This window comes from Cebidichthys violaceus, unplaced genomic scaffold (assembly GCF_023349555.1).
Source record: "Cebidichthys violaceus isolate CVI_PGR_0920_01 unplaced genomic scaffold, fCebVio1.0.p SCAF_12, whole genome shotgun sequence".
Taxonomy (NCBI): Eukaryota; Metazoa; Chordata; class Actinopteri; order Perciformes; family Stichaeidae; genus Cebidichthys; species Cebidichthys violaceus.
In genome coordinates, this window is record NW_027176285.1 from 2,324,692 (window position 1) to 2,396,780 (window position 72,089).

Below are 72,089 nucleotides of genomic sequence, written 5' to 3' on the forward strand. Positions count from 1 at the left end.
TCAGAGACTGTCAGGCTGCCATTCCATTAGACTCCAACCGGGCCAAGATGAAGAATGAGCCCCTTTTTGCAGTGCGCTGACCACAGCCCGCTCAGTGCCACTATTCATCATTTGCTGAGGGAAAAGGCTCGCGTTTTTTTTTTGTGCCAGTATCTGTCTGCTGGCTGTCCCAGTCTGGTGATCACCTTTTTAAATTCCCTCCGTCTGTCTCTCTCCCTCTATTTATTTCTCGGGCCATTTTCTATTTTCATTGGCAGAAACAGCAGATATAAAAAAGTTTAATTCCCTCTCTCTATTTCCGTCTTTGAAAATATATTACTGCAGGATGAAAAACAATGGTGTCCCGTGATTGACGGATTTCTTATCTCAATGGGACTTTCTGGTAAAAAAAAAAGGTTGAATTAAATTGAATTAAAATGGCATTCCAAACCATAATGAAGGCTAAACACTTCTCAAACCCATAACTTTCTGTTTGTGTACCATTTGTCCGCTGGTTTCATTTATTAATGCAGTGTTGTTAAGCAGCATGACTTGGAAGTTATGACCGTTACTTTAAGACCTGAAGACATAAATACAGCATAATAAACCTTGCAACGAAATGACCGGAGCAACTCTCTCGCAGCCACTTCACCAACCAAGCATCATGCATATATTTTGTATAGCCCAAAATCACAAATTTGCCTCAGAGAGCTTTACAGTCTGTACACGTTTCCTCTGTCCCGGCACCCTCGCATCAGTACAGGAAGAACTCCCCTAGAATAACCCTTTGACAGGGAGGAAAACATCAGGGCCGGCTGAGGTGTTTGGACTCCTCTGCGGTCACAGATGCTTCCTGTGATTACATTTCTTAGAACTGTAGCTCAGCAAGGGAAATGCCAAGTCTGGGTTTCATGGAAGCGTCCATATATTCTGAGACAGTGGTCGGGATAAAATGGGCTTTACTTCGCACTAATTTAATCCTGCCAAGAGCTGCTGTCACACAGCATTTCGATTATTCATGAGAAAAGGCCACAGGAAAAGGTCAATTTACTGAAAGAAAGCGCCCATTGATTATTTAAATGTTACCTCTAAATAGTTGATACAATAATACATTTTGATCAGTCCCAAAAAAAAACCCTCCAAAGTTCATGTTTAAGATCTGCTGTCTAGTATGATTTAGGTAAAAGCCAATCTGGATTAAGTTGACGTATCTGATCGACTTTGACTGTAGAGACTGGATGAGGCCTGATCATTCTGAGCCTGATCCAGGTATTCAAAGTGCAGCGGTCCTGAAAGAAGTGATAGGTCTCCTGATTTTAGTGTGTCATTTCACTCTACTGAAGAAATGTGACATTGTGGGACAAAAATCATTAGCATTATTTAAGAGGCCACGCTCAACCTGCTTTCCATAAATTAATTAAAGTGCAAATATATGATGGTAATATTAAAACAACTGGATGACAATGGATTCTCGGAGCCTTAGGTCTCAACAATTATGCCTACCCGATTATTCACTGAGGAAGAGCAGGACCGAGAACCCAATTAGGAGGCGGAAGCTTCTGTACAATTATCAATTTATTAACTAAAAACAATCTGAATTAAAAGCTCCGCTTCAAGCTGTTGGGAAGTTAGAGATGAAAGAAAGAAACTCGGAGAGAGAGAGAGAGAGAGAGAGACAAAGACGCTGAGAGTTGGAACAATTATCCAGGAAAAGTCTGGTGAGAGACTGTGAGAAAAGAAAAACTACCTACGCCAACAGAAACGTATCAATTTACATTATGCAAGGTCTACAAAAATTTAAATAAACACATAGCCTGTGTGTAATTTGACAATTACTTTATGAATGAAAGCTACTGTCATTCAACATGTCACATTTTCCCTTGAAGCCACATTAACCTAATCACAACAGAGGAGACATGCGCAGTATGTTAAATGTCTACCCATTACTCATCACTAGGAACTCATGTCATTGTCACGGCTGCAGACAGGCTGCGTGCTATTCTGCTGAAATGCTAAATATGCATGCATATTGCATGCAAGTATACAGTTCATGGTTCGTGTACACTGAGGATTGTGTTTACCGTATGAACACAAAAACACACAGAACTAAGGTGCACGATATTGATTCATCCTCTCGGCAAGCTTTTCATCTTTCTCGTTTTTCATCTTCTCATTACGTGAGAGTTTGTGTCCGCGCCCACGTACGCTTGCTGGGATCTCCGCGTGTGTTTATGTACACCCTGAATCACTTTAAGACGATTTATGAACACCTTTATGACAGATCTGGATGGCTAATAAAAGCTAAAGTCTGTCTTAGGTAGGCTTAATCACAACGTGAATCACCCAGATAATGTGAACAAAGCAGATAAACAGCCTATCCACACAAACAATCCTGATGGAAATGCAGGGCCTCATTTGAGAGAGGGCCATACATAATCAAAAAATAATTTCATAATTTGTCTAACCCCACCTGGAAGGGTTGGCTCTGTGAGATAATGATAAGAGCCCAGGGGTCCCATTAAGCCTCTGACTAATCCCAATAAATCCACTTGCCTCTGCAGCACAGTTCAACTTGACTCATCTTGCTCCTAAATAAAAGTGACAGCTGCAGCGCGGAGACATTTGTCCCTGTTTCCTCGTGTCCTGTCCGACCTGCCACTCATAGGAAGGGGATCACCTGGATGGATCGCGCAACCCTTGACGTGAAAAAGCACGCGAGGCGTGTCCGTTCTTTTCACGGCGTGTGACGCCACATGAAGGTGACGGGGAGACTCGCGTCTGTTCTGACTGTGCTTTCAGCATGTTGGACTAAGATCACTGTATCAGTAAAACAACCCGTGCTTAGTCATAAGGATTTGTTCAATATGCCGCTGGATGCACTTTGCTGCAACGATAAATTCAATTTCCGTGTACAACCTTTTTATCCAAGGCTGTAGGTTTGTCTTTCCCGTCACCCTAGTGAATGTTGACGCGTTGTGCCAAGCATAGCAGGGGAAAAAACAAAGTGTCTAAATGTGGAGCGATTTGCATTTTTCATTCATACTGTCATACACTGTGGGGAACTGGAAGATTCATATTATTCTCAACAGACCCGAAACTATCTAATGTGACACTTTAATCCTCTCAGAGGACGACTCAGCAAGATCAAAGAATAGACTCAGAGCGTTCAGAGTTTCTTCATGTTGTTGCTGCAGTCTAATGCCCTAATTCTGAGCGCTGATTAGTGAGGCATCAGGTTGTAAAATGTTACTCAGGAGACGTTAATATCATTGTTTAGATATATTCTTCCGCAGTAAGTATTTACATAATAGCAAGTAACCGTTTCCCCTAAATCCACGACTCGGATCATGTATAAAGACCTGTTTAAATGACGAATAAAGTTAATGGATGACAGCAATGTGTTTCATAAAAAAATTCTATAAATAATAATGATTCTGTGTTTTTCTTTATTGTGAGTAATATTGTTTACAGATGGAAGAATAATAGAAATCGGACAATGCAGTAACTTTTGACTGGAACGGTTGAGGAACATTAAGACCTGTAAAGATAATGGTTAAAAGGCTTTTTTTTAATTCCCAGTTCTCAGCGTGGATTCACTGCAAAGCCTTTTTGCAGAGGCTCTGTAGACTAACTGTAAAAAAAGAGGCACTTGGCTGAATCCTGAAACCTCGCTGTACAAACTTCCCTTTGAGCGGTACCAAAACAAAACACAACGGAGTGAATTGACTCGCTGAGATCCTCCACACATTCATTTTGTTACATTTACCAATACTTATGAGTTCATGTTGTGCGTTAAGGTCCACTTCAGATGTCATATGAATGATGCATTAACCTGCGAAAGGAAACTGTAGAAGAAGATAGCTTGCTGCCATTGTTGTGTGAGTGTGTGGGGGATGAAAGCGCTACATAAATGCACATAAATGTAACCATTCACCATTAACTGTCATTGCCTATCTATCAAAAGCTGCATGGATATGTATGTGTAATATAGTTGTACATACATGTCATTTAAAAAAAAAAAGTAGTATAATGATGTCCTCTATTATATTCATACTACCTAATAAACATATCTACCAACTATAATAATCTATTTTATCGCTGATCTGCATGTTGATAAACAATTTCAATACATTTTAATCTCTCATCATATTTTTGACTGAGAAAGTCTGGACAAAATTTTAGTTAGCATTTTGGCACATTTACTGCAACGTGCATTAACGAGTGCTGTTCCTGCTAAATAAACCAATAAATGAAAAACAACATCAATAAATAAACAGCCTCACATTTCCATGCCTTCAAAAGCAGTTTGGCAGGCAAACAATGTAAAACATGGCTGAAAACTTTACGTGCGCGTTCACGGTCTAGCGATCGAACCGGTCTCCTTGTTTTTGAATGAGGTGGATAAGAGCTAAGGCGAGCCAAGGCGTGCACCATTACAACAAAATGCAATCCAAAATATCACAAAAAAAACGTGCGTCCCTCCCGCAGCTGAATTACTTAACGTTTGGTTGTGAAGTCTTGACACTTAAACTGTTTACATCTGCTTACATCTTCACAAGTCCACAACATTGTGATGCAAGCCCAACGAAAGAGGGGGACAGAAGGAGAGAGGCATAAATTATCCACATAATCGTACGTGTGGGCGGGCTTTGTGCTGCTGAGCTAAACATCTGCCGACCAGCTTCCACGTGGCGTCTCTCGACCTCCTGGTCGGCTCTTCGGCCATCTGTGAATACAACTCTTCAAGGTATTTAATTACCGCGTAGTGATTAAGAATGGCTTATTAGAATGCCTATAAAGGAAGCCCGGCATGGCCTACATACCAGCCCCTGTGAGCAACACTTAAAAGCTGTATGCGTCACCAGTGGTAATTAGAGGAAATTTGTGTGACAGGGTTTCTTAAGCTGTTAACTGTGAGCACACTTAACATGTGCGAGATGCCATATCTAGCACATGTATATATGAGTACACCAAATAAAACATGTAAGTCTACATTTGCAAATGACTGCATATTAATGACTGCTATTAATAGTGCATGGAAGCGCATAAGAAGTGCCAACATTGACCCACTGCAGGCACTGTGAAATGGCAGCAACGACATTGTAATTTTTTTTTAATGTGGAAAGATGCACACTTTTTTTTTTCTTCTTCTAAATCCCAAGAGAATAACTACACCAAGACGGAAGAGTTTTTTTTTTTTTGGTACAAGACACATAACTGACTCGGCTGCAGCGCTGCAAACCTTTTGTCTGAACACTTTTATGCACTCTCGCTTTCTGTACTTGTTTCACCCTCTGCTTTCACGAATGCATTACTCTTAACCTATATGGAGCAATTTTGTCAAAACACAGCGAGGGTTTGTAAATAATAGAGGGGAGAGATAAAAGCTTTGTGGCAAGGAAGGACGACGGAAGCCAATCGGCTGAGTCTCCCTCATGTGACCGTGTTTATACCGGCTCAGGTAGATACTTCATTAGGATTAATGAGCTCGTCAGGTTTTATATGATGAACGAGTTGACATTAAAAAGTGTAAGAAATGGTTTGTGTGCATGCATACAACTAATTATAGTCATCTGAGTTTTTCTCACACATACACTCACACACACACACACACACACACACACACACACACACATCACAGAATGCACTAATATCTTAAATGGTCATTACTCATCCACCACATGGTTTGATGCCACATAAATGTAAACACATTTCAAAAAAGATCTTCATCATTCTAGAATGGCTTATTGATTTTGGTGCCTAAAAATAATTTCTTATGTTTATGTATGGAACATTGCCATGATCGCGTCCACAGATACTGACACTGCTGTGTTCACCTTTTGGGTGATGCCTTCAATGTTGTCATCGCTTTGTGCTCTGAAGTGCTTCTCTAAACAAGAAACACATTGATAAACTGCACTCCCTCCCAAAATGTTCATTATCTTAACACACACTGATGTGTAAATATGTTAGCGGGGTGGTAACCTAGAGGAGGACAACGCACGATGCAGTAGAACGAGAGCGTCTTCCTTGAGGCTGATATGAAGCGCTACAACAACACAGAAGAGTCTTCAGGGTTGGAGCCATTGCTTCACTTTAACACACGACATGCTTAGTATGCTGCTGTAGGCTCTGGCTGCAAGCTAAGATGAATTGCCACTCTGTGTAGACAACTGATCTGTGTTCACCTTGAGTGGAAGTGCTTCTCACTTAGACAACAGACCTGAATGGAGAGCGAGAACAATTAATAGTCACAAGATTTGTGTGTGTGTGTGTGTGTGTGTGTGTGTGTGTGTGTGTGTGTGTGTGTGTGTGTGTGTGTGTGTGTGTGCTTTATTTGCAGGGGCAGATTTTTTTTGAATCAAATTGTTTTATTTATATTTTAATGATCATAGTAATTCACTTCACTCTCACTCAATTACACTTATCCTTGAGTGTTTTGGATATGTATGTAATATGTAGTAGCACTACGTTCATGTAATCGCCTCTATTACGTGTGATTGTTAGACATGTGAGCTCTTATTCAGACCTGTCCTCCCTCACAGCTCTCCCGTGGCTGTGTAGGTCAGATAGTGTACGTATTCCCTCGAGAGCAGCTGCTGCTAAGGAAAAAAACGTTTTAGGAATAAAAAAAAAGTGAAAGATTCTACAACAGTAAGTCCATTAAAATCATATCGAGGGCCAGGTTCACACAAGTCTTCTCTGGTGTGCTATTAATTCCAATATGTTTGGCTACATTGCATTCATCAAAGAAAACAATAGACTGTGATTGCTTCAATTCTACCATCTGCCCGGCCAGATTTGTGTAAGAGATTATTGGTGCAGTCGCATGCTTGAACAGGACATGAACAGAACTAGGAAGGCGTTACATGTTTTCCACCAATGATCTTAGTTTTCCCGTCTAAAAATATAACTGGAAATGAAACTCAATGTTCTTTTTTGCCAGTGTTCTCTTCTATGCTGTGGTGTGCTGAGGGTGGCAGCGCTAAGAAGAGGGGCGCTGTGCAGCTGAAGAGGCTGGTAAGGAGAGAGATGGCTCCGTGGTCACAGAGCTAGATTCCCTCATGTCAGTGGGAGAGAGAAGGACCCTTAATAAACTCCATTGTCCATTATAGGAGATGTCCGTCACCCGCTGCACAGCACTTTCACCAGGCAGAGGAGTGTGTTCAGTGGCAGACTGCTGTCTCAGTCCAGCTCAACAGACACACTGCAGAAAGTCTCCCCTACCCGATCACATGGCAATCCAACTGCAGCAATGGTGAGGTGTAATGCATACTGCCATTAGGCTGCTGGACTGTCACTTACTGTCACTTACTGTCTATCTCAGCTTTTGCACAATTTGCATTGTATGTATTTATGGTCTATTTTATATATGTATATATATATATATATATATATATATATATATATATATATATATATACAGACAGCAGTCTGCCACTGAACACACTCCTCTGCCTGGTGAAAGTGCTGTGCAACGGGTGACGGACATCTCCTATAATGGACAATGGAGTTTATTAAGGGTCCTTCTCTCTCTGACATGAGGGAATCGAGCTATATATATATATATATATATATATATATATATATATATATATATATATATATATATATATATTCACAGTATTCACTATTCTTCCACTGTTTTTACTTTTTAAACATCTTTTGCTGCAGTGTAAGTTATGTGCTTTGTTATAACCTCATGCACAATCTGAATATGTGTTCATCTCAATGTATCTAACATGTGTGTATACATGCATACACTCTGTCCTTCAGTTCATTTTTACAAACAATAACTTTATCCAGGGCAATAGCTTTAAACCCAAGTACACTCATGCCTTTGACCCTTAATGCTCCTCGTGCAGATGTAATGTTGTAATCAATTCAACACCAGCACATTCGAGCAATGTCAAACGACTTCGCTGGTGAAAATACGACTCATATGCACTTTTTTAACTTTTAAATAAAACATCCGGCATAGAAAAATTTAAATGTATTTTTTAATGTAATTATTTCTCATTAGGATACATTTTAACAACGCACACAAATTGTCGAAAGTGCGGACTGGATACACAAGTGCATTTGCTTCCTTTCCAACATGGCGACAGAAGGCACGTAGAATCTAGTTTTGGGGTACAACACTACGGATTATCGTAACATTTGGACCACATGAAGGCTATTTGGCTCTAATAAATCCGTCACTATACTGTTACAACTATTTCATTTCGCTAGTCATTTTGTTTTCACGACTAATCGGGAGATGTATCGTCGCGGAGCGTCAAAGAAGGACCACAACAACAAACCGGTGAAGAAGGATGTGAGTGACAGTGACAAATACGCCGACCTCTTGGTTTTCGGATATGCCTGCAAACTGTTTCCAGACGACGAACGGGCGCTTTACCATGAACATGGAAAACATCTCATCCCATGGATGGGAGAGAAGAGCATCATGATTGATAGGTCGGTTGAACAAACTTAGACCGAAACATTATGCTAACCATCTATCCTTACTGTTAGCCTCACAATGCAAGGGACCACTTGGGAGTTTTGTCTTGCAGAAGCTTGGGAATACCTGCAACTGGCGACGAATGTTATATTTCCTGTCTGTTAACTTGTTTTTTGGATGTCTCGAAACTGACAACAAATGGTATCTGATGTTTCTAGAATGACGTGTGAAGATGCAAACTCCTGATAGTCTTTGCTAACATTAGCCATGATGCTGAGCTATTCATGAGGTGACATACACCAATGTATCGGTCACACCAGCTAAAACTACTGCGGTCTAATACAACACTGATACACATGTGTAAAGGAAACACTGTAACCTTCATGAAGGGTTTGTTGCAGAGCTATTGTTAGCTTTAGCTGCAGTAGTGTGTGCTGTTGTTCCTCATACACTGGCAATGGCGTCTAATTTAGAGACAAAAGATACTTAAATTTCATAACCTTTAAGACCATAAATGTTAGCTTGAGGTGGGCCTTTGCATCTTGGCATGTTGGGGAGAATTTCCTCTGGAAACTTTAAGCCCCGGCATAGGCCTCCTTATTTAGTAGAACACAAATATAGCAGTCGTAATGGACTACAACGCAGAAGATGTGTCCTTCTCTTTGTCCTTTTTCAAATTTGAGTTTTGCAGAAAAAAAAAAAAAAGAAGCTTAGCGTACACAAAGCGAAAGGACGTGGGTTTGTGCTCTGCAGTGCCACAGTCCACAAGGCCAGAGCAAATTCTAACCAAGACTAAAGTTACAGCAGTTAAGGTGATTCAAAATGTCACAATGCCAATGTGGAGCAGTGGGGTTCGACTGACTAAATAAGGGTTTATAGGTTGCTTTTTAAACTGTGGCTGCATGCGATGCGGTAATGTTGTATCGCCGCCTCCATGCAGAGCACATAATAACTTACTCCAACCTTAAAAATAGTGCATTTATTATTCTTTTTTTTTTGAATCACCTTGATCTGCGGTGGCCCAACTTGTGTTTCATTTGTACAGCCTTTTGTATGTGTGTCTTTATCACATAACCCAGTTTTCCCCCCCAGCAAGGTAGGCTTAAGGGGTCCGGCCAACCACAGCACCCCCGTTTCTTTGTCTTCGTGAAGAAACCGCAACTGGGAAGTGCCGTAGAGGGACGAACCCTGGAAAATGTCGTCCATTTGGGTTCTTGCGGATAGGTATTTATGTGCTCGGGTTTGTGTGATGAATGTAACTCTCTTTGCAGATGTAGACGTAGTGATGAGTGTTACAGGGGGGGAATTGAACCCTGTAAGGTAAGAGGCGAGTTGCTTTTTGTTTTTCTTTTTCGTTTGTTTTTCTGTTTGACGTAGGGTTGTGTCGGTTTGTAAGACTTGTCCACGAAGGAAATAAGCAGCAGAGAGCTTGCTAGGTATCTTATTAAGAGCACTATCGACAATTAAGCCCAAGGACTTAATTAGTGCGTTATTATACTGTGTATTTTGATACATTTTCACTTTAAGTATTTTACAAGTATACTCCTTCAAGACAGACTTACAGAGGTAGAGCGTTTTAAAAAAAAAAATGTAAATCTGGGGTTTTCGTTCCCCCTCCCTCGGTAAGTAGGTCCATACTGTGTACAAAAAGCTTTGTCGACTTCCTGCTCTCTAATCCTCGTTATCATCCGACAGATACGATGGGCGCGGTCACTTACATGACCTTTCAGAGTACGACAGCGGGTCTTGGAATACGTCCTACCAGCTGTCGGAGGAGGAGGCCAGGATTGAGGCGCTGTGCGACGAGGAGAGGTACCTGGCTCTGCACACCGACCTGCTGGAAGAGGAGGCCAGACAAGGTGGGCTATGTCCGGAACTCGGCACGCGCTTGTGGCGCGCATTGACGTGAATCTGCTCTTAAAGGGTCCTGCTGGATGATATTGAATCAAATATCTGCCTTTTTGTTTCTTGAATTAGTCGCCGTTGTTTGACGGAAGGCAGCTAGCTAGCAGACGATGTAGCGATCCTGTTAGACTTTTTGTGGGCCCATCAATCATCCGTCGTTACGATCCTTCACCCCATCATCTCATGACGGGGGCGTGGCAATGAGCCGCAGCAAAGTCCTGACCGAACCTAACTACATGTATATTAAACAGGAGATAACTGCATCACCCACACGCATGCTTTGGCTCTAGGAATTCAAAGGGAGGTGAATGTGACAGAAAGGAAGTAGGTCACGTCTTCTTAAAATCAACCACTGCTGTTTACTGTGTATAACATGTACATATATTGTATTCATACTAATTATTTACCATTCAACGGAACTTTTTTAAATTGCTGCAACATGTTTCAGTGGTATATGATAGTAAATATTGACAAGTGTTGCTTTTTTTTCTTACTGGCATGAATGGCGAGATGCTTGCAGAAAAATCATTCCCATTGGCAGCAGGCCGACCCTTTTGATGTCACTGATCCTCGCACGAAGCTCTCACTTAGGCCTGATAAGTCTGCGGTAGCCAAGGATGCAGGTCAAGCCATAACTAATCACGAATACTGCCAACATTGCACAGCTGCACGGCCTCCGTCAGCTCGAAAAAAGCTCCCAAATCTTCGGCACTCTGGCGTTTATTTCTGCCTTTTTATTACTGATGTTTGTCTCCACTTTTAAAGTTGAAGACGGTCACTCTCTTCTCAGGCAGTCAGTCAGTGTTTGAATCAGTGTGCCGGAAATCTTTGATCCAAGTGTCCTCTATTAACACTTTTAAATAGACTGACACCAACTTGACAAACCTGTCCGTACAGATAGAATCGTGGCAAGTCTTACCATTTGGGATATACTTCAATCTAGGCTTCCTAAATCATGATTTTGAGTCCCCTCCAAGGCAATTTTCAGCTTTTCATCTCCTTTAAAAAAGAGACTGGCTTTGACTCTGAGCTCAACAGCTGCCATTTCTATGGAAATCGCTTTCAACCATTAGATACTTGCATCTCACTCGTTTTACATTATAATGAAACAGGCTGTTTTGATGACAAAGCACCCTTCTGAAAGACAGACTTAATGACCGTAATTGAATTGATAAGCCACAGTTCCATGTGAAATATGGCGTCTTATGCCCAAACTGACAGGACAGAATGAGTCAGCTAATTATTTGTGACACACACACACACACACACACACACACACACACACACACACACACACACACACACACACACACACACACACACTCGCTGCAGAGGGTTCATCCCTCCAGGCTGGTTTGCCCTTGAATCTGGAGGCCTGACCCCATTCACTTAGGCTATTACCCATCTGTCCACTGAAGGGACAGCAGGAGGAAAGCATTAGAAATATTGATATTTTTAGTGGCAATTTTGCCCTTGCTTCTTTTATAAGACAAAGTTCGCCATGAATTTCAATAGGAAAGGGTTAGTTTTGAGGCCCAAATAACCATGTATATTTGTCTAGCAACCAGTGAGTCATTTTCTGTCTGTCTTTCCTGTTGCTCCGTGTGCTTCTACAAGGAGAGTTATTGTAAATCCAGCCATATGAATGCCAATAATCATAGAATGCCATAGTGTTTTGGTCCCAATAGCAAAGCTTACTCTGGATAGTATCGACCCGTTTTATCTACAGAGGTCCCTGTTGTGTGTAACGTGATTCAACCTCGACCTGACCCAACTGCAGTGTGTATCCTGCGAGTTTGAGGAGCGATCTACACACCGGGATGCGGATGAGTGAAATCGACAGTTCGGGGTCTGGGTTGGGTTAGCGACGCAGTGGGTTGCCTCATTGATTTCTTTTTTGGGCAGATGCAACCTTCTTCAGGACCTTCTTCCTTTGGGGCTTTCAGCAATTTCCTCTTCTGAATGAAAAGATACTGAACCAAAAGGGGAAAGTGCTCCCAGGTTCACCAACTCATCCTCTGATTCAAGCCAAACAAAACAAACTATAGATACACAGTATCGTACATTATCCTTAATAGGTGGGTGTCATGGAGTGGATGTTTTTGAGTCGTCCAGTGCTACATCAAAATAGAAAAACGTGGTCAATTTCTGCAATCTGATTTTATGAATGATCGTCAACCTTTTGTTGTGAATGTCTCTTGGTTGTGTGTCGTCTTGTTTCCCCTCAGAGGAGGAGTACAAACGTCTGAGTGAGGCTCTGGCTGATGAAGGCACCTACACTGCAGTGGCCTTCAAATACAGCGCCGACTACTACGACCCCTCTCAGCCCACCGTGGAGGACGACGCTAACAGGGAATGTGGTGAGAACACAGCGCTCGCAAACCGGTCGGATAGTTAAGTTCGGCGACCTGAGGCGCGTATGGAGTTGGTCGGTCGTTTGTACGTACTCGAGCGTTCATACGCGAAAAGCAAAACAAAGCTTTTAACTGTAGAGCTAACTCACAGAATGGTGCTTTGTAAACCAAGCTGCTTGACTTTTTAATTTTTGTCTCCTGCTGTGAAGAACACAGAAGGTCTGTCTAATCCGTTTCTAATCCGTGTCTTCTTTTTTTTTCTTTTTAAACAATCCTAATCCATGCGACCATCTGCAAATATGCTACCTCGAGGGGGCTGCCCAAGTAAATTTTGTGCCTGCAGTGAACGTATTAAACATACTTATATTTAATTCAATATTACAGAATGATACCATAAAACGTAACTCTAACTCTTTTGTAACGGCCCTCTGTTGAGGCCCTGCAGTTGTCGCATAAAAAATGTTTTTAAAATTTTTAGCCATGAGTAGTAGGAGGCTTTGACATTTAGACAGCTAATCACCTGTGAACTCCAGCGTCAGCTCTGGTTGTCATCCATTCATATCGGACTTGACACACACACACACACACACACACACACACACACACACACACACACACACACACACACACACACACACACACACACACACGCTTGCAACTTTTAATATTTGATGTAGAGATAGCTGGAAGCACTTTGTCTCAGCCAGTGGCCTGACAGTTATGGAGACTAAATGCCTCTCTCTGGGGAGATTGTCGAGCCATTCCAGAGTATGACTACATCTGCCAAAACTCCAGATGCGAGTACAATTTTGTCCTTTGGGAATAAGTCGGTAAGGGTCATGTCACACTGGCCGTTAACATTTTGAGCTGGTTTCAGTTGAATCCCTGCTACAGTTTGTTGTCACGTTTTCGCTTTCCTTCTTCATAGTCCTCGACATTATCACAAATACAAAATCAGGAAAATGTCCCCCCACCACAATGCTAATTTGTAGCCTCAAAGGGAGTGTTTGGGCTGACATAGATGAACACTCACAATATTCCTCATTATTTCAATGTGCAGTATGTCTGCTAGTGGAATATCTTAATTCAACCTATTTGGGACTAATGGCCGTCCCGTTGGGCTCTGTAAGCAGAGGGCCTTCTTGTCTCCGTGTGTGGAGCTGCTGAGTCAGCGTGTGGCCGTGCTGCAGCTTTAAATAGAGAAACAGTTACACAGGGTGAATGGGAATGTTGCTAGACTGCCAGTACATGTGATAACCATCGAGGTTTACATAAAATGCCAGAATTATCAGCCAAATACAAGCTTTGTCAACCGTAGTGGTGCGACGGACCGCTGTCGATCCGGGATCGGTACGGATCCCCCTTAAACCGCGGATTAATTACACAGTTTAACGTTAACCATCGCAGCGTGAAATAAAGTTTTACTGGCGATCGTTATCCGCCAATATTCAGTAAAATATGCAATCAGGACATCGGCGTTAATGCTTTTCTAGTCGCTCGATCTCTGATAATGTTCTGTTGGGCGAAGGTAAATTAAAACGTTAACGATGTGTCCAAATAAAATCTCTTAAAATGTAGTGTCGGTGAGAAACTTGAAAAATACAGTTGTTTTGTTTTCACAACAACATGAATAGATATTAGAGATGAATTATGACCTGTTTATCTTCTTAACACGAGCACCAAGCAGCTTATAATACATCATTAAAGCTACTAATGACAAGATTTGTTTTAATCAATAAAAAAACAAACTTTAATTTTCTTATCAGTTGAATTGTGTGTTTTTATGAAGAAAAAAAATCTTATAAATTACAATAACAAAGTAAAAGAATTTGTCATGCTTTACACTGAGTGGTTTAAATGATTTTAAATAGAAATAAAAATATAAATATTTGGGGACCCTGTTTGTAGGGCCATTATATTATCACTAAACTGGAGTTGAGACGTGACATAAGATGGAGTGAACTCGTGCAAACTGCTTGGCTTTCAGGCCCTGCCAAGAGCAGATTCCAAAACTGCACCCATGACCCACTTTACACGACAAGCCAAGTGAAATCCATAGGAATGGTGGGAAGGCTGGATTATTTATTCCCATAGATGCAATGTTTTGAATTGAGGACTTTATCTCCTTCATTGCTGCGCAAACTCCCCACAGTGCAACGAGAACAACGTTAATCTAGTTTCCACCTGACCTGTGCTTTCTTACCGAGTGCAGGTGAAGGTTAGGAATAGAGGATGAAGAGTGTCGCACTTTTCTGTGATATATTTGTACAATGGATAGAATGCTGGAGGGCATTTGGCTCACCCATCTTTATTTCAAAATGAATCTCAAGTTACTGCTCAACTGGATATATATATCTATATTTATCCAGCAGGGTCTATTTACCTTTCATTACGAATGACTTACACAAGTTCATCTCGTTCTTTTCGCCCCGCTCGTCTCTTCACATGCATCGAAGAAGTAGAGCCGGAGGAGAGCGAGGAACCGTTTGTTGCTCCGCCGGGACTCGCTATTCCTCCTGATGTGGAACTGGTGAGTATTAAACATCCTCACTGATGTCGATGCCCTATTGTGCACTCATGCACAGTTCATATATATATATATATATATATATATATATATATATATATATATATATGTATATATATATATATATATATATATATATATATCTATATATATATATATATGTGCGTACGTCTACATAGCGTTTATCCTGCGTGTGGCCGTATGTGATCCCCGTACTGTATCGTTAGATCTCAATGTATATGTAAACCGTTTGATTAATATGGAGGTTGATATGGAGCAGTGAACGTGATCACAGGTAGCCTATGTAGTATGGTGTTTTAATAGGCTACGCTGTCGTATTAAAGACAACAATAATTGGAGTACAAGCTGAAAAGGTTGGTCTGATGATTGGTGTTAGAGTCGGGCTCACGTAGGCTGTACGGGGTTTGCACCAGAAATAGCTTTGAGGTGGAAAGCCACCCAGATCCTAACATATCTCATCATTAGATGACAGACTAATCAATAGCCATTCAAGCATTTGCTATGTGAAATAGCACCTCTTCCTTTTTCCCCATAAAATGAAAGGTTTATGTCATAATCATTTTTCTTTTTTTTTATGATTATTACCACATTTTTGCTACAAAACAGCACATATTTGCTGTATGAAGAAATATATATATATATATATATATATATATATGCAGATCTTCATATGCAGATCTATATGCAGATCTTCATATTGACATAAGATCCAATGACAACAAGGCGAGACAAATGTAAAATGCACTGCCGTTGTTTTGTTCTGTCTGGTGTTTCTGTGTCAGGCAATGTTCCCTCTGGACCGAGCCGGTCCGCAACCAAAACCCTCAATGACTGTCTTCAGCCGCTCTCTTTATGCACGAGAAGAAAGACGAGCTTTAACGGCTGCACTCAGTGTGCAGCATGCTGCGTATCAAACAGTCAAAACACCCTCGTGCATAAACACAGAGCATATATGCATATGATATAAGCATCTGCTCCCTGGATGGTGAGGGAATATCCTTCTCTCATTTCAGTGCAGTGTGTCCGTCATTATTTTTTCAGTATATTTGTGTGTGTTTTTTTTTCTTCATTTTGTTATCTGATAGTTATAGCCATGTGTCAAAGAATCTAACTGGAACATTGTGATTCACGTCAGACCACTGACTAACAAGTATGCAGACACCGTTTATTGTTGATGGGATTTTCTTTTAAAATATAATTACCGTAATGCCATTTACCGACAGTGGTCACAAGAGATAATACGTTATGTGATATGCAACAAATGTATCGGATTAGAGTGAGGCGGAGGACGCTTCCCTTGTGTACGCCACGTCAACATAATACCAGCGTTACGCACGTCTCCTTGTTCCCTGATGGCCACACGTCCCTCAGTGGGAGTGTCAAAGGCCCTTGTGTGTCAGGAGGGCCTTGGCAGCGTAGAACACAATCTAGAACACGGTCTGTTAGTGTTGGACACGGGTGTCGCTTTTTGTCCGGTGTCCTGAAAGGTAATATTTATTGAGACTTTCATCTCGATGAGATATTATGAGTTCTTTTTTTTTGGGGATATTCCTCTCTGCGCTCTCTAGGTTATGACTGGTTAATCATTAAAAGCACACAAGGGATACACTAATGAATGAATAATGGATCATTTCTTGTTTTCACAGATTTTTTTTTTTTTTACCCCATGCGTACGTTAATTATTAATGTCATCGGAATGAACATAAGAATGCCTGGCATGAAAATGCCTCCGGGCCCAAAAAATTGTCTCGTGTCCTTAGTGTGAAGTAGCCGTTCATGAAGTGTGTTCTGCATTCTGATGCAATGTGCAGCCGTCAGGTTCACTCACAGGACTCAGAGGGCTGGTGAACTGTAGATATAACCAATAATAATAACGATAGTTTATAGCAGGACAATCATACATTTTGATTGTGGACTTGTTTGGTGGGGGGGGGGCATACATAAACATAACAAAAACACTAGGTTTTATGTTTCGTTAGAAGTACACCCCATTTAATTCACCGTGCGCCTACATTCAGCAGCACACTCTACTGTTACATATGTGGCAGCATTGCATTGAATAGGAATTGCTGGTACATCACACACTTTTGCTAACACTACTGCACCGTTTGAGCCAAAGGGCTGCATGCATTCATGCAAGTTTTGATTACATTGCTGGGATGAATATATGTTATATACCTCTATCTATATATATATATATATATATATTTTATATATATTGATATTTCATTTAACCAGCAGATAATAGAAGCAAAGTACACAGTTCACCCATTCTTTACTGTAAAACATTTCTGTTATAAATTGGTTTTCACTTCAAACCCTGAGGTTGCACACAGACACATATTCTCTGCTCAAATATTCAAAGTACCTTTACCCATTATATATATATATATATATATATATATATATATATATATATATATATATATATATATATATATATATATATATATATATATATATGTACTCACGACATGGCAAACTTCACACTGTAAGTATTTGAGTATACTTTTGATTTGGTAAAAGGTTTGTTTCTAGCTGCGTATGACATGTTAAATACAGCCGAAGCAAATAACCGCTATAGTTCTATTTATCTCCCATTAGTTCCCATGGAAAGTTTCCACCTTGAATATTCTAGGATTTTTACAACCCTTTGTGTGGTACAGATCCTGTCACTATTTTTGGTTCAGTTTTAAGAGTGCTTCTAAACAAAATATTTACAGTTTTTTTTGCACATTAAAAACGTATTTTCAAATGGTTATGGATTCAAAACATATGCACTTTTTTTTTTTTATAGCCGGCGACCATCAAGACCCACAACATCATCGAGAGGACGGCCAACTTTGTGTCTCAGCAGGGGGCTCAGTTTGAGATCGTGCTGAAAGCTAAGCAGTCCGGCAACTCCCAGTTTGACTTTCTTTGTTTCGACCACTACCTGAACCCTTACTACAAACACATCCTGCGGGCCATGAAGGAAGGTCGATACAACCTCGTCTCCGCCAAGAAGCAAGAGCAGTCGCAGGGTGAGTTATAGGAAGCGGCCGCTGTCGAGAGCGCTCGCGTACGGTAATTAATGCAGAAATATCACATCTGCTGTACACCAGCAATCGAACAGAACAAGATAATGCAGTCGGATACATCAGCGCTCCGCATTAATCATGATGTTAAACATTTGTTCATGCATATATTCATTACTTTGTTCTTTTTCTTTTTTTTCTTTTCTTTTTAGAATCCAACTCTGATGATTCAGATGACGATGGGGACGGCAGTTACCTTCATCCCAGCCTGTTTGCTCCTAAAAGGTGCTCTCGTCTGGAGGAGCTGGTGAAGGTAATTCAGCTTTATATTGTGACGCCGTCCTGTGAAAACCAAAACATTTTAATAAGTCAAGATTCCGACTGGTAGGCGACCGCTGCCTGCCATGTGAATCGCTGCTCCATGCTGTTAGCGCTGTGTCTGTTGCTGCGCTCTCTTAATAACTATTTTCTGTGTCCCTGTCTTCATGCTCTTAGTGTTGTTTTGTCAGTGCTTTCATGTACAATGTCAGGAGAGTCATTAGTCTTTGACAGAGCAGTAAAAAGCATGGAAGCATATTATTTAAAAAAAAAAAAAAAACATAATGAGCTCTTTTTAATAGTAGGCTGTCTGACAGTTGCTTCCCATCAATAGGACTTTCCATTTCTTATCAGCCACTCCAATGTTATACTAATGCTTTGTAGCTCATATGTTATGGGGTTAACTATTACATTCTGTATGTAATGCTGAACTAGTGCTCTGCATTTCATGCTTTCTGACTTCACAGCTTTGAATATTTGGTGTATGCATTATAATATTACTCTGTATCTCCTATAACACGCGTACGGTGTGATCTCAATGGCTTTAGTATTCATTTACAGAAACAATAACGTCAGAGTGTGACGCCGATCCATACCAAACCAGCTTTCTTCTTCTTCTTCTTTTTCTTCTTCTTCTTCTTCTTCTTCAGCCTCTTAAAGTAATGGACCCAGACCATCCTCTGGCGGCACTTGTACGGAAAGCCCGACAGGAGAGGAACGGCACGGCGGCAGCGGCAACCAAAGCAGAAGAAGCGACGGACCCGGCTGCACCCAGCGCACCAGCGCAGTACACCGCTGACCGTGAGTACGGGCCGGGATCGCATTGCTAGGCAACAGCTGATGTCATTCACATACACCGCAACGGGGGATATAATAAAAGAAGGAATTACGTCATTGTGACTGTATTCCAATTTTGCATCGGTGCCGGTTCTATCAAAGTGAATAGGGTGAGCGTGGCGAGTCCCACTTTAACCCATCAGAGCTGTGTTGTTTCATTATTAACAGAAAGGAAAAAGAAATGCTTGTGTGTGCTATCATTCCAGTAGCTAAAAGGTCTGCAGTGTCCAGTCTAAGTTCCCCTCGTTTCTCCAGCACATCAAAACCAGTTTACATACGGAGCCAACAGCTCCACCGAGGACGCCTTTGGTCCTCCACTCGCCCTCGCACATCTGGAAAAAAAAGTTTATTTCTGCTAAAAGCGTTCTGCCACTGCGTCGTTCAATGAAGCTCACCACTAATTAACGCCGAACCGTAGTCCATTATTGATACAAAGGCATTCTCTACACCTTTCGGCAAAGTAGTATTGAGCTGAGGGGTGAAAAGCAGAGGACCTGAGCCGAACCTTCTCTCGGGTCCGCACTTTCTAGTCCACCTGTGCTCCGGGTCAGGTCAGACTTAAATTGATGCGTGTTCTTGGTGTGCGCGACATTTCGATTGGACTGTTAGGCATCGTCTAGCGAGATGTGTGACACGTGAGCAACACGTGCAGCATCTCAACCAAAACGCAACGAATTACAGATTTGAACTCATCTTCTTTGTGTTACAAATTGTTTGTAACACAAACGGTGTCGGGGTCTTAATGTGGGATTTTGGAAGGAATTATGACTATTTTTAGGTCAAAAAAGGTTCATTCTTGCATCAATTTAGTGTAACAAATGTGACATTTGACACACAGTGCTGAGCTCCAGATTCCCAGCTTTAGATGATGTGGACCACTTCTATGTTTCATACATTGCTGACCTGCAATCTCCCCCAAAGAATACACAACATGAAAATGACATTTTGAAAATAAATGACATAAAACAGCAGCACTTCCATTCAATTCAAAAGAATGCTCATGGACATACTGAATGCAAGATCATACGCGTAGGAGTCCCCCCCCCCCCCCCCACACTCTACATTAGTCATCACACTTATTCTTAAGTACTTATTTCATTTATGTCTTTGTCCTCCCCTGAAACGGTTGCATAAATAAACCCATGGTCATTGGCCCCTGCTGACCCGCGAGTGTAAACTTGTCCATTACTGCAATTTATTCCTCTCTGAAACAGTTGTGGAGGATGTCCTTTAACCTGATCTTTGCTGCAGGAATGGGGCTGTTGATATTAGTAAATTGGTCGCGGATGACCGAGCTGCTTAATGCCATCGATATGCATTGTTGCTCAAAAATGGGGGTCTGCTAATTTTCCCATCCGTGGTCCAGCGAGAAAGCTTTCGCTTGTCCTCTTGCCACTTATGATGTTAATACGGGGCGTGGATAACGAGTCGCTCCATTATCTCTTTTGTACTGGGTTGTCTCCCTTAATTTACTGCGTTTAATCACTTCCTCTGATAAGAGCAGCCCCCAAAAGGACTTAACTTCGACATTCAAGTCAATCTATGAAATTTATCTCGCGATCTGATCGTCCGTCTCCGTGGCCATCTATCTATCTGACCCACCATTCAACTAAATTTACTTCTTGACCTTCCGCTTGTTCGTCTTAAGTCTTTATCTTAACTGACTGGACCATGTGTCACGTTTTTAAATGAATGCTGCTGCTGCTGTGCTTTTCCATTTTCCTTACTAGAGAAAATTGGACGTGTCGTTAAAAGTCAACTACCTCAGTGACTAATGTGTTAATATCACACTGTCTCCGTTTTGACACTGACCATTTATTTCGTCCTTGTCCTCTCCTCTTCCCCATTCTCTTTTCAATAAAGAAACTTTGTAATACAAACCCACTGATAGGCGAGATGACCCTTTCACACATAGGTCACGTCTTGATTTATATTCTCTTCCCACAGCTGATTTAAATTAATTACTGCGACGGACGTACTAAACGCAACATAAAAACGAAAACATAGCTTGACAGTGAACAGGACAAAACAAAAGCGAGCTTCAGCAACAAAAAAAAAAGGTATAATGAACACTTCCACGCCACTTAATTCTCGAGGCTTGACCACAACAGCCACACGGATGTGCTGCAGTCCAGAGGCCAATTTGAAGCTGCTTACATTTTTGCCTCTGCGCTCAGAAATATATATACGGTGTCAGAACTAAGGTCAGGGAAATCTTAAAGCGAGCTCCCGCAATAGCACTCGCAGTAATTAGCTCAGGTTGAATCATTTTTGTCGCTTGGTTTCATGTTCGAGTTTGCAGCCGTATACAAAACACCACAGATAGCTCACTTCTATATTTACGGTAAAGAGAGGCAAACCATGGGTGTGAGGTCAACTTAATACCTCGAAAAAGGGAAACATTGCTGCGTCATAAAAAGGCTTTATCTTTGCCATAAAATGTAATGTTAACACGGTGACAAATATGCCAAATGCTCACTAAACAAGCCCGGTTTTTTGACAGTTTCTATTTCCGGTGGCAGATGACTTTTCCCTGACCTGTTGATGTTCTTCTTCAAGGTTAAAATGGACACAAATAAATAAAAAAAAAAAGTTTGCCATGACCGTACTCTGGAATGAATTGGGGTAAATCATCCCTTAGCTGTTGTGAGAGCGCCATCATTTCACAGGAAACAATTGTTTCTCTGTACTTCTAACCTCCCAACTTAACTATACGGGGACGCAAGAGTAATATCCTACACTATAAAGCATCACAGCACCGTACGAACGATTGCCTTTAAAGGGACGGTTCAATTGTCTTTGTTGTGTGTGAGGTTGGTGTTTACAATCCCTTTGAGTCATCGTGCATCAGGTACAATCGAAGCATTTCTGGAAGGAAATTCATGTAATACCGTCCTCCCATTTCTTTACAGCAAATGCAGCAGCAATGTACTACGGGTACTACATGCTTCCTGATGGAACGTTCTGCTTGGCTCCGCCTCCCCCAGGGATAGACGCCAGCTCCTACTATAATAGTATGCCAGCAGCTGTCATGGCTCCCCCTACATCTTCCGAGGCTCTGCCTAATCTGGGAACTACACCCACCCCGTCTGAAACGAATGCCATGGCTCCACCGGCTGCAGCCCCATCTCAGGGCGCCAGCTCTGCTGCTCCTGCTGCTCCTGCTGCTCCTGCTGCTCCTGCTGCTCCTGCTGTTGTACCAGAAACCAGGTAGGAACTGATGGACATCCCGGTGGAACCAATCTCTAGTCGAGTGACATTTTTAGATGTCACTGAATTTGTAAGGTTCTTGGTCAAAAATCAAGCACCTTGAACCTTTTTTTTTTTTTTTATAAACATACTGTGTAGTGATACAGTTGAAGAACCTTATCAAGTTAGATACTAGTTTCCAGTGAGCTTAGTCAATGTTTTTTTTTTACTAAAAAGCCTAATTTGCATTATTTGCTCGAAGCATAGGGTCTGAGATATCACTTAAATGAAACGCTGTAATTTGATAGAGCAATTAGACGGGTAGAACCGTCTCCCTCATCTTAACATCTTTAATTTCCCCCTCTCAAAAAAAACAGTCCGAAACCCGAAGCTCAAGTTTCCACGCCGGCGACAGCAGCCATCATCCCCCCACCACCCGACACCCAGCCGGTCATCGACAAGCTGGCCGAGTACGTCGCTAGGAACGGTCTTAAGTTCGAGGCCAGTGTCCGTGCCAAGAACGATCTGCGGTAAGAGTCCCAACCAGAAATAAATCCGTCACATCTCGGTTTTTAGGAACTCTTTATCGGTAACTTTCCTCTCAGATATTGCAGAGCCTCTTCATCATCCTCTGGCTTATGTTTTATGAGTGCTCACCTCTCGTCTCATACAGTGTGTGTCTTCTTCCCTCTGCCTCCTGCAGGTTTGACTTTCTCCAGTCTTGGAATCAGTACAACACCTATTATGAGTTTAAGAAGAATTACTTCATGCAGAAGGAAGGAAAAGGCTTTCCAGAGGTATTACAAGCTTTATATATGGATGTGTGTGTGTGTGTGTGTGTGTGTGTGTGTGTGTGTGTGTGTGTGTGTGTGTGTGTGTTTCTGTGCATACGAATTAGATAGATCCCCTCCAGCATGTTAACCCTTAACATGCTGTCCCCATCTTGACACCTCTGGTCAACTGTGTATTTTTCACACTTGAATGTGTTCGATACAGTAGACCAGCACAACTACCACATCACCATGGACTTAAAGTTAATTCATTCTAATGGTCCTTGTGTTCTTACCACCGAAAAATTGTATCACAGCTGCTTCAGAATCATGAATGATAAAATCCCCAAAATAGGTTAATTAAGATTGGCCAAGTGACAGATGAGTAACTTTGCTGACATGTAAACTGTTGAAGTGTAATTAGTCTTCTATCAATCAAGCGAGGAAAAAAAAAAAGAACTGCCATTATGACTAAAAATTGCGTTATTCTGCTGCTCAGCAGCTGCTCGGTATGAGCCCATACAAACCCAAAGATGACCTTCACACCTGCGAGAAACAGCGTTCTCCCATTTGTCTCCTGTCATCGACCTCGCCGTTCTCCACGCACCTCTGCGCAATTATGTTTAACGGCATTTGCAGCCGCCGTTTAGACGAAAAAGTTGTCTAAGCATTCACCGCACTTACAGTCAGCCTTGAAATTAGCAGGGTTTTTTTTTTTTTTTTTTTTTTTTATCCCTGATAAGCGAGGACCTGCCATGCCAAAGTTAAAGGTATCCTGATCAAAAATATTGAAAAGCAGGATGAGAATGTCAGAGAACAGGGAAGAGATTAATTGTCTGAGGATTGTCAAAAGCTAGATCCAACCCCCGCCTCAATGGGCACCAGAGCAATACACTTCAAAAATATAATATATATATATGTCTTTCATAAATAGTAACACAGTCTCTCTTTCCACCATCAAGACTTGTAAGACTCAAAATTCTGCCAGTGATGTAATTCCAATTAGTCACCCTTGTTTTGGGAGTTTTATACAATCAAATGTCAATAGCTTGAAACAAAGCAGATTGCTGCACCACTATCAAAACCTAATTCTATAAACAAATTGATCGGTTTACTGCCCATTTGCAGACAGTTCACTTGTGGTGGTTTCATTTGTCCAGCCTTGCCAGAGCTGCGAGGGTTCTATCGTTACCGTCTTATCGAATCGGAACTAAAATCCAACTGTGGTGCATCGGAACCTACGTGACATACAGCACTCTCGCTGGACCCTTATATAAGCTGCGCGGTGTATTGGTTAACTAGTAACTAGTTCCATCAAGTTCCCTGTGGTCAGGCACGAGATGATCGGTGCGTTCCCCTTATAGGAGCCCCAGAGTCTGGCAGAATGCTGTTGTAGTTCTTCCTCTCTCCTTTCGGTTTCTGTAATAGAGCCCCACAGAGAGGTTATGGTGATGGGAGGGTATTGCACATGCCTGCCAGCTCCTTGAACTATATACAGTATACAGTGTATTCCTTATGCTGAGTGTCCATATAGCATGTTTTTTTTCTGGCAGGAAAGCTCTGCCATCTACAAGTTGAAACGCTCTGAACTGGCGTTGCAACGTAGGGTCTCTCTCGTCATTGGCAACGTTTGAAAAAAGACTCAAATCAAAGCAGGAATTTTCCAATCTTGCATTTTTTTAGGTGAGCGATTTCCCTCTTTATGTTTTTTTAACAGTCAGTGGTGGAAGGACAGTAGCACAAAGAAGGATTTTTATACAAAAAAAAAAAGAGTAATTTTGGAAGATTAATTAATTAATTTGACTAACTTAGACGGCTGAAGCCTCCTATTCCTTCAGCTTAACTAAACAATGGCCTGACCTGATTGCTTTCAAATGAATTCCACCAAAGGTGCCGCTAATTAACTTGACTTACGACGAGACGCAAGGACGAGTGATTCATGATCTATTTTCTCTCTCTCGGTGATAAATGTTTCCTCCTTCACACAATGGAAGCAAATATGATCTCAACTCCTCCAAAGCACGACCCGTTTCCCGTCAAGGTCCCGTCAGTCTCATCTCATGACGCCTCTGAAGATGAATGCCTATCGTGGAGCATTCAGCAGGTATCTGAGCGGTTTCAAGGCTTTCAGTTTGTTTTGCGGTATTTCACCGAAAAATCCAATTTAGTTAATTAATAAATGAAGTGGTTTATAGTTGGGTTGTACAATTATTGGTGATGCAGATAATATCGGAAAATCAAATGGCAGTTTAGCCCTCATTTTTTTCAGCTCGCTGTTTGGGAGTAACTGCACGATTTAAATTAATTTTAAGTTCACTTACTGAGGGGCAAAGCTTTTTCTAACAAGAGTCTGCCAGAATGTGTCAAAGTGTCTCAGCGCGAGTGTTTTTCAGCCCTCGTCTCTGTGCTTTGGTGTTCTGTTCATCTGTATTCAGTCAGTGTTCACAAGTTTACAGGAGCCCCATCAAGCCATCATCCTTCTCCAACAAGGGAATTATAAGTGATTGTAGCATATAACTAGGTAGGTAGACGAATAGAGGGGTTTTTTTTTTCCCCCACATATGTAGATATGAGCATTCCGGTGTATACTCTCACATATTCAATGTGTGTGTCGAGTCTGCTTTGTGTCGAAGTTAGAGAGGTAGAAAGTGCGAAAGTTTTTTTTGTCTGAACAATTTGTCTTCTGATGAATCAAATCCATTAGCTTCTCAGAGTGCAGAGGAGTGTGGCCCATTATGACGCTGCTCCAACAAGCAGCTGCTCGGCTTTTCCATCAAGAAACCCGCCTTGTGTTTGTGATTCGCGCTGCGGGTAATGGGGATGCAGATAACGCCGCTCTCCGTCGGCGCCATTATTGGTATTTTCATAGTTAATGAAAAAGTGAGAAAGAGCTAAAGTCGGTCAAAGCAAAACCGCAGCAGGATGCGGCGCTGCTGCTGCCGCCGGTGTGATCTTTACAATCTTCAGAATGTGGCACTTTTGAAATGTGATAAATGCAACTTTTATCTAAGAAGAAGCATTTTGTAAATCGTCCAAAGCATCAGATTATGCGTCTGCTTCCTGTTTGGAGAGATCTGCTCAGAAGTTCTATAGAAAGCCTTTGATGTTCTAATAGAAGTCCCGCTCCACTTCGAGGAGCCCCTCGTCGTCTTGTGTTGTTTGCATTCGGCAGAAACCTACTTGGGTTTGGCTTAATATGCGAACGGAAGCCTCAAAGAAGAACTGCATTTCACCCAATTTAAAAAAATAAATAATGAACTTCATGTGAACTCACATTTATGACAATATCACAGCGGGGAGACGAGTTTGCACGTTTGCTAAAGGCATTCAAATGAAGTCGCGACAACACAATTGAATTTGGGCACAGCAGAGCAGATTCCATCCCATCATGTCCGATTATTCCCGAATGAGTCAATTCAACACATAATGTACAATGTTCTACTTTTGGCTGGGCATTTTACCATAATGTGACGGCTTTACTTCTCCACTGAATTGACTTCTTTCTTTATAAACAAAATGCAACAATGACAAATGATTGTTATTTCATTTTTTCATGAATTAAGCTGCCAATTAATGTCGTTTTTTTTTGTCTTTTTTAAGAAGACTGCACAAGAAAACAAGCAGAAATTCAGTTCAAACTCAGGCTATGTAAAAGTCTCCATCCTTCTATCAAAATGTAAAGCTTCTTGGCTGGGTAATGTAAGATCACGTCTTCCATTTTTTCATTTAAAACTCCCGTTAAGCTTGTGATCTCCTACCAGCACAGGTTTGGCAGCTCCGCTATGAAACACTGGTGCATGTTTTCACTCGGAGTGGAGGATTATTACCTTCTGAACTGTCCTGTGTCGACACAGCCGAGCATGTGAATAAAGTAATCCAAGGACTCAACAGGCTAATCTGAAGGTGTGTATGTGGGGCACAATTAATGTCCCGCAAACTCCAACTGCTGAGGTTTTTCTAGAACGCTTTAGAGTAAGTTTCTTCCTGCTTCTTCTCCTCCGAGCTTTGGTTCTCCATGTTTTTTTTTTTTTTTTAGAAGTTGTATATATTCTCTGGGGTCTCAGTAAAGTGCTTTGACTTTTTGAGAGCACTGTTAAATAACAGCCGCATAGGAAGCGTCCTTCAAACATGGTGAGACGTACCTCATGAGGCATTCATCGTCACTTTAACCTTTCATTGCATCAGCAGTTTAGATTTGGGATAACGGTTAAGGGCACTTGGTCCACAGGTGTCACTTCCAGAGGGTTATATGTGCACACAATGCAGCTCTGATAAATGTTGTCATACACCGTACAGTGGGATCTTAGAGAGCCAATTGGAGGCGTTTGAAAGTATGTAAGCGACTAGTTATAGTACAGGAAAAAAAAAGAATGAAAAGCAAACAACATAACACTGAAGATCTGCAGTCATGTGCTGCACAGCCAGCCTGAGATGCACATGAAGAGAGGCTTAAATGTGAGCCTGCCTTCAGAGACTGCTGCTGTACACAAGTTAATCATCTCCATTGTCTGACTTCTTCCCATTACTGTGCGCTGACGGTATGAAATCAAATTCTTCATCTTGGAAGATTGGCTCGCCTCTAAAGAGTCCTCTGCTAGTGTTAATGGTCTGCTGACCTTTTTCCTCTTCTGCCCAGTTCCTCCACTTGCTTCCACCGCAGCGATGTGCTTAAAGATATCCATTAGGCCACAGACAGACGCTTTTGTTTTTGTTTTCTCTTTTCCGTAGCGCAGTAGGGAGACGACGTCAGAGGTGCAAACCTTAGCCGTGGATAGAAGGTGGCAGATGAGTGGTTTACGTTATTTAGATACAACCGTTTTAGTTTAATTGGGAATCGATGCAAAGGAGTGACTCGTCCGAACATTTCCGATCTGTCCACCGGTGTTATTGTACAACAAACAAGCATTCACGCCAATTTTTTATTTTTTTTTAGGAGAAACCAAATAACAAGCAGCTCCTCTGGATGTTTCTTTTGAAAACGTCCCTAACACCAACTCGCACGTATTACCGCTGTACTTCCGACCCATCGTGGCAGAACATCATGTTAAAATGAAGAACAGCAGGTCTCCTTGGAATCTCATTTTCAGCGTGTCTCTTGTCAAAATCCCGCTGGTTAACCCCAAAATGTGGAGACACTGTCTGAAAAATACAGACGACTTTAGACGGTGGGTCCAAATTGTGTTCTCGCGGTTCCTTGTTAACAGTGTACAGATCTAGGAAACTGATACAGACACGGTTACAGTGATTATTTATTCTCTTTCTGTTCATCCAGCATGAAACAGACGACGATGACGACGATACGCTTCAATCCGACACGTCGGTCCTGGATTCCAAGCTGATAAAAGGTTTGGAAAAACACAAAGAGCATATTTCACTTCCTCTCCTTTAGTTCATTCGTTCAGTAAATTAGCTGCAAATCCTTTGGGTAAATATGTGTTTGTGTGAGTACACACATGCACATATTTACTCTAGTGTGAATGCGAGTGTGTGTTATGTGCGTGTATGTTTCATATGTCGGTGTGAGTCTGTCGGTATTTATGCTCCCAATTTGTATTTGGTGATATCGGGCCTGAAATGTCTATGCAAAGATGAAAGCGTCTGCTTACCACCACACCGCTGGCGGGACCCATAAACATGCACACGCATATGCAAATGAAGGCATGCATTCTCCGGCTATTCGGGGGGGGGGGGGGGGGGGGGGAGTTGACAGGTCACGGAGCAGGCCAAAGAAAACTAATAACTGCACAGAGTAGTACACAAGTAAACTATCCAGCCTTCCACAATAAGGATCACAGTCTTATATTAAGGTTATTTCTTTAGAGACACACTGTGTACTCTGTACCGTCTACATTTGATTACAAAATGGAAATCAATGTGACACACCATCGCAGGTTCAGCGCTCACTGTCCTTGTGTTTGTCTGTTTTATACACTCTAACATATCCTTTGTCTGCCCTTTTCTGCGTCTTCTCCTTCCTATTTTTCCATCTTTTTGTTCTCTCCGCCCCTTTGTTCATCCTTCCTCCAGCCTCTCCTTTCAACCTTCTCTTGCGAACGTTTTATGCTTTTAGTCATTGACAAAAAAGCAGCCTAGTTGCTTTAGTAGATACATTTTTTTTTCATTTTACGATGAGACTGTCTTAGCAAAGGATGTCCAGGATGTACTTGTCTGCCAGTTATGAACTTCTGAATACTTTTTTTGTTCTCCCTAAATCACACGACTCCGTCTGTCTCTTTGTGCCGTCACAGCCTCGTTTGCCCCCATCTGTTTTGCCATCAAAGCGAAGGAAAACGACATGCTGCCACTGGAGAAGAACAGAGTTCGATTGGACGACGACTCTGACGAGGACAAGGTCTACTTCAGCTCGGTCTATTCGATGGTTGATGGGTTGATTTGGTGCGGGTAGAAAACATGGCATTAACGATTAAATTGTCAAACATTTTTGCTTGGAAGTTGCTGGAGGAGCAGGGGCTGGAAGCTCTGATGGGCGGAGCTGAGATGGTGGTGAAGGACCCGGCTCAAGTCAGCGCACCGGAGGAGAGGAGACCCTCCCTCAGCTTGGAGGAGTTGGAGGCAAAACAAGGTATTCAAACACTAATATAGTGAAAAAATATCATTTCATTTTCCAAGAAGAGACAGACAAAAAAATATATAAATAGGTTCAGGTCGCTATAAATTGGATTTTGAGTGTAATAATCACATGTTTGAAATTGAATCCGACTAGATTCTGACTGTTCTTGCTTCTGTGTGTCAGTCTGTGCATCCAGATAACCGTCGGCCTCATTCTTCCTGTGCTCCGTGGCTATTATGTGTGTGTGTGTGTGTGTGTGTGTGTGTGTGTGTGTGTGTGTGTGTGTGTGTGTGTGTGCGTGTGCGTGTGTGTGCTAGAATTAAAATTCTCTGTGTCAGCATAGACTAAGTGCAGGTGCTTACAAGACATCTCTGTCACGCCCACTGGCATGCCGTTACTCTCTGGGAAGGGTTGGAATTGAAGTAACAAAAAAAAAAAAAAAAACAGAAGGGGAAAAGCGAAGATGAATAAATCCGTTGAGTCTGAATTATAAATTCTCTCAACAGGGTGTACCCTGCAGTGAGACATGAGCAGTGTGGCACAGCAAACAACGGCATATATCTCTCCGAAGGCCTAATGGAGATGTATTCTCTCTATTTCCGTCTCTCTCCATTGTTCACTCGTGGCTGTACAGTATTACACAGTCGCTCGCCTCGGTCTTTCCAAAACTGAAGTAACGCATCGGTGACTTTGCACTCAGAAAACACTTGACATATTCGTCTACGTCAGAATGCGTACAGTCACAAAAAGCATTCTTTTGTCCTGTAAAAGGTTTACACTCGCTCTGATCAGGGTTTTTATAGGACCTATGGCTTCTAACTCAGTCCATCTCATAAGATCACGCTTGGTTGGTGATCTTGCCTTTTTTCATTTTTTTTACAGTGAGAGCTTCTGTATAGGGGACTGTGGGGAAAAGAAAACCTCATGCATGTTTGCAATTTTATTTTCAAGGTTAGAGTCACATCTCTGAAATATTCATGTATTGTAATGTATCACCGGCTATTAATTTCAAAACTAATAGGCTTTTCTACCTGAAGCTGAAAGCTGTTGTGCTTGAAGTTGATTCATTGCATCTTGTTCTACTTTTACACCCCCCCACCCCCCCCCCACTTCAAAATGTGCAATTGCACCTTTTCAGTTTAAAAAAAAATTGGACGCTTCACCTTTCGTCTGCAGCTGAAGTATAAAATGATTTTTCCAAAAAGGCCATTTTCACATCTCTGTCAAACAAAAAACTGACACCCAGCAGACGCTGATGCAATTGTGATTATCAATAATCCATTTGACCTTACTTGTTAACCAGTCGCACAAGCCTTCTACGCTGAAGGTGTGAGGAATAAGATTCTCTCTGTCGTCCCGCTAAATAGCCATCATGTCATCATCTCAGCCATCGTGAGTCGGTCATCACTAATGACTCAGTGACTGCTTGAGCAGCAGCCGAGATGTCTGCCTCTCGAAGCCTCCTGCGTGAAAGATGAAATACTCAGTAATAATCAAATGACAAAAGCGATTTTAAACGTTTCTTTTGGCAGACATTTCTGTGGATCTCTTGTGTCATTTTGTCCGAATTGTCCACAAAAAGTGAGGTTGAACTGTGCGCCACCAAAATCCTCTTTGTGAATTCAGTCGTTTGCTCCGTGTGGTAAGCATGCTACTGCTTTACTGTGAAGAATATTAAGTATATTGTACTGTATGCACCTTAAAGGACCGGAAAAACCATAGTTCTCTTCTTCTTCTGCTGTGAGTATTGGGTTCTACACAAGTACGTCATCTTCTGCCAAAGTTGGACGATTTTTTTGGTTATTTCACATGAGAGATTTCAGTATTAATGGGGTTTTTTTCGGGCCACAGAGTCACCTGTAATAGCTTGTGCTTGAGGTAACGCTATTTCTTTCAATACTTATTTGCTATTTCTATACCTACATACCTTTTTTCTGCTGCGATATGTTATGAGGCTGCCATGCAGAGACACATGAATACCAGAATAGCATCTTATTTTTACTAAATGTGTTGTAACTGTAGCGTAACACGGTTACCTGTGTTTGTATCCTGACCGCGTAACGGCGCTCCATGTATCCCGTCATTCCCCGATCCTGCTGACGGGTCCCGTTTAGCTTCGGCGGAACGATCTCAGAGAGTAATGTTCTCTTCTCTGAGCTGACAGACAGCCGGAGAAAGAGGCTGGAAAAGCCTAATAAATAGCTGACTGAATTGGCTTTGCTGTGTGGCAAAGTGGCTGTCAGTCAGCGGGCCTAACTTGATCAGATAGCGGCAGAATCAGCGGCGGACGCTAATCTGTAGTGATGGTCTGGAAAGCAGCCACACAATAAATGCGGTTTCCAGTGATAAGTGCATGAATCGTTCAAGTCGCTGCAAACATTTGACGGTGTTTATTTCATAGTGGCGATAGAAGACTTAAAAATACCAACATATCTTAGATCGATGTGAGATTATATTCAGGGATGTCGTGTGATATGCTGTAATCACAGAGAGATGAAAGCGACGGCTCGTAGCGATACACCTACGATCATTTTCACCTGAACATGCGGCTCCCCTCGGATTTACGGAGCTTTCAGTGTGTTAGGGTTTACCTTAAGTGTGGTTTTTGGCCGCAGTTTTATATGTAAAAGCTCAACGCCAAACGGCAGACAGGCAAAATGTGCAACTAGGTGTTGAACATCGTGGAGCGTTTAGAGAGCTAAAGAGCTGGATATGTACCTCAGGAGTAGGTTGAGACCAACAAATGGAGCGAAAAGGAGAACGGCTGACACACCAACAACCTCACTTGGCTAAAAAATAACCGTAGTTGCAGGTTTAACTAATGAGTTTTCATTATCAATGCATCAATTACTTTTTTTTATCCACTGCTTAATTGTTAATTAGTCATTAATATACAAAAAAAATCTGCAAATTTCAACATATGAGAAGCCGGAACCAGAGGATGTTTAGCATTTTGCTTGATAATTGACTTAAACGATTAATCGGTTATCAAAATAGTTATTTTGCTGATCAGTTGATCACCAGATCTTCTCAGCACTGTACTGAGCAACAAAATAAAGCAACTCAGATTAGTCCATAAATAGAGCCGTCGGCCGGCCAGCACAGTGTGTTGTGTCACTGTCTGGAGTACGCTGGGATTCTGCTCCACTTGGCTGTTGTTTACACTAAACTCAAATATGATTTGCTTGAGCAACCGCTCCGTTTAACCCTGAAGAGATAACGGTAGCCCCAGCGATTGCGTAACTCCAACAACTTGTTTTCCGCCAGCATTTGTTTTTATACGTCACCGTCTTGTCTGCTTTCCTCTGTCTCACTCCTTCCCTTTCCTCGCTGTGACTCATCTCATTCTCTCTTTACTTATCTATCCCCCACCCGCCTCTGTCACTTCATCTCCTTTCCTCATCTCTCAAAACCATGCATATTTTTCCACCCCCAATTTCACTCAGACGTCTGTCTCCTCTTCCCCCCACGCACATCTTCCCTCCTCCTTTTGCTTTTTCTGTATAAACCTTCCAATTGCACGAAAATACCCACCGCACAGTGAGGCCTTATCATTTAGAGGAGGAACTCTTGCATTCGTATGAGTTTCCACCCGCCTCGGATCGACAATGGCGACAAATCTTAGATAGATTACTTTCAGCATCCTTTCTTTTTCTTTTCGCTTGTCGTCTTGTCTCGATATTCTTTTTGTTTCTCACACTAGCTACATGCATGGTTTTTGCTCTCTCTCTCTCCATCTTTTCTCCCTCCCTTCTTTTAAGTTCTTTGCTTTCCAAAGACCATTTACGTGTGTTCAGAAGGCCGGCAGAGTGAAAACCAGAGCATAATCAATCTTCACCTCCTCCTCTCTGTCTTTTCAATAATGTCCTCCTCCCTCATAGGACTATAGTAGTATCTGGCTGCAGTTAAAAACAGACAAGGACCATCTCTCACCCGTTTTTTAATACCCTCTCATCTCACCCGCCCTTCAGCCAAGCAGAAGCTGGAGGACCGCCTAGCGGCTGCAGCCAGGGAGAAGCTGGCCCAGGCGTCTAAGGAGTCCAAGGAGAAGCAGCTACAGGCGGAGAGGAAGAGGAAGGCGGCGCTCTTCCTCCAGACCCTCCGCGGCCCCTTCGCCGGGGAGCCTGAGGCCAAGAGAGCCGGGCTGGACTCCGCTGCGCAGCTCGAGGTGGGTGAACGGTTCACACGTGGCGGTCAGCACTTTGCCATGTGTTTTATACGTCAATCGTTTTGACCTAGAAGCTTAACCGCGTATTCATGACACAATCCCGAATCACCAGCAAGTCCCAAGTGTCGTTTCAAGTCACACGTTGAAGCAGTCGCAGCGTATTATATCGCACGACCTCCAGAGCTACAACCCTATAAACAAAGGAGTGCTGGAGAGAACGTATGCATTTAATGACATTCCCGTTACTTGTAGGTCCCCATTAATCTCTTAACGAACGCCTGCAGTCATTTAAAATGCAGCCGTCTGTTAGCGAGATGCAATATGAATGCGTTGAGAACGTGGATGACTCGTGTTGAACTGACGAATCACGGCCTGGGGAGGGTGTGACTTAACACTGTGCACATGTCTTAGCCCCTGATGCCACGCCTGACTTACATCTAGACGTGTATATATATATATATATATATATATATATAACTCTGAGTGGTTTCACACCTGGCCCATGCAAAAATATCATAACATTGTATTTATTTCCATTTAAGAGTTTGACCGTATTTGATACCAAACTGCTTCATTTTCAATTGCAGTTTGCGTGGAACACAAGTTGCCGTCAGAATAAAAATAGACGTAGCCTATGATGTCAGCGGGAGACTTCTGTGTGCGTTAATTGCACGTTTGCGTTTTTTTTTATTCAAAATGCCGCTTCAACCAGCGTTGATGATTCAGTTCTGTTAGTCACGGTTGACAGGCCCACTTTTTTGTTTCCCTCAATATGCAGAAGCATGTGATTATTATACAATTTTAGCACAGAGCAGACCAGTCTAAACAACGCATTCAGACCTCGTCATATCTCCCTTCACATTCTTACAATAACCTGCCACTCTGAGCCGTTTCATTTCCATTCAAAGCTTGATTTGTAAAATCCTTATCCTTATATGGTGTTTGATGACTCAAGGGACATAAATGAAACCCACTCCAGTGGCAGTGGATAAAGAAGCCCAGATTTGCGGAGCCTCCCTCATCACATAGTTAACAGCCCCGGATCCACGGATCCACCCCGAGGTCAGCCCCCGAGGATTTTTCTTTTCTGCCTTTTTTTTTTGTTGTTGTTGTTTTTTTGTTGAACTACAGTCAAGTCTTTGGTCATAGTGGAGGTTCAGTAAATAGAAAATGACATCTAGTACAGCTGGCGTAGTAACCCATACTAAAACAACCTCAATCTTTATGTCTGTCGGTACCAGATGGCACATTGTGTTTCCCTTTCTATTACGGTTCATTATTGATTACGTGCAAATGAAGTTGCAGGCAGCTGTTAGGAGCCTCGCGTGGCTGTATCGATGGCAGTTTATTCAGTCCATGTAGCCATGCAATAATAGATTAAGAGATGAATGTCTGTTTGTTTATCGAGGGGAATATCTTCGTGTACATCAGTCACATGTATTGGGAAACGGCGCACATTTAAAGGGCACATTTCCACAGGAGATGAAGTGTATCGCATATTGTTATTGAGCCGAATCTGTGCTTTAGGCTCAGCTTAGACTGCTGTCCATGCATGGGCAGCTTTAAGCCCGGACTTTTGACACCAATTCCAATCAATCATTGCTGGGATTTGTATGCGGAATAAGTTAATTACCACGCAGCTGTTGGCACTCATAAAGAAGCCGAGTATATTTTCCTCCTTGGCTCATAATATACTGTTTTTAACAAAGACTGACTCGGATGCGGAGGGCTGAATCTTTCCCGTGATCTAATGAGCTTGTTTTGTTCATCTTTTGTTGGAGGTATGAGTTCATTTTTCTTTATGATTTCATCCCATAGAGATCAGTGTGTTTTGTGTACGTTTTCCTAATGCCTTAATGCTGTATGGTACTTATATATAAAACACACTTGGCAGAGCCGGTAAACTAACGAGCATCAATGAATTCAATTCAATTCAAAATCAATGAACAGATTTGAATTCCTCTACCATCTGGGTAGAGGAATTCAAATCTGATTTGGCGGTGACAAGTGGGGTTTCATATTTTTGTCTTTTGCTGTTGTTGCTGGGGCCAATGTCTTTAATGTTACATTATGTTTTAAAGTGATTAAACAAGGGTCCTTCCAAAATTATTTTTGGCATTATAATATGTTTTCATATGATCTGAAAATAGAGATTTTAAAAGCCCTTTCTCATATCAAACGCAGACCAAAAAACCGGACTATATTAGAGTGTAGATAAGCCAGTGTAGTGGTCATTTGATGTGCAGATTGCCTGTCCGTTTGATGGATGTTCCATTTCAGCTCCTCCTGTGAGCCCAACTGATGCGCGGTGAACTGGCCTATTGCCGGTTGGTGCCAGGTGGCAGCGGGCAAGGCTCCTGTCAATATTGCGCCAGCTCTGTCACTCTTTTCCAGATGTTCTGTGACGGCTGCGGTGTCCATCAGAGCGTGTGTGTGTGTGTGTGTGTGTGTGTGTGTGTGTGTGTGTGTGTGTGTGTGTGTGTGTGTGTGTGTGTGTGTGTGTGTGTGTGTGTGTGTGTGTGTGTGTGTGTGTGTGTGTGTGTGTGTGTGCCCCGAAGGGACTTCCACAATCCAGGACTGTGGCCTACTAATGTTACCTGGATGTTACGGAGGAATGTACGGCCGGCTAGAGAACGTGAGCTTGTGTTGGTTGGTGCTCAGTCTAGTCCAGATTTAAGCCATTACATTGAGTACAGTGGGGTTTTATTTTCTTCTGTTCTTACTCCTTTGATTCTATCAGATGGTCCGCAAGCATGTGTGACGATTTGTTTATCCGAAGAAGAACTAATGTTTAGCTGAACACGGAGCGAAGTGAAGGGAGATCAGAATGGCTTTAAGGCAATTATCCATAACTTGTAGTTGTGGTGAATGTTCTGGCAGCAGCACTTTGTAAGTTGATGCTGTATTTTTTTTTGGAGAGCAGGATGGTGTAACATACTGCAGTATGTTGAGATGACAACATGCAGTTCCTCAGCGTCAGTGAAGGAGACATCAGCAATTTGTAAAAACCTGCAACTCAAAAAAAAAAGAGAATGGAGGAACAACCTCATAAACAATTGAAATTACTGTTTTTTTTGTAAAACATACAATTGAATTTCAATTTTTCCATGAAAGAAAAGTTCCAAAACATGTTTGTGTCAGCATTCAATTATATTTAGTTATAGAAAGAATGAAAATCCTGATCGGTGAGTCTCTCTTTTAGCATTGTGTGATTTTGTAAATTGGTCAGTTTTAGTTACTGAATACATAGTTTTTAGTTACAGTAACTAGATACCTCATCAAAAAAAAAAGTAGCTACATTATTTTTCAAACGTCTACATTGAAATGCTGCCGTTGGTAATATCCCTGCGTTTCAGCTCTGTCGTCTCAGTGTAGAACAATCGCACACTGTTGACCAACCTGACCATCGCTGAACTCCACCAAGCAACGTTGAGTAATGACAACATCTCCACAAGAAAACGCTCCACTTGGGCGCCATCATCATCATCATCATCATCATCATCATCACCATGCATGTCCAAACATAACTTCTTAAGACAGCCAACATAAATGTTTCTCTCGTGCTCACTCACTCGTGACGGTACAGCTATGGGAGGAGCCCCGATGCCCGGTAGGGGAGCAGTGACGCTGCTCAGAATGCTGATGAATTGGAGAATAATGACGTGAAGGAATAAGAGCGTTCTCAGCCATCAGCCATTGATTTTTTTTTAAAAAAACGTATTTCGCAGTCGAAGCCTTTTGATTAATGGCCGACGTGAACACGAGGGAGGCTAGCCGGCTTCTCGCGCTGAATTTCCCAACACACTTTCACAGCAATTTCCTTATTAATTAGATAGAGATTTTCTGCTGCCCTTGCCTATTCGTATTGTCGTCATGTCGGACAAAAGCACAAGTGTGGAATGAAAAGGAGTTCAATGAAGACGTTGTTTGGTGTTTGATTATGTGCTGTTGTGTAGAAATGAGATCACAGAGAGGCAGTGCTGGTCTGATGGTTAGTGTGACTGTGAGCAGAGAGTCATTTAACACGAGAAGATTCTGTGCATCTTTCACAGCCTTTCATAGTTCATTAACTGGATTCTATTTTCTTTGAGCTTGCGAGAATGAAGTGATATATTTATTACTGAGATTTTTAATCCAGCCAAAATACATGTGCATTTTAATCTCTCTCTCTCTCTCTCTCTCTCTCTCTCTCTCTCTCCCCTCTCTGCGTGTCTGTCTCTCTCTGTCTCTGTCTGTCTCTCTCTCTCTCTCTCTCTGTCCCTCTCTCTGTGTGTGTCTCTCTCTCTCTCTGTCTCTCTCTCTGTGTGTGTCTCTCTCTCTCTCTGTCTCTCTCTCTGTGTGTGTCTCTCTCTCTCTCTCTCACACTTTTATTATTTTATATTATATTGATAGAATGTCCCTCCTGTGTTCCTCCTCTCCTTCCCTCAGCTTTCCATCTCCTCTCCTATCCCCTAGGTGGACTGCAACTTTTTTTCATTGTTGCTCCCCTTACTGTCCGAACTTTCGTATCTTTCCCGAGCAGGTGTGAGAGGGCAGACGTTTTCTCATTCTGGTGTTGGGATAAGCTTCCCAATATGTCAGTCCTAATTTTAAACCAAACCTCGCTTCCTATCATTTCATTATCTCTCCCTTAGCCCAGACACCAGATAGCGTGCAAATAGAAAGGTGTAATAAATATTCTTCCTCTTCCCTGCCTGTGTGTTTTAGAGACTTATTGATTGTCTTCTGTTGTGAGCTCTCTCTCTCTCTCTCTCTCTCTCTCTCTCTCTCTCTCTCTCTCTCTCTCTCTCTCTCTCTCTCTCTCTCTCTCTCTCTCTCTCTTTCCTGCCTGTACTTCTTCACCGCAATTGCTTCCTACTTTCATCTTCTTTCATCACCATCATTTCCCTACCTCCTTCTGTCCCTCCCTGTCTCTTGTTATGCTCCTCCCATTTCTTACCAATTCTAGCAGATGGGTGAGATGTGGAGTGATTGAATTGGAGAGATGGAAGTCACACAGCGCACATTAATTTCCTTGCGGTCTTCCATATGTATCACTTATCACTTGGGTAGTCACTCCATTCATGTGAATGTTAGCACATAAAATATGCCATTTGATGTTTTCCTTTATGTAATTGCCCTTTTGGTACCATGAAAGCATACATGTGTGACATGGGTAACCCCAGGAGCAATCCAAGACCTAACCCTGGAAGATCAAATCTGACCTGGGAAGATTTAGCGTCGTGTTTAATCCACTGATGGACTGAAGCCGTCTTTTCAGTGGGACTCCAGCAGCAGGTCAATGTTATACGAGCAGACAGACCCACATCGGAGTAATTAGAGGCACTTTGCAGCTAACAGTTGTAACTCAGCATGTAGCCAGAGGGCTGCACTGTGTTGTGTAACTCGCACATTTTAATCAGCTGAGTAAGGATTTTGATTTTATTTATTTTTTCGGAGTAATAATTTCCCAGCAGAGTAAGGAACTATGACTTTGCCTGAGCCAGCTGGTTATGATCCCATTCATGCCCCTTTTAGTGCATTCATGTTACTTCCTTTTTCTATCTCCTGACATTATTCCACCACCTTCTTTTGTTGCAGCTACATCAATACAGCTCGATAGAGACATCAAGCATCTGGGAATTCATACAATTTCCCTAATGATAAAGAGACAGTCTGACTGTTATATAATCAATACATTGCCAACGACAAAGAAAAGGTCCAGTGTCTTAATGTGTCAGTTGGAACAATGCCTTCACTGATGTCTTCCCTCTCTCTCTCTCTCCTGCTCTTTCTACCTCGTGTCTGTAGTTGCAGGAAGCCCTCTCTGCCCTGTGTGACCCCGTGCCTCAAGTGTCGTCTGCACAACCTGCGTATCCTCAGGATCAAAGAGCGGCCGCGGAGAACAAAGGAGCGCATCGCAGCAGGGAGCCTCCGTCCTCCTCGTCCTCCCACGCTACCTCCAGAGGAGCGGCGAGGGATCGAGACAGAGACCGGGAGAGAGACCGGGAGAAGAACCGAGACAGAGACAGAGAGCGAGAGAGGGAGCGAGAGAAAAATCGAGACAGGGAGCGAGAGAGGGATCGAGAGAGGGAGCGAGAGAGAGAGAGAGAGCGAGAGAGAGACAGGGAGAAAGATCGAGAGAGAGAGAAAGAGAAAGAAAGGGATAGGGATAGGGACAGAGACAGGCACAAAGGGAGGGACAAAGACAAAAAGAAGAAGAAACACAAGAGGAGGTCGAGATCAAAGTCGAGGTCAAAGTCGAAGAGCAAACACTCCCTCCCCAGTGCCTACAAGAGATCCCGCAGGTCCCGGTAAGACCCCACTGTTCGATGCCCTCGTTCAAAACTGTCAGTGGCAGGGCGGAGCATTTCTACGTATCAAACCAATACATTTGATCTTTATTCAAAGTGCTGTGCAAGGATTACACACACACACAGTTGTTCCCTGTATGACTGTCACGTCTCCGATTTAGCAAGATAAATGAGTCTGTTTTGGGCACAGCTGTCCAGCTCTTTATTTGCCTCTGCTGCTGGTCGCTACAGTCACAGCCCTTTGGTAGGAGCACTTTTATTGTTTTATTGGGGGGGGTTTATGCTGCTTTGCTGCAGAAATAATTTAAAAATGCCCCTTTTTTTCTTTTCGGTTTATGCAATGCAAATTACAGGGATGAGAAAAAACCTCTCTGGACATAAACTTACCTCGTTGGCGAAGCAGGTCTGTGATTGGTGCAGCTGCTGTAGAAGACATTTCATGTGACAGACTGAGAGCCAAGTGATTATTCACCCTCTGTTTTATAGTTCACTTCAGCTGAACCTTTAGTGCATAAACAAAGACATTAATAGAAAATAATGCATTTTTCACTCTTTTTTTATTTCCTGTTGTCTTTTCTTTCTCGTTTCCTGGAAGAAAGTAGTCGATGTGGAATGAATTTATAAAACAAATTATGGGGCAACAGAATGTACGAGAAAGAGCATTTGAATTAAGAATTTACTAAAGGTTGACGTGATCAAAGGTAGAGATCGGGCTGCTTTTGTTTGTGCCATTTATCTGTCAAACAGGCCCAATGTTGACCGGCCTGCTTTGTTTATCCACCCAGCACAGGCTGACATTAACGCTGCCGTCCTCTTCCCTCTCGGCTTTGTTTTTTTTAGAAAAGAAGTGGAATAACTTCCTCCTCTCACCCCGGCTATTTCATGCCTGTAAATGATGTGCGTGCTCCACATACCAGCCACTGCAGAAAGTTAATCTGGTCCTTTTATGCAAAGAAATCTGAGAAGTAAATTAATCTCACATATAGCCGATACATATTTAATGCTGTTTTCTTTTCAGACTGGTTTAGAATAACCGTATTTACATATTTAAAGTCCATGATGTTTGTTAAAGTAATTCACAGGATCATGATATGTGTTTTTGTCCTGTGGCCCAGTCGCACTGTATCGAGGCTCTGCTGCCTTGATGTGAATTGTGCCACATCCACCTCGGCCAATACTCTAATGGAATCACTGCAAACCGTTCTCTGGCTATTCCTGGTTTTCGAGTAAAAAAAAAAACAACCCCATCCTGATAGCTTTAATTCTTCCTTCCGTCCGCGTTCTTCATTCCAAACGCATCAAACTCGTCTGCTGAGCTTCACCTCCTCTTTTGCACGCTTTTCTTTGTCCTCCCCGTCTGGCCAGATCCCGCTCGCACTCCCCGGGGAGAAGGGACAGGAGGGGCCCCTCGCCCGAGAGGAGGCGTGACGAGAGAGAGCGGGAGCGCCATCGTCCCGGCGGCGGCGGCGGCGGCTCCAGCCTGCCTAGGGGTCATTCCAGATCCAGGTAACCCTAACGACAGACGTCACGGGTCTGCGGCGAGAGAGAGAAATCGCGGGTCCTCACGTACACCTGTGTCTATTCTATCACTGAGAGCATCGATTTATTTCACCCGTCAAGGCAGAGAGACGCTATGACATTTGCACAATAAGGTGTTGATAATACTGTGTGTGTGTGTGTGTGTACACACTATACATTGAGTAATGTTTTAGATTGTGTCTGTATAAGAGTAGATTTAGCAAACATACCTACAAGGCAGATACTTAATCCCCAAATGACCACTGATGGAAACTGCACTGGACAGCTTGTTCTTGCATGAATTTAAAGTAGGGCTTTGCTGAATACACAAGCGCGGCCGTCAGACAGCCTTCCACGCCCTTGATGCATTGTGCGTTGTACGGTGTTACCGCTCGAATTTGCAGTGTTTTCAGTTCCTTCTCACATGTTTGTCTCCCAAGGTCCCCTCCTGAAAAACAAAGAAGCTTCTTGTCGTCCTCGGGACAGATGCAAATTGCGGGTTCCTCTCTCTCCCCGTATTCCTCCCCCGGCAGAGCTTTGTCCCCGTCAGCTAGCCCCGCCTCCAGCCTGGCCCACTCCAGGTAACCCTCTACACGCCTGTCAATCAACCGCTTTCCCAGGTATAGCTGAATGTCTCTTCACCAAAGACACACAAGCTTGCTGGGAGGACTTACAGCCAAGGAGACTGATGCAATCTGGATTACTTTTGCTTTTAAAAGCGTCTTATTTAGACCAATAGATCAAGTCTTTGGATCTTTCGTCTCTTATGAGACAAACAAAGCACAGCAGTTGGCAATTATAGCAAACTGTGAAATCTGTGCTGATACACCCTGTCGAAGAGCAAACACTAACTCTTTCTTAAAAACACGTTTGTTTTACTCTTAAAATGTCTCCACATGTTGCAGTGGTGTGCATGGGGCTGTTGTAAGAGCGATGCGAGAATTTGAAGGGTGGTGTATTTTCATTTAGCCTTTAAAAAAAAAAGTGTAAGTCATGGATTAAACAGTGTTCATTTCCTCTGAAGTAAGCTGTAGAAAACCATGCAGAAAACTACCTAGAATAGCAAGCGCACCCAATTTGACTTACCAAGGACAAGTTTGTGGAGAGGAAAAGAGATTGGGGAATTCTAACTGCAGCCCAACTTATTAGCCAATCTAGTATTATGTTCATCAAACGCATTAGTCCTCGTCTTAAAACCGTTCAAGTGAAAATATGAACATTGAAGCCTAAATGTAACCTCTGTCTCGCTTGTCCTAGTATAAACTAAACAGTTTCAGCCTCAGTCTTTTAACGTGGCATTAAGTATGTAGCCGTCATAGTTACGTTTTAAAATATTCTGTGACCTGGAAGAATGAAGTCAGCCACAGAGGCGGCAGTTTCAACCAACTCATGGAGCTTTACCACATTAGCTTGATTAGCTGGGTAGCTACTGCTTATCCATGCCTCTGTACATATTATGTCAGTTTCTTTTCTAATGCGCAATTCTATGATGGTCTATGCTTTGGAGCCGTGAAGCCCTTCTATTATATCCTTTTGTATAAAATAGCAAGGGAACCAATTGAAGATCATCGTCTTTAGGATTTATTCTTGGTGAAACACAGCAACTCGACAGCATAGCGTTATTAATGTCGACCAGTCTGTTTGAAGTAGAAGTTAGGAGACACGTCTCATCTTCCTCTGAACGCCGTTGCCGTCTACGAAGGACGAGGGATGGTTTCCCTCCCTACGAATGGCGTGGTGATCACAGCCCACGCTGGATGACGCACTGACCATCTGATGTATGCTAGCTTTGTGAAATATGAAAATCTAGCGGGTAGAGCAACGTTTGTCCAAGGAATTCTACATCCAGTGTAGACGGGAGAGACCCAAGCATTCAATCTATGGAGCCAACGTCTTTCCGCTTCCTACGGCACAAAGGTATTCATGGCAGCCGTCTTAGAGTTTGAAATATTTCCAACAAAGAGACAATTAAAGCTGCAGATTAGAGGGGAATATTTAGGGCTATATGGGCTTCAAAATTGAACACGAGGCTACATCGCTCCCCACTTTTCCCTCCCTCTCTGTTCCCAAACAAAACGTATGGCCACTCTACTACGGGAACTACGGTAAGTAAGGCAACACCAACAAATAAAGCAGTCCCCGTTCAAACTGAAACAGCACCAAGTTCACTGATGATTAGGTGTAATTCATTCATTTTGATTCAAATTTGTACCTGATTCAACAGCATACTTTAAAGGATGGAGCCGTGTGCACAGAGCTTTTGTACGGTGTGGAATGGTCGGTGAACAGAGGCGACAAGTCGCGCGGCTTCTCCAATCCTTTTACACGTTGAAGCCGTTCGCTTCTCCGGATCACTCGCGTCGGATAATATAGCAATACGCTCATCTGAATGACGTTAGTGGAGGTTTGGAGAAGATATCCGTCATGGAAGGATAGCTCTGTAGGACGGGATGTTTATGTATTGTTTTGTTTTATCTGCACAGATTGTAAATGGTAAAAATAAAAACAATTCAGGACGTTTTTTTTTTTTTGTCCAATAGGGAATGTGTATCTGTGCTCACCGCTCTCTGATAAGCTGCCTCTGTGTGTGTGTGTGTGTGTGTGTGTGTGTGTGTGTGTGTGTGTGTGTGTAATAGGGTATCTCCTGGCCTTGAAGCGCTCCCTTCGTACATCATCACCCTCACTACAGTTTGAGCTTAGCAGGAGAAGTGGTCCTCTAGGGATGTTTTTAAAAACAGGTTTCTTGAGAGATTACTGTCCACTCTGTGCATTTGCTGCACGGTGTCTGAAAAGATAGTGGCTTTCAGTCTGCCGCTATTACAATTGGAAATCAAATAATCAGTTGTGGCATTCTCGAGTATTCTGAAAAAAAAAATTATGCATTCCTTAAGTGCTGCCCCCCCCCCAGCTTATCTGAAAATCATGAATATATATCTTGAAGCAATTTTAGAGAGGAATAAATAGATTTGGAGGGTTTCAAAAAATGATGTTTTTCTTCCCATGAAGCTATTACAAGGTGAGGGTCTGAGGGGGCAAGAAGTGTACAAACATCAAAAGAAGGGAAAGAGCTCATTGTTTTTTTTGCATTTTTCTAAATATCTTTTGTGTCACACAGAAAAAGTCGGAGTGGAAACATATTTTCAGAATAAACGATCATCACATTGGAACAGAGGTTCCAATACGAGCCGCTATTGGGGATTTTTTTTTTGTATTTTAGACGAACAGATCGGGATGTTTTATGCAAAAGAACAGCCTATTTTGAAAGTGCTGTAAAATGAAAATCTTCACCTCTTTATTGAGGTCGTGTGTCCGCTCATTATGAACTCAATCTTTCTCAATCCAAATCTTTTAGCGCCTTATTAAAAGCTCTTACTACAGCCTCATCGCTCCAGATTAGCTTTTGTAAATCGCCGACACACACACACACACACACACACACACACACACACTTGAGCGACCACAAAAAAACGGAAACACTTGTCGGCCAAAATCCAATACAACAGTCGTGACATCATCACATACAAGGTAAAGATGACAGATGTATATTACTGATGAATGGTATTCTGAATCCTGCCTCCTGTTTATTCTCTATTCTCCCACCAGATTTGTACGTAAATGTTCAGCAACTAGTGAATCAATATTTGATTTTGTGGAACCCATACCTTTTTTTAAACAACTATGATGTTTTCCCAAAAAAACATTTGTGAATGATGACACGCCACGGAAATGTATTTTGCTTTTCCGAACATAAAGGACTTATTTTTTTGCTCACAACTAAAGTATTTCATAAACCATCATTTTATCATTTCATGCTTTAAAAGCCTTGTTTTTGTCCAACAACATCCCAAAATCACCAGGTGATGCACTTTATGCAGGCTTTTTATTTTTATTTATTTATTTTCATTCTTTTGAATTTTGTCGGTTACGTGGATAATTTCTGTCTTTTCAGGAGAGCGCAATTATCAGAGTCAGCAGAGCTTTTCCGAGCCGCCGTGTGTTCTGACGTTTTCTTGTCACCCGTTGGGTTTCATCAACTCTCCTACTTTGATATCGTGATGAATTATAATGTTAGACACCGACAGCAGAATAAGCATCTTCATCGTCCAGACATGTTCACACAGTGATCCGAAGTGTTTGGATTAAAGTGCTGGTGATGTGAACAAGTATTTACATCTCTTAAATAATCAGGATAAACAAACAGCAGCGGTCGAGGTGAAGTCATCTGTTCAGTAAGATGACGGAGAATAAAAGCTGCTCTCCACTGCTGTGGGTGCTCTGCTCTACATCGTCTTCCTGAAGGGACATTTCTAAATGCATTAAGCGAAGGACGTGAAGGGTCCTCAACTGTTAATGTTGCTGTCCTCCTGGGTGCTGGACTGTCTCTGGGGGGGGGGGGGGGTTCTGTTTCATCTTGCTGGCAGTTTTAACTATTCTCCGCATCAAAGCTGCTTCACATCCTGAAAAGAAAAGGTCTGCATTGCGTTTTTGATTTTTTTTTTTTTTAAACAGGTTCTGAGTGTTCATTACAGTTTAAGCTGGTGTCTAAAACCCTCCCTAAATATGTAACGCTGCCCCCCCCCACCGCTCAACAGCGTGGCCCCTCGATGGTAATGGAAGCGGTTACCGTAGGAACGCCGTGACTCAGCGTTACCCCATTAAAGCCAGCATTGCACCGTGTCACCTAAAGAGAGCCGTCGTAGATCTGCGGCTCATTTATATACAGAGACAGAAAGTGTGGGAGATAAAAACACGACTCGGGGCGAATAAGTGATTCCATCAGAGCCTTGCACGGAGACTCTTTTGGGGGCAGTCAGATAAAGAACGATTAAAAGCTTTGCACTGAACCAAGAAGTTGAATCTCAGGCCTGAGGTCTTTTGGCACTTTTTTTTCTTTTTGTCTGATTATCAAACTCGTCTGCGTTTTGACATTGTTGATGTGGTGGTTTTGGCTCTGTGTGGATATTTAAAGTTTACAGATAACATGCCACTCCTCTTTCACCTCTCTTGTCTTTTCCCCTCTCCTCTCTCCCTTCTACAGCTCTTGAAGTCTGTCCAACTTTGAACATTTCAGAAGATATTATGAATATTGTATAGCCTCTCCTGTTAACATGATTGGTTTTCTCTCTCTCTCTCTCTCTCTCTCTCTCTCTCTCTCTCTCTCTCTCTCTCTCTCTCTCTCTCTCTCTCTCTACAGGGGTGGTTCTCTGGAGAAAGACAAGGCACTGGCCTCATCCATTGTATCCTCTGTTCAGTCCAAAATAACTCAGGTATTGTTCTTTTTCTTTTCAACCCAAACATGTCCTCTCCTGAACTTTTACAGCCTGCCGAACACAAGTAGAGTGCTTTTATGTATTTCCATCGTGCAAAGAGGAAAGACGGAAAAGTGCTGCCTTTTGTTTTCGTCTCGGACCGTGAATTAATTTTTTATACCATCTACATATTCTGCTATATGTTTACACAATATAAATATAAATAATTATATTTTATCAAGCTCAATTAGTTGGGAACCTTGAAGAACTATCTGTTCAATCTTTTGAATTTGGAATTGGTCTAGCGGTACAAATTTCTCACCTGCATCTTGTAGATTAGCTTATCTGTCACCTGGAGTCATGTTCTACCACACAGGCGGTAGTCACTGAAGTGTGTGTGTGTGTGTGTGTGTGTGTGTGTGTGTGTGTGTGTGTGTGTGTGTGTGTGTGTGTGTGTGTGTGTGTGTGTGTGTGTGTGTGTGTCAAGTGATATCCTGTAATCAAAGTCTCTGTGAAGCTTACAGTCCAATCAGCTCGAGTTTCCTCAAGCAGCAGTTTCCAGGGCTGAAAGGTGTTTCCGGTATTTTGTCTACCTCTACAGAAGTAACATTGGTGTCGTTACCCATAAGCCGCCATTTCAACATTCTGACGAGGGTTTGCATGCTACAGCTGAAATTGCACACTCCCCCCCCCCCCCGCACTCCTTCCGGGAGCGTAGCCAAGTATTTGGGAAGAGTGGGTGCCGGTTGAGTGGCAGGCGGATGCAGAGACCTCGGTGAACTTGCCCCTGATGATAAACCAAGTCTCTTTGGATGCTGGATTTCACCTCTCTGTGGAGGAAGCAGGCAGAGCTAATGTGCCGTCTTCCAGCACTTGTAAATTCAAACCCCAAAAAAAAAAGAAGACAGGGTTACCACTTCTGCTGAGCTGCTGGAGGTTAAGTTCATTGAGTTGTTCCTCCCAAAACCGCTGAATTAGTCAAACTCTCTCCTCTTCACAGACGTCAAACCGCCTTTTGATTTTTGTCAGCAAAGGTTTTTTTGGTTATTTTTTCATGTCTTTTTTTGCCTCCTTGGCTGTTAACTGTACAGGGCTTTTGTTTTGTTTTCCAATCCGACCTTTAAGCGTCTATAATCTATTATTTTGATATAATAAATAATGTCAAATGACAATGTGTAAGGGGTCGCTCGCTCTTATGCTCTTACAGAGATTCACAACTTGAATCCGCTGCTCCCTGCAGCTTTACAGAGCTTTAAAGTGAGATTCAGCATTCAGCAGCTACACAGACAGATATGTTTCTCAGACCAAAAACATCTAGGAGACGGTGAATAATGGACGTCCAGAAACACAACTAGTGTTGCTTTCTAACTGCTGGATGTGTGAAGAAGCAACTGTGAGCTAATATGTTCACCGTATCGGCTTCAAAGCTAACGACGTCGGTGTTTCTGCCGCCGCCGATTCTCTAAAACATCAGTTATAGCAGGTTTAAGAATTAACAAATGTGGTGACGTCATGGTTCCCGTTTGGTCCTGGAAATCCTTGGAAGAGTGAATTTGAGGGAGGGTAAAAGTCAAGGCCGTGAAAGTTTTGGACAATTTACTGAATGTTAGAATAAAATAAATCTGCTGTCTGGGGTTGAAAAGTCCTTGAATTTGAGAACGCGTGGGAACCCCGTGATACGTTAGAGACTTGATGACTAAACGCCGTCGTCAGTGTCTCGCAGAAGCCGCAGTCCCCCCCCGTCCCCGTCCCCGTCCCCCCGCTGAGCGCTAAAGACGGCGTAGACACTTCCAATCCGTAAAAATTACAGCAATCACACTCCAGGCTCCGCATGCAGCCACTTTCTCACAGTTTGTGCACCAAATTGTCGGAAACTGTGCTGTGCATGCATCTGTTGGTGTGTGACACATTAAACGGGATGCGTCTGTGCTTTGTTTACCCGCCGAGCATTGCGTTCCTCATTTGGGGCGATGAGAGGAACGCTACGTCTGAATAAGTGGTACAGAAATATTTAAAAAAATGTAACCTCGCACTCCTCAACGATAAATTACACGTTCTCCGTGTTCCGACCTGTTTGTAACAATGTCCAATTCATGAGCGTTTACCGTTTTCAGAAATGCACCTTTAAATCAGACGCGTGCACATGGACCAGTTCTAGAGGAAGGAATGGGCATGAAGCTGAATAGATGTCAGATGAACAGATTACGAGATCCATCTAATCAAATACGTCTTTGAGTTATTGTTCTTTCCTCGTAGGACGTTTGTGTCACTGTTCTTTGTCGAATGACTAAAAAAAAAAAAAAAGGCTCCAAAGTGTTGTCAAGCCAATCCTGACTTCAATCAGTTCTCATTAAGACAAAGAGTCACAACTGTTTCCTCCTCAATTTCAGTTTTTTTTTCTTCCAATCTATTTTTGTCTGGCTTGCCTCTCTCCACCAGCGCTTAAGTGCAACACTGTGACACGCGGCTGGTTTGCTTAATTTCGACTGCTGTTTGAACGTGGAGAATCATCCCTCCGGACGCAGTTCAAAAAAAGCATCACCTTGATTGGCCGAAAGCCTTCAATCAACTCTGAGATGAAAGACGTCTCGGCAACCGTCTCACACCACCTAAATTATTTGTAAATCTTTCATCTACTTATATACATCTTTACACTTTCAGGTCAGATCAGCATCTGTGATTAATCATCCTGACATGTCAGTCATTTCACACTTCTACTTCACGTGATGCAATATTTTTGATGTATTTGATCTTCATGCAACCGGTGTGCAACTACATGCATTGAAGGAGGGAGAGTAGGGCATGTGGACTGTAGCCTTGGTACTGTTTAGTAGCTGGACTGTGCAGCGCTGGAAGTATAAAGCCTGGTGGTGGAGGAACAGTTCAAAACCTACAAGAAGCTCCGTGCTGCTCTGAATGTAGTGAGAGGTTTCAGTCGAGGCCAGGATCCAAGAAGCATTGGGACTCGAGTTAATGGAGGTCAATGGAGTGTGAATGGAGAGGCAACACTGGCTATTCTGTGAACACCGGTTCAACTTACACAACATTTGCAACATTTTCTCTCCTCTGGCCATGGGCCACGGTGTGTGTGTGTGTGTGTGTGTGTGTGTGTGTGTGTGTGTGTGTGTGTGTGTGTGTGTGTGTGTGTGTGTGTGTGTGTCTGTCTGTCTGTGTGTGTGTGTGTGTGTGTGTGTGTGTGTGGGAGGGAGACCAACACAGACTGTCCGGTGTTTACCCACCAGATGCACCACAGATAAAAAAAATAAAAATAAAAAAACGCTCATTTTCACATTTCTCGGTGCATAAAAAAACGACACATCGTACTTCCTCCTCTCACATAATCAAACGCAACTTCTCCTCCGTCCTTCATCTCGACGATTCCCACGGAAAAACAGAAACATGCTGTTTTCCGCTGTTGTTGCAACACACACAGATTCACAACCACTAACTACTCATACCCCATCTGTGATGTTTTACAAACACATGTTGAATAATTCAGCGCATCCTCATCTGCCTAATGGTCTCCTCTTCCCCGAGGGGGACCGGTCTCTCACTCTCCTCCTGTTTGTCTTCCTCCCTCCGTCTCCTGTCCCGTTTTACGCTTGTTTTGGTTTACTCCGTCTGATCGATGCTCTGTCCACTTTTAGACATGGCTTAGGTTAACATTGTGTGTGTGTGTGTTTCTTCTTCTTTGTTTTATTCTTATTTATTAAAACTTTGAGACGGTCGGGTCCAGTCCAGGTCGTCTTCCAGCGTGGTACAAGATAAAACAGGAAAGCGGTGGAGAAGTTCTCCCAGGCAGGTGTGTGAATGTGTGAGAGAGATGAAGAGGAAGCTCCAGATGTTGCATAAGTCCCTCAAGACACCCAGTACGTTCCGACGTTATAGTTTAGACTTTTAATTTGAAAATCTGTGAGTCGTCTTCTTCTGTGTGACATATTTCTATATTTCGTTAGATTAAATACGGTTCAGTAACAGTAGAGTAGGAAGTGCGTTGTTCCTCAGTCAGGCTGAGCAGTCAGAGATAGATTTGGATTATTAAATAGTTTTCAAATATAAACTTGTGTGTATGTTTCACATAATGTTGGACGTTATAAGGAATATTTAGGTCAACAGCCGATGCATTTTTTAGAGGAATTCTTCTTCACGCTCACTCTGTGTAATCTAACCGGAGCTGGTCCGTCCCCTGTGTGATCGCTGTAATGATAATCTATTGATGGAGTGCAACTCAACTGGAGAGCAACTTCCCACTTGGCCGTTAATAATTTGGAGCGTTGTTTGTTTGTCACACTCCCTGCACAAGTCTTTGTGTGTGTGTGTGTGTGTGTGTGTGTGTGTGTGTGTGTGTGTGTGTGTGTGTGTGTGTGTGTGTGTGTGTTCCGATACTCCAGGGCTGAGGGAGGAAGCCTTCTGAGTGATTTGATATGACAGCTCATTCCCTCTGTGATTACAGCTGTTAATTTGTCTCGTCTGTCAGTAGAGCTCAAGGGTGGATATTTGTCCATGCGTGCATTATAATCGCTCCTGGGATGCAAATGAACGTTTCCTATTCGGCAATGCAGGCATGTTGTCCCCTGGTCAGCAATAAATATATTTCCACCCAGTAAAGGGAAGGAATGGAATTTGAGATTTTGGCAGTTCCTTACTTGCTACAATCTAGGGTTTTTCTCCAAAATATGTCTAAACTGACATTTGAATATTCGTATCGGAACACACACAGGTTTGAACTATATCGAATATCTATTTTTCACCTTTCACACAAGATGCGGTTAGGGTTAGGTAAACCAGCCCCTTCTGAAGAGATATGTTTAAAAAAAAAATCACAACTTCATTTCATGCATGTGTTCTGAAAAACACGTGCACTTGTTAAATACTTCATGAATGTACGTGTGTTTTCTGTTTACATCAAAAGACAGCAGGTTCTGCTCACCTGCTCACGCATTCAGAACGTGTTGTTTGTTCTTTACATGACGTAACTGCTGTCGTTCAGCCTGACCGAACATTACATCTAATTTCCAGTTAATGGAGACGTTTGACTCCCGTCATGCGATGCATTCAGTGTACCCTCCCCTCCCTCCCTCCCTCCCTCCCTCCCTCCCTCCCCTCCATACAATAAATGATTAATGTTCATCTAACAATACCTGTTTTACTACTTGAAGATGTACAGAGCGGGTCAGCTGTTGAAGCAGAGGATTAGCTGACTGTAGATAGAAGGATTTGGGGAGGAGATGATGCATCTAATGCTCGGTGATTACAGGGTATTATTCGGCACTTCAGATATGTTTTAAGCTGTATTAAGGAATTCCTGATGGCTCGGGGGGGGGAGGAAGTGCACTCCGAACCGACTTTTAATTTACCACAGTATATTAACCTTCAACACGAGGGGGCGGCTCACGGTGGCAAAACAACAGAACGAGCTGAACGCTGCAGCGTGGGGAATTGATTCCCACTGGCGGCAGCGTTACCAGCAGCTCCTTCACACAACAGGGAGCAATTCAAATGAATAGTCATACTAACATCAGTGTTTCTTTATCTCATTGTGAATTAATTGACACTTTGCTGCTTTTCCCACACTACCTTCAGATAGTGTCTGAGCAGTTCTCTGTTGGAGTCGGAGAGATCAGATCTCAGTGATCCGATGTGACGATAATGTGTGGAGCTGTACATTATTAAACTCGTCCCTCTTTCTCTCTCTCCTCTCTTTCCAGGACCTGATGGCCAAAGTGCGAGCCATGCTTGCCACCTCCAAGACCTTCCAACCTCCCGATTCCTAAAGAAGGCCACGGCTTCCTGCCGGGCCGCCATTTACGCCGGCCAATCGGCGAGCGGCGTTCTCCGATTGCCTGGTCGATTTCTTTGCCCCCCCCCCCCCTCCCGAATCCGTTTTCCTCTCCCCCCCGTGTTCATCGTCGATTTATGATTTCATCTTGATTTGAGCGTGGGCAGATTGGGTTCTCTTACGTTGTGTCTTCTTCGGTATCGTGAGAGGGATTAAAGGGCAGCTCGGGGAAGCCGAGGAAAGCGGCAGCAGCTGGCGTGTTTCACTGCAAATGTGGAAACGATCCATTTGTTGTTTTGCATCCTGTTGTTAAAAACACGCGGCGGCACTCTTTGCGGCGTTGCGTGCCGCTGCCGGAGGTCTGTATTCTCCCCTTCTATGAAGGGTTGTGTTGTTCTGATGAACTCAATTCTCTCCTCCCTCATCTGCTGTTCTCTGCTGTTGTTGTCTCCTTTATCCCCCCCTCCCACCCCCCCCATCCCCACCCCCCCAGCTGTCTTTGCTCTCCAGCACCTCACACGTCTGCTCCAGAAGCCCTTTTGATTTTCTCCTCTGTCCTCTCCGCTCTAGTGCGTGGCCTTTTTACTTCAGTTCCTGGTTTGTACTGTAATGGAATTTAATGCAGAACAACTTTGTAATCCAAACTGTTAATAAACTTTCAATTATGATTTACTTGTGGCCATTCCTCCTCCTTTCCTTTTTTTAAATTTAAAGCAAAAGCGTCGGCGTCCTTCAGTCCTCCTCTTCGCCGTCCTTCATTTGAGATGTGCTGATAAGATGGACGAGATGAAGCTCACTGACCCCCAAAACCTTCACCTGCATTGACTGTACCTGACTGTACCGTCACAGCAGCATTGCTGATAAACCTGACGGAACAGAAGCGTTGACCGCTGGTACCCTTCAGGTGTCACAACAGTCTTTAACCTCAGAGGAGCTCCAGTGAAAGCACACGGGAGCCCTTGAGTTGCTCGAGGTCCACCTCACATATGAATCCACACTGAAAATAGCGAAGAAGGCGCACCAGCTGCTCTTCCAAAGGAGAGTCGATGTGCTCCTGCCCTCCCAACACCTTCAGGAACATCAGAGCTGCTTCACGCCTCAGGCTGTGACACTGCTGAGTCTCTCTTTCCCCTCGTGACAAACATAAACGACACAAACCCAGTTTTGTTTTGCTTCCACATTATCATTTCCCTCCACTGTATTGACTTGACACTGGTGGCCCCGGGCCGGTCCATAATTCGGCTAACGGCTCCTGAAATTGTTTCCACTAACAGTAGCCCTAAATTTGCTCCCTTTTTAAAAAGGGATTTGTCTGCAAATTCCCATCGAAGCACTCGGGACCCAACACAGATTCTGGCAAAAGTTCTTTCTGTTCCATCTGCTTTCAGTGCGGCGCTGTCCAAAGAGTTGCTAGACAGAGTGGAAAATTGGATTGGATAGTTTTATTCTTCTTAATTGGACTACTTTGTCTCCGCTTGCAAGTTAAAGAGGTTGAACACAACTACATGAACGCCAAGGAAATGATTGAGTTTTTGTTTGAGAATATATGTCAAAGAGATGGATTTGTGTATTTGATGCATCCTACTTTGTCTGGCAGGCGGACAAAACAACAACAGTGTCATTATAGAATGCTCTGGCGAGTAGAAGCGTTTTCTATTCCCACTGATGCTACTCTACTTATCATTTAGCATATAGACAATTCATATAAATGATTCACGTCGATGTGACTGTCACTCTAAGACTCACAGTCTTTGGTTTAGCCAAAATAGTAGTTATTAATCACATCAGTAAATAAATAAAGTCTACAGCAATTGTTTTTCCTAATTCACAACAATAAAAAAAGAAGAAAATTGGTCATATGGGGAAAATGCGTAGTAGAGATATTTTAAAACACATTGAATGGGACTTAAAAGGGCAAAGAGTCAGTCAATTATCAGCTAAATGTAATTAAAGATTAGTTCAAATTGGACACAACTGCTAAATCCGTACTCTGCTAATACCATTTATCCAATGATGTAATTCATTTCTATTTATTTTCATCACCTCTGTGATCCCAATACACCTGTTGATCACTAAGGTCAAGACCACTTTTTTCTGTGTCACACACACACACACACACACACACACACACTCTCTGTAGCATGTTGGAAACACTGCAGAGTGGAAGCAGAGATGTGCCGCCTCCCACCAGGCATCAGCCCCTGAAGGCTGGGTGTCATGTGATGTCGTGCCAGACCCGCTGACACGGCGCCGCTCTATCAGACAGATAGAGTGACACTTTAGGTAAACAGCAAACCCGACCACTTCAAAGCTGCAGGTTCTTCACTCAGCGCCGGAGACTTTTCTCCCCATGTTTCCACACTTTGAAGGGATGGAGCTGAGCGTCTCATAGGGAAAAGGTCAAAAGGAGGTTCGGCAATACTGTTGGAAGCCAGCAGCAGTCACATTTGCCGGCACTTTTCCTTTGTAAAAGGGTTCTTCTAGCCAAGCTGAAAGGTTCTTTATTGATTTCACACTGGGGTGTTGGGTAACAGCAGAGCTGTGCTTTAGAGGAGGTCCAAGTGAAGTCTTCAGTCATTTCAAACAGGTCCAAGTCAGCCGAGGATGAGTCTCAAGTCAGGTTACAAATCCTTTAGGGCAAGTCACAAATCAAGTTTATGGCCCTTCATGCGGAGATGAAAGGTCCTAGAATAAGATTTAAAAATAACCTGGTATTGTACTTTGCACCCGGCTCTTCAGGGCAGTAATAGTTTGAATGTCCCTGACCCCTTCAGTGTCTTCTTCCGGACTTTTCCTTTTATTCCAAATCCTGCCACTCCCATCCACCCTGCAGTGGCCTCATTCCCCTCACCCGAGCTTCCCCACCTGCACGTCATTTCCTCATCAGCCCCGCAGCACATAAACCAGCCCCCCCCCCCCCCCCCCCTTTCCCCCTCAATTAGTTGTCGAACTGTCGTCGTCTCTTAGTTGCCGTGTTTCTGCTCCCGTGACACTTACTCCTGCCCGCTTGTCAACCGACCCGCGTGTTCTTGTAAGGCCTATTTGGTATCTTCCACTTGTCGTTAAATCGTTGAACGCTCCCTATCCGCCTCCGCTCTCTGCATTTTGGTTGTTCCCCTGCTGCCTCACACTCACCTGCCTTGTCAGATAAAATGAGCCTGTGAGCTTATCCAACATCGGTAAAGCAAAGATAGCAGCATAATTGCGAAAAAACATGCTGACTATAAAACACGAAGGAAACTATTAAGGGACTCGTTTTATTTAGTTCATTGATTTTCTTAATACGACCTCACTCATGGGTAACAGACCTAATAAACGAGCAGGTTGTGCCACAATGGCTTATCGTTCACATCCTTATAAAAAAAGAAAAAAAAAGTGTTCTCTCATAGCGATACCAAAATGAGGAGATTGTGTTAAAGTTCTGCGAAGAACATTTGGTCCACCCGTAGGTTTTTTTTTATTTTTTTTTTTTTATTTCAAAGACTGCTTCGTGCCAAGTTCTTTAAAAGTATTTCCCAAGCAGGTGTTTTCCACCAGCTGTCATAAACAAAACACCTGCCTCCACATCGCTGATTATGGTGCCGCCGGTGGTGCTTGCAACATCCTTGAAAGTTTCATCAGAGAATGTGCAGCAACAGCCTCCCGCTGTGCCCGATTCAGTGTGGCTCGACTCGTACTCCTTATCGTACTTAATGAAGTGTTCTCTGAAGACGATGATAGGTTCAAATATTCAGTATTTTCTTCTTTTTTTTTGTCTTTCAAAGGGGACCCCATGGTATCACTTTCACTTAACTTGATGCTTTATTTCTAAGATTGTGCTTGCATTATCACAGATTGATCAATTTAGCACATTTGGGCAAAGGACCATGAATAATACAAAGTTTTCTTATCGTTCCTGGTGTAATATATAAAGATTTAAAAAAAAAAAGCAATCAGTCGTAATCTCCGATATTTTTGCAGAAACGAGTAACGGCTCTATGAATAACAAAGAGGGGAGCGCTGGCACATAAATAAATAATCTCTTAGCTATTATTGCGTTGGTTTATATGGCACCGGTTCAAATGCTGTCAGCCCGTTAAATGACTGTTATCAGTTGTTATCGCCGCCGCTGTAACACTTCAGACTGGTGGGAAATGGTCAGAGCTTTAATTACATGCTTAACGTTGCGAATTGAAACAAAAGTACCTGATTAGGTTTAAGAAACGATTTTTGTATGTGTTAAAACGTTAATATTTGTAATGTAACTTAAGTAACATAAGTTATGTCACATGAGCCTATTTATTCAGATTTACCAGCTTGGTAAATCGGACTCTACCGACATTCTATCTCATTTAAATTCAAAGCTTATTGAGGTTTTCCAGTGACGTTCTGAATGTCTCTCATCATATTTAATGACGGCGTCATCCTGAAGAGATGAACTAATACAGTAAGTCAACGCGTTGACTTTTGGTTTCACTCTAGAACACGAACAATGGTCTTCTGGGAGAAAGTCCCGTGTTTGTTTGACCCATTTTACTACTCTCTACGCAGACTTTGTCGCTCTTGATAACGATGATAACGGCCTACTAAGCCAACTAAGAGGTAGAGCACCTCCAATCTAGTCAGCTGAGTCACCTGATAACATTTGTGATTATGCCATGAGGTGAACTGTACAGCTTGGGGAAGTAAACAGTAGTGGACAGTATGCTTTGTGTTCCCGCTCGCAATTTTTACTCACATTTTTACCACAAATGCTGCGTGAAATCATATTGTCAACTTGCCTGGGACTCCCTGTCATCAGTGGAGATAACGCACCTTGGAAGCACCTTGGATTTGTATTTAAATGTGATGCACCACATTGATTGAGTGTTTTCTCCACATTATCAAACATTTGTAATGGATACCCAAACCTGCTTTTGTTACAATCAATCCCTATTTTGCTGTACGATTGCACAAATCTGTCAGACGAGGAACCCTCTATATTAAAACAAACCACACTTTTGGCATTCCTTATTGCTATCAGCAATGTGTCTTGCCTTGATACTGCGCAAGACATGGGTCAGAAATTCAGCGAGCAGTTCATCTGGCCATGCATGTGTTTTTATTTGATTATTTTTCACTCTTTATCTGTACAGCTGCAGTGGCTTTGATAAGACAGGCGACTGATGCCTTATGTGGCGTTTTTTTTTTTTTTTTTTTTTCGACGAGCAATTGTGAGCTACCGCTGGGAATAGATAAGCATGAGTCAGACAGAGCCTAGTGAGGAAGACGTATGCGGGATGAGACCGTATCCCTTTACATTACTAACGTGGTCCTTCTAAGCACGTAAGAAGTGTGTGTAACGTTCAGCGCCTTTGGTCCGTATTACAAATGTCAAAAGGAGATGAGGGAAAGGTCGTCCACAAAGCAGACCGGCGTGTTTGCCTCTGCTCATCTTACCCTCGCTCATCTGTTTAGCATCCAAGTTGGCAAATGTTTGCCGATTATTCTGCTGTAACTGCAATGGATAAACAAGATTATCCTAATATATATATATATATATATATATAAAATCCTGTATTCTTCTCTTTTGGGAGCTTTAGTGTCATTGTTGCTCCTCTGATTAGTTTAGAGATGATAAGAAGAAACAGGGGAATTGAGATGTGTCGATGGTCAAGAGTACGACTTTTGGAGTCTACTTCATGATATGAGGAGAAACGTTTCCTACGTATCATAACAGGTAGCAGGCGTGCTCTAAAAGTCCAGGACTCAAACAGTTTACCTGCATGTATCCGTAACATAACATAACACTTAGGCCTCTTTGCTACAGCAAGCTGTTTGCTAGCAGTTAAGCTAATGCTAACTGGAGAAAAGGCCAGTGGATCATTTGACCATGTGAAAGTGGTGAAAGAACATTATCGCCTGTTCCAGCGTCGTTCAGCTCATTGCTTCGGTTTGTTGGCTCACAACTGCGCTGATTTGAGTCACTCTCATCGTTCTCAATTGTTTCCGTTCATCCGCAGTAAGCGCCGTGCTTTCAGCAACAAAAAGCTAAACTAAATGGAGGAAGTACAAAGTTATCAACTAGCTGGTGAACCCAGCGGAGCACTTAGCTGCTAAACAGCCAATTATGATGTTAGTGGAACACAGGAAGAGAGTGAATGCTGGACTGACATTCATCAGGTGGCCGTGAACACAGCTCCAGATGAATGCTAGTGTGGCCTGCTGGATGCGTAGATAAGCAACTCAACATTGTTTTTGCAGCTTGTTGTGGGCCAAAATAGCTGTTATTGCAGTTTTTATTTCATTGATGATGTTTAATGAATATAGATACATTTTTTTCCCTCCGCGGTGTAATACCGTAGAAAATAACCATCAGAACACCTGATCTGGTATCATCACTTACTTAACACTGAGAGGCCACATCAAAAAAGAACCACTTACTGCAATCCGGCTGATCCTGACGCACACAAAAAGTTTTTGGGAGATGTACACAACCTGAAGATAATCCTGAAACAATTGTTGTTGAAGAACTAAAGATAAATCCTCTAAGACTACCTGCTCTCACAGACCTATCGCTGTGTCAGCGCTAAAAAAAGGCTCCGGCTCCACACATTATCATTACTGTATTGGGAGAGAAAAAGCGTTCCGGCTTGTTTGTATTTCTTAAAACCACTCACGTTAGTGTTCGGCACGGCGCCCTTGCACTGCCCCGCTACAAGTCTACATCCGATCAGTCAGACTAAACGCTAACAGACTTCCAAAAGCATTTAGACATCACAACATTGTAAAATACTATATTCTTATTACCAGAAACATTAGTGCTAATTGTCCATCAAAAGAACAAAACAAATAAGTCATGTGAATAGCCACGTCTGTCTTGTCTCTTCGTGCCCCTGTCCATGGTGACTACAATGACTACAATGCCCCAACCAAACATTAAATCACAATTTTATGTGTAATCAAATCAAGCTCAGCACATCTGCACTGATTGATTCTAGACAAATTGCTGCCTGGAATTTGCAATTTCATTAACTTACACAGGCAGAGATAGATTGTGTGTGTGTGTGTGTGTGTGTGTGTGTGTGTGTGTGTGTGTGTGTGTGTGTGTGTGTGTGTGTGTGTGTGTGTGTGTGTGTGTGTGAGTCAGACATTGAAACAGGAGAGCTTGCAGGGCAGGGGGGAAAGTGACTCAGGCAAGTAGTTAGAGAGAAGCATGAGGGCACCGAGAGTGATTTGTTTGTTTTACGGGACCTGAATGCATCGTAATTCAGTTGAGACATCTGAGGAGACGGCGAGGGGAATAGACAAAGTTTGTGTTGAAGGGAAAGGGTTCCGTTCCCAAATGCAATTGATGTTTATTAAAAACAATAATAGTCCACATTTATGGTTTCATAGCCAAACATTAAGATGATTAAATCCTCAGTCGGATCTTTTTTTTTATTGTGGGTAAGTATTGAGCTTATACCGCAGAGTCGATGGATTTACCTCAAGTGACTGAGCCGTGATGGGATGTGACTCGCTGTTGATCTACCTCCTGATTTCCAGTGCGCGGCTTTAGAAATACTGCCGCATGGTGTGAGCACGGTAAAGGAATATACTGCGAGGGGGGGGGGGGGGGGGGGGGGGCGCTGAAGTGGATTTGACAGATGTGGTCTGACCGCCAACGAGAGGACTGCACACGGGGGTGAGGGCACCTTGGCCGCAGACCCAGACAGAGACACATTGGTCTAATTAAGACGTTGTAAGAAGGAGGAGAGCGGACTGGCAGAAGTCCCAGTGGCAAACAGACTCGAGCATGAGACGGATGTAGAGCTTCCCCGTGTTTGTGTCCATCTTTCTATTTCATTTTATAAACCCTCTGTCTTGCTCCTCTCAGAATCCTTTTACATTCCTCTCTGCCTCGTGGCCGCTGCTCTTAATTAGACCACTATGTCTTTGTTAGGGACAAATGTGCTCTCAGTCCTCACTTAATGCAGTCCCCGTCGTGGCTGCCTCGAAGTCCGTCCCACTCGCACCGAACAGAGGAGGCAATCTGCTTGGTGGCCTTCCCCCCGTTAGACCAAGTTAATGTGTTTACTGTCCTTAATGCTCTCCATGCATCCAGCCCTGGTGCCTTGAATCTTCCTCCACGATAGGTCGAGCTGAAAGGGCCATTTCATGTAAAGTGTATTGACCATGGTGTCAATGTTTTGTCATCATAAAGGTTTATTAAAAACTCTGCCTAACTGCTTAAGTTCAACCATCGACTCAGCTTTACTGCCAACTCTTTTGGGCTCAACTTTAATTTCGTAGTCTGAACATGGCTCCACCCACAAACCCGCATGTTGTAAATGGACGACGTGAGCTGATGAAACTCTCATCATCGAACCGTACGTTTGCAGAGAATGTTTGCTTCTTCTTGGCATTCGTGCCGCCAATTAGGGTTAGACATTGTCTGCTGGAGTCTCGGTGCGATTCTCTGCCTGCCACGTTGTGTTTGTTTACTCACCTGCTCTCATGTGTGCGCTGTCTTGTAGCGCTCTTTGTTTCTTTCTGTGGCGTCCTCTCAGCAGTTCTTCTTTGTGTGTTGGATAAGGGGGGGGGGGGGGGATCACACCTGAACCATAAACATGGGTGATATTTTTAACAAGCATGCACACAAACCGTACACTGTTTCTTTCACTGTGTTTCTCAGTCCTCATCATCAACCTCCCAGGTTAATTGGAGGCCGGTCTTCTGCGCCACTTCGCCAGAGTCTCCGTGTTGTCTCATGAGCATTTTAGCCGTTCCTGTCTGCTACCTGTTGCCTGTTTAAACATCTTAAAATATAGTAGACTAACTTAACAGAAACAGCGAGATAAAACTCCTCAATAAAACACCTGTTTTCACCGGGAATGTCTCATTTGAGGAAAAAAAAAAGAAGCGCATGCCTTTGGAAAATTGTATAATCCCATTAAAAAAAAATACGGCACAGATGGGCTTTTAATACTTGGCGTGTCTTGTTAGGGTGGTTTGTTGTGTTACTTTGCGGCGCATCGTATTTGCCTCGTCGTTACGATGCACAATAAAAGGGTTGAGTGTGAGCGGTTCTTTTTCAGCTTTCTGTACTTTGGGACCAAAAACTCCCGTTATCCACAGATCCGTGTTCCTGTTTCTGTGAAGGTTATCGTAAAAAATAACAACAATGTTTTCTTTTCTTGACAAGGAGCGTTGTGTCAAATAAGACTCAACTTTGCAGGATTTGAGTGTGCGATCAATTTGTACTGTATTTGTCAGAAATGAAATAACATTAGGTAGAAATCATTCACTCAAACGTGTGTGGAGACGCAGACGTCTGTGTCGATTACGTGCTTCAGTAGCAGCAGCGTGACAAACAGTACAGCGCTCTCAAACAACACTTGTTCGTCACTCACATTTATATTTAGTCACATCACATCCCTGTCTCCCTGCATCTACAGCAGGGAAGTAGCCCCTGGGATCTGAGAGTCAACAGATCTTCTTTTTTCAGATGGAAGAATCAGAAAATAGACACAATGCAGGAAAGTAGGAGTGTGTGCCAAGAATCTCGGTCCAAACCTATTCTCATCTTTGAATGGGACATTTGGAGGGCCGTCGTCACGGATCTACTTTACGCTATGTCATTTCTGAAACCTGAACCCTGTGAACCTGTCCTGTGAGTCCCGTGATCTACTCTTGGCTCCGGTGGTGCTGTGCAGTTAGCGGCTTTTGTCCGCGGGGACTATTGTTATCATTACAAGTCTCTCGTCTTTTCCTCACAGCGGGCTGAATGCAACCCGGAGCTGTTCCCGACCACGAGGCATCCACCAGCTGCATACCTCCAATTATGATTCACTGGTGGTGAATGAGGTATGACGTTCAAATCGGTTGCTGTACTTTCCATAAAGGTATGCCTAAGAAAAAGGTATATACTGCAATAATGCACTAGCCCTATCTAAAATCTGTTTCAGTGTTAGTATTTATGATAGAAAATGTTATATTTACAGCTTTACTATGACGAGATCTCTGTGCTTTACTGTCTGCTCATTGACTGATGGTCAAACCTGGTGTCTTTCGAGAAGACTATATATAGGATATTATATTATTGTAATTATGAATGAAAAAAAAAGAAGGAAACGGGGCCTTTTATGTCCTTGCACTTCAGGTTGCTTCCGTCCTGAACAACCTTCAAACACAGTGAAACCCGGAAAAAAGCAAAGTCCACAATGCTTCACCTGTTTGTAATCGATAGCTCCGCGATCAGTAATTGAACACATACGTTCGGCCCGTGCGGTACACTCTACACATATTGGAAAAGCATCTGTCATTGTTTCCCGGAGGCTCTTGGGAAAGCGTCGGGAACCTGATCCACTCATAGCCATCCTCGGAGCGATAAATTCCTAATCTCCTGCCAGCATGAATGAAAGAAACGGCTTTTTTTTGGTCTGGAATGGTGATTGCAAAAAAAGTGAATTTTGTTAGTGAGCAAAATGGACTCTGTATGAGTAGTGGTTGAGCTGAATGGAACAAGAAAGTCCTTAAAGCACTTGCTGCAACTCTTGCTGCTGCTCATTAGGCTCGTTGCTATGAGCACACAATAATAACTGAACATGGATGAGATGACTTTCAAATGGACATTTGTATTGTAACCATGTAATTATAATAGAAACATGCGTTGTCTGTTTCATATACCCAAGCTGAGCAGCGTCAAATCTTTGTAAAAATGCGAGTCAGTGTAACGGAGCCAGTTGACCTCTGGGTCACATCCGAGTCTCAAAGAAAAAAAGAGAGAGTAATGAAAAATCCGACTTTTAGTGAACTGGATTTTGGAGCGAGTCGAGTCGGTCAGCAGCTTTTTGTTTTCTGGGCCAAATTTACATTTCAATGGGTTTGGCAGAGGTCCTACTCTCAGAGAGGTGATACAGTGTTCAGAGTCGATGAGCAGCAGGAACACTGGAGATTTGTTTCTCCTCGTCTTTGCCCACATTTTATTGACAGCCAGCTAGAAACCAAGCACACGATTCATTTTGTTCAGCCGGTCTGTGACCTTTTGGGGTTTGAATTAAGTCTGCGAGTAAGTATCAGACACCGTCCAGCCGGTCCTCACGAGAAGCAGTCCAGAGATAAGGTGTTTGCTGACCAACACTGTCGCAACAAAATAAAAAATAACTACATTTTGAAAAATGTTTTAAGCATACTATTCGCTGCTATTATTGTGGACACTGACACAAAAGTCAGAAAGAATACCAGTGGTTACCGTGGAGATTATCTGGTGTTGGTAATGATGCTCGTAGGGTAAAGATGAAGGGGAGTTGTCTCTCCACCACTGAAAGTTGCTGTTATTCAAAGCTGCAGATGAATATATAGCAGCCTGTAGCTCACCATATGTGCTATGGAGCTCACCATAGCACAATAACTATGAGGTTTGCCCGGTTTCTTATTTTCTTACAGAGTGAAACGACGGTATGGATTTTCTTATAAGGTGCCATCAGGTTTTTGTCAGTGCTTTCTTTGAAGTCTGCGCTGTAATTGGCAATACGATTTCCATCCAATGAACCCCCCCGACGTTAAATTCCTTTTGTTGGAGCTGCACTCTGATTTTGGGCCGTGTCCACATCATAATAGAGTTCAAAACACCGTTGTCAAGGTTTTGAATCCACGCAAGCAATTCCAAACGACAGCATTTTCAAGGTTCAGTGTTCTTTTATGTTATTGTGTTCCATATTGAACATCTGTAACAATACTGCCGTAAAAAGTGGTGCGATATGAACAAATCAAACAACAATATGCTTATATTATATATGATGAGATGTCAAAAAAAAAAACCACATGCTGTTTGCTTTGTGTAAGGCACAACAGCGGATGGAGCATTCAGGCCATTTATTTACAGATGCATGCAGTGGTTTCCTGTTGTAGCTGGTCGAGGTGCAGCTAGTTTCCACGCCTTCATGTTAGCTAGTGCAGTCAATTGGTTCCCGACCTAAGGGTCAGGAGACCTCAGAGGGTATCGAGATACATCTGAGGGATTAATGGGAGAGGGACAACAACAAAAGCAAAGCTTTGCTAAAATCTATAATCATTTTTAGGGAATTTTCTCTAATCTTTAGAGGAGAAATCACTTTGTGTGGAACTAATAACTCCTTATAGACAACATGACAAGGAACCTGAAACAGACACTGAGTCAAAGGTGGGGAAGAACTGGTTTTATCTTTAACGGTACATTTTAATCTTAAAAGCGTATTATATGTTTGTTTTTATTCATTCTTTATCCAAAAAGTACAGTAGGCCTAAAATATAACAGCTGTCAGATGAAGGAGTAAAAAGTGCAATATTTTCCTCTGAACTGTATCGAAATGCATAAAAAGGAAATATTAAAGAAAAGTAAAATGACCTCAACATGTTACTACAATAAGTACAGTAGTTAAGTAAATATACGTACTTACTTTCCACCTTTGGTGAGACATGTAGGTCGTAACATATTAGCACTGTATATGGGAGGGTCATAACAAACTGCCATACAACGATTAATGTGCTATGAAATGCGTGTGAAAGTGATCACAATCATGTGGGGCAAACTAAATAAGCACCGAGATGTTCACACCAATCAGGTACACCATAGATCATTATTTGCAAGTTTGTCAAATGGATGAACTGATAATGTCACTCTTCCAAGCAGACACACAGTGTGGACTCATAGCAAGACCTCCAGCTTCTCCAAACAGACACAGTTACTCGCTGCAGGCTTGTGTTTCGACAAAGCGCCTCAGTCTCCACAGAAAACACGGAAACCACTCATCCCACTACGTTAAAGCCCCGATCTGTTATCCAGACCACACAATACAGTACATGCAGACAACAATCAATCTAAACAGCGTTAGACAGAGAGGAAGCTGCAGTCCTGCACCAATCTTCTCCCTGATTTCAGAAGGGACTGATGATTGCGATGCAGAGTGGCACCTAATTCCACCTGAAAATGCATGGCATTGTGTTGCGCCATTGATTTCCCGTTCTTTAGTCACAAATAACGACACCGAGGAAAAACAGAGAGAGAGAGAGAAAGTCAGAAGATAGGGAGAGTGGGGAGAGTGGGAGAGGGGGACACTAAAGACAAGTTGAGACATTATACAGATATGGGAGAAAGAAAGACATAAAGAAAATACACACCTCATTAGTGTTACATTAGGCTTATACTGTAGCTCATTAGTCAGAATCAGCTTAATGTACAGAAAATGTCCCTGCTGCAGTGGCATTGAACTTGAGGCCAGTGCTATGCAGTATATAATAGTAAGGGATAGACACAATAATGAGAACACCCTACAATATAATCCAATTTAGTATAATAACAGAACAAATAAAATCCTAAAAAAATACCAGAAATTGATGGTTTGTAGAAAGAGAACATGATTATTTAATGATGCACCAGAACTATGATGTCTAGGATGTGAGTCCTAAAGGAGTAGTGGACAATTTTGGCGGCAATTTCTAACTTCCTGGAATCTCGTCATCATCATCAACCAGCTCCAAGAAAATATGCCCTGTCTTCTATCAAATAAACGGGTATATTTTCCCCCTGGAGGTGATCTTTTCCTATCCTTACTCAAGACAGTTCAGTTACCTACTCTTTACCAGATTACAAAATGCTCCAATTTAGGTTATTTTAGGGGAACACACTGTTTTTGTTTTTTTTGCTCCGTCTCCGAGCAGATATATAAAGTAAGGGGCTTTGCAAAGCTGCCAGGACATCTGCCTCACCCTCTTTACACCCTTGACATGGCTTGGCATCTTTACCTGCCCTCTTTCTGAAACGCCTCGGCTCTATTCCCACACCTCCACGCTTTGCCAAATTACCGCTAAGAAATAGCAGCGAACAAATTGACGTTGAAAAGGTGTCGTCACAGCTGCCTGCAGAAACACCAGAGTTTTATGTAAATATACTACAGTGTTAAAAAACCCAATGTTATGTCAATTTGAAATAATGCATCCATTATCTTTTCCATTTATCCGAGACCGGATAGCGGAGGGGCAGCAGGCTAAGCAGGGTTATTCCAGATGTTCTTCTCCCCCGTTCTTCCAGCTCTTCCTGGGGAACCCCGAGGCGTTCACAGCCCAGATGACTTACAGTCTGGGTCTACAACCGTGGCCTCCTACAGTTGGATGTTCCCATCCTAATCAGATGCCCGAACCGCCTCGGCTGAACCGTCTCGACGCAAAGGAGCGGCGGCTCTACTCCGAGCCCCCTCCGGACGTCTGAGCTCCTCACCCTATCTCTAAGGCACAATCCACCGTTTTCCAACAGAGAACCATGGCAACAAGGCTTTGAGGTACTCTCTTTGAAATAATATGATCATATCTCTCCTAGGTTTTGATGTGATTATTACAAAAAAAAAAGCATGAAACTAAAATGATTGACTTTTGGCCGCTGACCTGCAGGTGACTGTGCATCAGTGACCTACAGCACAGCGATGGACAGAGTTGAGCTCTGTCTTGTCTTGTCTGTCTTCCCCCCCTTTAACGTCTTTCTATTTTACAGCCATCTGAGTGCCTTCAAGTGCATGCTTCAATTGTTCCACTCCTTTTAGTGGAGCTACTCAGACGTCTCTTCCCTGGTGGTGTTAAAACCACTTACCAAACTTGTGCTTTCTGTACACACAAGTGTAGAGCTTGGATAGCCATTAGATGTAGTCGTGTGTTCTTTTAGCTCTCGTTGTGAATGAGCGCCTCTCTGTCACACCAAGTTCAGCAGCTTTTCTAACTTTTGGTTGTCTTTCTCCTCCGTCTCCTCTTTCCCTCCCCATGCGAGAAATCCGATCAAACTGTGGGAGAACTCGGGGGGGAGGGAACACTTGGGTCGCCAGACTGCGAGGACGTCAGCAGCAGCTGCGGCAGTGGCAGCGTTCCTGTTTTCAGCCCACTTTTATCCTCCCCTGGTGTGTGTTTTAGTCTCTTGGCCCGGCTCTCACAGACAAACGGCCCCCACACTGGACCCCACTCGGTGTAGAGTAGCCATTGTTCCCCTAAAACATGAACTCCTTCACATTCATCCTCTCAGTCTCCAAACTCTGGAACGTGGGCCGGGCTGTCTAAACAATGGGCTCTGAAATAACCGTGACGCTGGACGGTGCAGACGGCTCCGCTAATTGGAAAAGACCTCTAATGAGTGAGGCTGAATGCCTGACCGCGGGCCACCGAGCCTGAAGCCTGAGAGTTGGTATTGTCTCTCTCCTCTAAAGGCTTTAAATGGGACCATTTTGGAATTGTCTGTGCGTGTTTGCTCGTGTGTGAGGATTTGCTCCGAGAATATTCATTTGGGAGAGCAGGTCATTCCCACAGTGCACATCCCCTCCTTTGGTCTTACCCGATTTGCATCCACTCTAAAGGCTATACTCACACTCACTGATCTGATCTCTCCTTGCATCCTAACTACCTTTTTTTGGAATGCTCATGAAAATCAATTTTTCCTTTTTTTTTAAACATTTGATCAAAGACTTTATACTGCTTTTATATTCTGTCCCCCGCCTGCTCCGCGAATAGATGTGCTTTAAGGACAGCCAGCTGAGGTAATGCAGGTTTTTTGATAATGAGCTTCCAGTCAGTGGAACAGCCCAGTCACATCTAATATCTCCTAATAAAAGGAGAGGGGTTGCTTCCCTCTGCAGGGAGTGCTATTCAGCTCAAACTTGTTGGAGTGATGGGTGAGGAATGGCTCTTAATCAGGGCCATTACGACTCTACGGGGAACACTAAGGGGCCTGCGGGTGCCATGGGTTCACGTCTCCCATTGACATCTAGCCCTAAATATTGTATCGTCGCGGACTTCCTTTTGGCTGCCGAATGATTAAAGCGAAACATCAACCTTTTTCTCTTCCTCGAGACAGAATTTCATCCCTCCTGCTTGCTGTGATATTACAGGCCAGCCACTCCGCATTCAACAAAGAGCGAGGTCAGCAACCTGCGTGAGCTCCATTTTTGACTGGCAGGCACGATGTCTCTACTGGCTTTCCTCTTAATGGCAGTAATGTGCATTTCATCTGGCTTCTGACCAAACCGGCCGTGTGTGTGTGTGTGTGTGTGTGTGTGTGTGTGTGTGTGTGCCTATAGCAGCATAACCCCTACCGACTATGTTGCAGCACAGCAATAACAGAGCTGTGACACTTTAGCCCCCTCTGTGTTTTCTACAGGGAGTAAGAATTTTCTGTTTTTCCTTTTTCATTTGGATGACAGCTGTATTGACCAGCTCCCCTGCTGCGCTCCCTTTATATTGTTATTGTATAAATGCCCCCCCGTTGCCCACTGTTAAAAATATTACGGTTGTAATAACTTTTCTTGACGAATCCTCAGCGCTGCATTGTCAGCGACTGAGCGAGGTGAGCTGAAAATCAGCGTCCCACAGCAAGAGGAGGCTTTCCGCAAGCAGCTGTGGTCTCTGGCAGACAGGACCACTGAGGGTTTAACAGCCGTGTCAGTGCTTAATTAGAGAGCCAGACCAAAGGAAGCAGCTCATGTTCCCTGTTAAACATGCTGAAGGCCATACGCTCACTGTGCAGACTGTCTGCGGGTCAGCGGGTCAGACTGGGTTGATTCAGTTTCCCCCGTACGTGCTTCCTGAGTTCGAATGAGGTAAGGGTAACTATTAGTAGCATGTGTTATTATTTTGAGATTGTGTCTACATTGAATTGAGTGTGTGTGTGTGTGTGTGTGTGTGTGTGTGTGTGTGTGTGTGTGGAGGGGGGGGGGGGGGGTCAACAATATTACACAAGACAAATATCATCATGGCCGCTGTTTGATTTAACAATTTAAATACAGGACACATTTCTTTTAAATACAGTACTAGAATGTTTATTTACTTGAGGCTCAAGTGCAAGTACTTGTGGTTTTTACTTCTCACTTATCACGTATCTGCAAATATTCACTCCCAACGTTTGCAACTATATAGTCCAGCGGTATGTGGACGTAATACTAACACCAGCCTCGGCTCGTATGCCCTCTGATGATCCGACTACATCCTCTCTCCTCTGGCTGCTTGTGTCTAGTTTAGACCTCAGCCGCCGGCACCCGTTTCCAAACTCTCGTGCCGACGAGCAGTCATGAACACCGGCTTTCAGCCGCTCACCTCTCTCGTCTCTGAGATGAATTGCAATGTTATTCATCCTGTCTCGCCTATAGAGAAGTGACCTTTTCAGTCTATTCACAGCAGCGCAGTCACTCCTCATCTTCCCTTATGAGCTGAAAACGTATCTTTTGAAGTTCCACGCATTCCTCTTTCAAAAATGCAATAAAAACAAACCTGTCTCTCTGTATCTAATACAATTTAACCTGTAGGTCTTACATTACCTCTCTATGATTGTGAGCATATAAGCTAATTAAGATGTGAGTATTGTTATTATTAACTTATTCCACTGTTGCATAATTTAAAATGGCTTCATCATCTCTATACTAAAAAGAGAGATGTATAAAAGTGTACAGGTTATGAGTCTGTAGTGTGTAGTTGGCTGCACAGCTGCACAGCAATTACGTTCTGAAATGCCCACCCATCTGACAAGGATCCATAATGAATTATTACAGCTAAGAGCAATCCATCAAACCTTTTTGGAGGGCATCTGTGCTAAATCCTATGAGGGAATGTCATTCAAGTCATTAGTCAGTCAGGAATTAAATAATAAGGGTTTTGGTTTTTTTTGGCAGAGCAAATGTCCCCTGTGAATTTAACACAAATTAGGAACATCAGGTTTGGGGGCGGGATAATGTTCAAAATGTCCATGACACTGGCATCAATTATCCTAAAAGAGATTGGAGATGAATTATAATGAACTGTGAATTGAATAACATCCATACCAACCGGAACCCGTCCTTTCCAGTAAAACTGTCAGATTGGAAGAGAACCAATGTGACAATTCATCCCAGATTAAAGTCGTATGATTCTTTGTCTGGGGCTTGTCTGCTGGATCCAACTGACTGCACAGGCAGGCTCGATCAGACTGGCAAAATAAAACACCCCAGGGATGGCAGAAAGGGATCAGCCAAGAGTAACAGGACAGCGGGTCATTACACATAACAATTGTCTTGTGGGCCATGGAGCTACAGTGGTGGAGTGGTATCAGAGAGGGAAGAGTGAGTGTGTGTGTGTGTGTGTGTGTGTGTGTGTAGCATGGCCACTGATTAGCAACAATATGTGCACAAAGCACGATGGTAGCCTGTTAGTGTCTCTTTATCAACGCCCATACTTTATGACCCCTCCATGATCTCTACTCATGTAAATCACACTGTGCTCCTAACTTAATAAACACTAACTTTTTTTCATGCATTATTCAGGCAGTGTGAACAGTAAATGTGTAAAGTGGTTTGATGTTCATGTAACAAAGTGAAAAGTGAGTGCGTAGAATCAAGGACATATTGAATGGACTTCTTTTTTATGCATGGCCACGATGTTTCATGTAATTCAAGATGTGCACTGTCAGAGTCAGTAGAAGGAGAATAGGGTGTCATCAGCGTAGTGGCGGTGGGCACAGTTATGGGACATTCACCTGTAAAGTTCAGGTTGTGATAACACAAGGGAATGGAAATTTGAAGATGCCACGATTCCTGTTTTTTGAAAGCTACTATCAGAATGAAACACTGCCACGTAGAATATGTTAGTTTATACGTGGTATGTTAGGTAGGAGGGAACATGTTGTAGAGAATAGTATTCCTCATCGTGTCAACTGAGGTCACCACATTTTTTAGAATACGATTAAATGCAAGAAGCCTCATTTAAAATGCGATTTCCATAAGACTGCATTTCTGCTCACTCTGAACATGTGTGAGAAGGATAAAGGAAAGCCCCCCCCCCACACTCTTGCTCTCCCTTTGTCTACATAGACCTCTAATGACACAAGTGGAGTCGCTCAAAAGCCGGCGTCTCCCTAATGCTCCCTAATTTCCTCAACCGTCCCAGCCCAAGACTTCCATACCCCTCCATCATTTCAGTAAAGGATGGAGCATTTACACATACTTCCCAAAACTAAGACTTTTTTGTTGTCGGAGAATTTCACGGCAATCCATCTAATAGGTATTGTCACTCGATAACAAAATGTTTAATACAAAGTAGAGATTGGTATCCATAGAACAGGATGCATTGTGTTGCCTGGAACAACCCCAGATCTGTCTGTTGTGGATGCTGGCGGGTATAAGAGGATATAATAATTTTCCAATTCTAAATGGAAATGTAATCAAAAG

General features: G+C 42.8%; 1 protein-coding gene across 6 annotated transcripts; it reads left to right on the plus strand.

Moving 5' to 3' along the window:
* Positions 1-8,084: 8,084 nt before the first annotated feature.
* On the plus strand, positions 8,085-53,609 carry sfswap (splicing factor SWAP). 6 transcript variants are annotated; one of them, XM_068705898.1, is made up of 20 exons: positions 8,395-8,439; positions 9,518-9,649; positions 10,121-10,284; positions 12,559-12,690; positions 15,141-15,214; positions 18,030-18,255; positions 18,462-18,562; positions 19,218-19,368; positions 22,317-22,614; positions 22,971-23,123; positions 23,297-23,390; positions 28,636-28,708; positions 29,612-29,715; positions 29,817-29,946; positions 33,906-34,102; positions 39,893-40,395; positions 41,761-41,901; positions 42,354-42,494; positions 47,108-47,180; positions 52,871-53,609. In XM_068705898.1, exons 2-20 carry the CDS (start codon positions 9,621-9,623, stop codon positions 52,934-52,936), a joined length of 2,850 nt encoding a protein of 949 aa, XP_068561999.1. In that variant the 5' UTR covers positions 8,395-8,439; positions 9,518-9,620; the 3' UTR covers positions 52,937-53,609. The 6 variants fall into 6 exon arrangements, with proteins under 6 accessions (XP_068561993.1, XP_068561997.1, XP_068561994.1 ...); XM_068705892.1 differs by lacking the exon at positions 9,518-9,649 and having other exon boundaries at positions 8,085-8,439; XM_068705896.1 differs by lacking the exon at positions 9,518-9,649 and having other exon boundaries at positions 8,085-8,439; positions 22,392-22,614.
* Positions 53,610-72,089: the final 18,480 nt, after the last annotated feature.

Bases quoted from the DNA above. Each gene is read 5' to 3' on its own strand.
- sfswap (XM_068705892.1), top strand. From the start codon at position 8,240: ATGTATCGTCGCGGAGCGTCAAAGAAGGACCACAACAACAAACCGGTG. The intron at 18,256-18,461 runs GTGAGTTATAGG...TTTTCTTTTTAG, and splicing joins GAAGCAAGAGCAGTCGCAGG to AATCCAACTCTGATGATTCA. The intron at 28,709-29,611 runs GTTTGGAAAAAC...GTGCCGTCACAG, and splicing joins GGATTCCAAGCTGATAAAAG to CCTCGTTTGCCCCCATCTGT.